The sequence below is a fragment of the Muntiacus reevesi genome, chromosome 1 (genome assembly GCF_963930625.1).
Source record: "Muntiacus reevesi chromosome 1, mMunRee1.1, whole genome shotgun sequence".
NCBI lineage: Eukaryota > Metazoa > Chordata > Mammalia > Artiodactyla > Cervidae > Muntiacus > Muntiacus reevesi.
Window position 1 is genome coordinate 129227163 of NC_089249.1, and position 72089 is coordinate 129299251.

Genomic DNA, 72089 nt, shown 5'->3' on the forward strand with positions numbered 1-72089 from the left:
AGGTGAAACAGGAGATTGAAAAAGTTGGCTTAAAACTCGACATTCAAAAAATAAAGATCATGGCATCCGGTCCCATCACTTCATGGCAAATAGATGGGGAAAAAGTGGAAACAGTGACAGACTTTATTTTGGGGGGCTCAAAAATCACTGGGGATGGTGACTGCAGCCACAAAATTAAAAGATGCTTGCTCCTTGGAAGGAAAGCTATGTCAAATCTAGACAGGATATTAAAAAACAAAGACACCACTTTGCCGACAAAGGTCTGTATAGTCAAAGTTATAGTTTTTCTAGTAGTCATGTATGGATGTGAGATGTGAGCCATAAAGAAGGCTGAGCACTGAAGAATTGATGCTTTGAAATTGTGGTGAAGGATTGATGCTTTGGAATCGTGGTGCTGGAGGACTTGAGAATCCCTTGGACAGCAAAGAGATCAAACCAGTCAATCCTAAAGGAAATCAACCATGAATATTCATTGGGAAGACTGATACTGAAATTTAAGCTCCAATACCTTGGCCACTTGATGGGAAGAGCCAGCTCATTGGAGAAGACCCTGATGCTAGGAAAGATTGAAGGCAGGAGGAGACAGAGTCAACAGAGGATGAGATGGTTGGATGACATCATAGACTCAATGGACATGAGTCTGAAGAAACTTTGGGAGATAGTGAAGGACAGGGAAGTCTGGCATGCTGCAGTCCATGGTGTTGCAAGGAGTTGGACAGGACTGAGTGACTGAACAACATCAAGGTATTATCTCGTGGATCCTCTGGGTATTTTCTGAACAGGTATATATCTGTGATTGTCTATTGGCTGGGTTAACTCTTTTACAACTCTGTAGAGTTAAAAATTAAATTGTAGAAAATGGAGAAATATGGAAATGAACCATGAACTACAACTGGTTTCTTCTGTAAAGAAAAAATGACCCTCTCTTTGTTTTTCACCCTACTGCAGTTTAACACATATTAGTAAATTCTTTTAAGCATTTCTAACTGTAGATATATCTGTTCTTTAAGTTCTCCCTTATACAGTTTAACATCTTTTTAGTTCTCTCATTCATTAGTTAAGTGACACATTAAAAAAAAACACTGTTGCCTACAGGGTTCAACCTTAAATCTCCAAAGAACTTTTTATTATCTGATTACAGGGATATATTCAAATCAATGGATTTCATTCTAGAAGCCCTATAAACAGTTTGTTGTTTTTTTTTTTAAATCCAGAGGGGTCTTGGAACAATCTCTTCTTCCTATATGCAAATTGACTACTCTGGTAGATTCCTTAAACATTCATTAAACTTTTCATAAAAATACCAGATCTTAAAAAAATATACCAGATGTGTTATAAAATTGTCTTTTCCAGGAACCATCAAGTCACAGATGTAAGCAATTAAAAATCATACTTGTAATCTGACCTGTACTCCAGGCTGTAATGGCCCTAGCCAGTCAACTTTTGTAAGTGGTGGGAAATCTAATATATAAGATGCTAGATTTTATTCTATCTTGAGATCAAAGAAATAGAGGGAGCTAGTCTATAGATCAAGAAAGAATGCAACATGGCAGAGAAGGTAGAACTGAGAGATAGAAAAGTACTATTTCATGGGTTCCTAAAGACTATTTTGGTTTTGGTCCCTTCCTGAAAACTGACTCCATTCCAGCTTTCAGATTCATGAGGCACTTCAATATACTTACATTTGTCCGTATTTTGCTTAAGTAGCTTAAGTTCATTCTGGTTACTTGTGACTAAAATCTTTTAAGTGATAATTATACAATTGCTTAACACTTATTATCAAAGGTACTTTAATATTTTCACTATATGACTTTAGAATACAATTAGATGTCTAGAAGCTTTATGCAGGTGAATTTTTTAACTTAGGTAAATGCAAATTTGCATTTGGAACATACATATTATACATAACTTGTAATTTCAATGTAATATCTGACTTATTTAGAGACCCAGTCTCTTACCAATCTTGAGCTGTGTCATTAAAAAACAGTTTCATAGTTAAGCATGAAAAAGCCATTTAAACTTTTTGGATAAAATATTAAATCTTTATAATTTAGTGAGGTGTAAGAGGAAATGTGTTTGGTCTTTGTCCTCAGTCCCTGGGTGAGCTTGTAACCAAAACTGGGGTGTGCCAGTTGCCACTCAAAAGCCAATAAAGAAGGAAAGTGGGTAGAAAACAATAAATGTTGCAAAGGGTGTGGAGAGAAGAGACCCCTCCTATACTGTTGGGAATGTAAATTGGTATAGCCACTATGGAGAACAGTATGGAAGTTCTTTATAAAACTAAAAATAAAGCTAACCATATGACCCTGTAATCCCATTCTGGGGCACATATTCAGAGTAAACATGATCCGAAAAGATACATGCACTCCAATGTTCACTGCAGCACTGTTTACAATAGCCAACACATGGAAGCAACCTAAATGTCCATCAGCAGAGGAATGGATAAGATGTGGTATATACACATACAATGGAATTTTACTCAACCATTAAGAAGAATGAGATAATGCCATTTGCAGCAAAATAGATCGACCTAGAGAATGTCATACTGAGTGAAGTAAGTCATACAGAGAAGGAAAAATATAGTGTATGACATCCTTCTATGCGGAATCTTAAAGAAATGATACAGATGAACTTACTTTTAAAACAGACTCAGATTTCAAGAATGAACTTACAGTTGCCCAGGGGAAGGGACAGTTAGGGAGTTAGGGATGAACATGCACACAATGCTATATTTAAAGTGGATAAAAAATAAAGACCTATGGTATAGCACATGGAACTCTGCTCTATGTTATGTGGCAGCCTGGATGGGAGGGGAGTTTGGGGGAGAATGGATACATGTATATATGTGGCTGAGTCCCTTCACTGTTCACCTGAAGCTATCATAACACTGCTAATCAACTATACCCCAATACAAAACTCAACGTGTTTTTTTTTTTTTTAATCACCTAAAAACAACAAGAAAACAAAGCAAGTTTGGTGGAACGTTTGCTTTATTTTGGATGCTGGAAATGGCTGGGGGTGGGGGCGAGGATGAGGGACACACGTATAAAGCCCAACTTACCACAACCTGACAATCAGGGAGCAAGAGCTTTTCTAGACAGAGGGACACAAGCAGAAACAGCACAGTTAGCTCTGACAGTCATCTTGAAATTGGTCATGTGGTGGTCTGACCAGGGTCATTTTGATTGCTTTAAATACAGTTAATCTTCTGTTCCAGGGTCAGTTTATTTCTATTTCCTTGAGACAAATTCTCAGAATTGTGGCAGTTTATGTCATGGCTACAGTCTGGTCATTTTGTAGTTAACTTCTTTTACCTGGTGGGGCTTTCCGACTCTATAATACAGCTCACGGGATATGACTCAGAATACTTTCAATAGCTTTGGAGGAGGAACTAAAGGTTCTTGACTTTGCTCACTGACTAAACTGTTACTGTTTTGTCCTGTTTGACTGCTTTTCTTGCTTCTGTACCTTCTCACTTCTCTGACTAAACTTTTTCTTCAGCTGAAGTTTTCCCACAGACAACAGGCAGGCGAAGGACATGGGGAAGGAGGGGTGGTGGTGGGTAGGACCATAAGGTCCTGCTTCCCTTTATGGTTTTTTCCCCAACATTTGATCATGCCTGCTCTAAGTTCATCAATTCCTTGGAATTTCCTGAGCAACAGAAGTATGTTATATTATTCCTAATGATCTTATTTCAAAAGATCAAAGTAGAGTTATGTTAATGAGGTGACAGTGTGGGACCCCCTAAAGAGGCTCAGGATGGGGCTGATCACCAAAAAGACCAAATAATTAGAGGGTACTGTCGTGGTCTAGACTGCCGCCCCCGCCCCCTCCACCGCCATCATATGCTGAAGCCCTAACCATTCTCATGTGAGCATATTTGAAGCTCTGGACTTGAGAGAAGTAAAATGAGGTCCTAAAGGTATGGTTCTAATCTAATAAAGCTGGCGTCCTTGTAAGAAGAGACACCAGTGGCTGCTCTCTCCCTACAGTTGTGCACAGACACGAGGCCGTGTGAGAACACAATGAGAAGGTAGCAGCGTATTACACAAATGAGGATGAGATGCCTCACCAGAAACCAACCCAGATAGTACCTTGGTCTTAGACTTCTAGCCTCCAGAACTTTGAGAAAAAAATTTTCTGTTGTTTAAGCCACCCAGTCTGTGGCATTTTGTTACAGCGACCTTAGCTGACTAATGCAGGTGGGAATTTCAGCCCCACCTGACATCTGGGGGGGAGAGGAAGGTTGAAGATTCTCCATAAAACTTGAGTGATGAGATTCAGGAGTTTCCAGATTACACACTGAACTATGCTTCCAAGGAACACTGAGGTACTGGAGGTGTAGTGCATCGGGAGAAGTTATGAAACCTCGGTGTCCCTCCTTAGACCTTGCCCTTTGCATTTCCTCCTTTCTAATAAACAGGAAGTATGTTTTATCTGAGTTCTGTGAGTCATTCTTGCAAATTGTCAAACCTGAGGGCAGGGACATGGAATACCCAAATTTGTAACCAAAGTGGACAGAAGTGCGGGTAGCCTGGGGATCTAGGATTTATAAGTGGTGTTGGAAGTGAGATACCACTTCAGGCAGAGTGGGCCAGAGTTCTTAAACCTGTGGAGTCTGATGGTAACTATTCTGCATTACTGTCAGAATAAGATTGAACTGTGGATGCCCTGTTGGTATCGGAATTGGAAAATAAGTGACATAAGAAATATCATCTGGTATAACATATTTTAGCAGTATTCAACATTTAGAATTACAAAGAAATAATAAATTCATATTTTGTCCTTTCATTATTCCATATTGATATTTTCTGAGGTATCTAATAATGCAATCTGATGAAAATATGGGCAGCTAACTTTATGCAATTCAAAATCAAAACATTAATTTTTTTCCATCATAGTAAATAAATCAAGTATACACTGTTAAATGAAATAATAAGACTTCTTGAAAAGAATACAAACAGATACACAAATTGAACAGATATGTAACACTGAACAAATTTATGTAAGTTTATTTTTAGAATGTATGTGCATGAAATCAGATTGTACACAATAGACCAAAGGTTAACCAGAGACCAACAGAGTCATATAAAAATAATTTAAAGGAAACTGTATTGACTTTTTAAAACTAAGGCAAGTGAAATGTGGGCTCAGAATTATGTGGGTTCAGAATTAAAACTTTTATGTAACTTCTGGTCACTGTATAAAGGGAGAATATGAACATCAAATTTTTGACTATTACTGTACAAAAGAGAAACCAAATGCTTTCCAACTTGCAGTAAAATTAATTCCTCTAATACAAGACCATTAAGTCTTATATTAGTCACTTATATAAAGTCACTGACAAGTTATTTAAATCCTAGAATATTTTCTCAATGTAAATTTTGGAACATTCTGAATACTTTATAAACCTTCTTTTCTGTCTTTGGAAAAACACTGAAATTCCAAGAAATTTCTGTTGCTCTAATTTTCAGAGGTTAAAATAACAAACCAAATGTATTTTTCTAGGTTAAGGTAATTCAGGTACAGTGGAACTAAAGGAAAACGCGTAACTTTAATAAAACCAAATGTGTTATAGAAAAGACAAGTCATAAAGTTAAACAAAAATATAAAACTTTTGGGTTGGCCCAAAGGTTAGTTCAGGTTCTTTCATAACATTATAGAAAAACCCAAACAAACTTTTTGGCCAACCCAATACTATTAGAATCAGTTGTACAGGTTTAGTACAAGAGAAACTATGTTAAAAATTTCACTGGAAAAGAAACCTTAAAGCCTTTCCTCTCTCCTGCAGTTTAAAAAGTACATCATACTCTAATTACTCAACAATTATTAACAGGGCGATCTGGTTAATTTTTATACTTGCCAATGTGTTCACGGGCTATAATAAGCCTTTGAATTTGTGCTGTACCTTCATAAATCTGGAAAAAAAAAGTGGGTTAAATATATTTCACATGTAAGTCCTCAGTATTTTAAACAGTACTCTAAACTCCATTCCAATACTAAACTGAATCAAACCATACATGCAGTCTATAATCTACAGTGATTCTGAAACCTGATTTTCTGAAAACCATGAAAATACATAATTTTCTAAAGATTAGTTAAAATTATTATAAGAACACTACCAAAATTTTGTAGAACAGTCTTAAAAGGATATTAACTTTCAAAAAGTATTTGGAAAATCTAAAGTTTAACGTTGCTGAAATATTTAACCAACTTTTTTGAGCTGTTTTAGCTAGTTGTCACCTTCAGTCATTTTCTATTCTTACTCTCAAACCTAACTTTTATTTTTTGTTCCTAAGGAACTGAGTTGCTAATAAAAAAAGATGCCGGAAGGATTTGCATTGTTCAGTTAAGTATTCCTAGAAGACAGCCCTGTCTTCCAGTTTAAACTTTTAACTATTTGTTCCGATGTCAGAGAAAAGTAAAAAGGTAATAATTGAAGGCTCCAGGGAAGGGAGAGCATTATCAATTAAACTTGGAACTTTGGATAAGGCACAAATTATGGTCCTCAGCTTTTTCAAATCTAAATTGAAGGGTTGCACTGTCTAAATTTCTCTCTTTAACATTCTATGATTCTACCTCTGGATTTTAAATGACTAGATTTGTCAAATAATTTCCTGGGGATTGAGGGAAGTAATGGAGGAGATACTGGAGTAATTGAGGGAGTAATGGAGGAGATATTGGAGTAATTGAGGGAGTAATGGAGGAGAGAAGCATGGCTTATAAGTACTTAAAATACATATGGCATGAGCATTTATATCTTATTTACTAAATCAACTACTATCTCTAAGTTTTCTTAACCATCAATTTAATTAAGAAGCCATTCTCCTCATGTTTTTTTACCTCCTAAATATGACCTCAAGAGTTGTCAGGTAAGATTCAAAATAAAATAATTTAATTAGTTTAAGTGATATGCAAGCTTTAAGGAGAGCAAAGAGTGGGTTACAATTAGCTAGGATGTTAAGAATTAAAGAAGGGTTATTCAGATAAATCTACATGTCTACACTATTAGCTTTGTTAGCTTGCTCACTCAAGGCATATACTTCAAAGTAACATTCTTCTTTGTGTTAATTAGTTCTAAAAATTTAAGCTCACAGCCACTTATTATGATGATTTATTATTACCTGTGACACAATCTACCATATGACTTATGAATATTATGTTCCTTAAAAATCAACCATAATCATTTTTAACATTACCTGATAGATCTTGGCATCCCTCATTAATTTTTCTACAGGATATTCGGTATTAAATCCATTGCCTCCAAAAATCTGAACAGCATCAGAAGCTAGCTGATTTGCGATATCTCCAGCATATGCCTTTGCAATAGAGGCATAATAGGTATTTCGGTGACCAGAATCAACTTCCCAAGCTGCTCTCTGGTAACTCATTCTAGCTAGTTCAACTTTCATTGCCATTTCAGCCAGCAAAAATGATATTCCTTGGTGCTAGAATTAAACAGGAAAAAAGTTTAAGGATATTTATTAATTTAAAATTATTTCCCCTGAAACTTTTTTTTTGAAACTTTTTTTAACTTTAAAAACTAATTTCAGACTTTTAGAAAGTTACAATCTGCATCCTCCAGTGGTAAATATTACAAAACCATAGTATAATTAACATTGGTAAAATATTATCAGCTAAACTATATACTTTATTCAAATTTGGCCAAGTTTTCCACCAATGTCCTTTCTCTGTTGTAAGATCTCATCCAGGATTCCAACTGTATTTAATTGTTATTTCTTCCTAGTCTTTCCAAAGCTGTTAGGATTCCTCAGTCTCTCCTTCTCTTTCATGACCATTGTGCACTTATGAAGAATACTGATTGGTTATATTTTGTAGAATGTTCCATAGTTTGGGTTTGCATGATGTTTTCTCAGGATTGGAATGAGGTTTTACATTTTTATAAAAATACCGCAAAAATTACATGGATCCTTCTAAGCAGCTCCTGGGATTTTTATTTATTTATTTATTTATTCCATTTATTTTTATTAGTTGGGGGCTAATTACAATATTGTAGTGGTTTTTTGCCATACATTGACATGAATCAGCCATGGATTTACATGTGTTCCCCATCCTGAACCCCCTCCCTCCTCCCTCCCCATCCCATCCCTCTGGGTCATCCCAGTGCACCAGCCCCAAGCACTTGTCTCATGCATCCAAACTAGACTGGTGATCTGTTTCAACTTGATAATATACATGTTTCGATGCTGTTCTCTTAGATCATCCCACCCTTGCCTTCTCCCAGAGTCCAAAAGTCTGTTCTATACATCTGTGTCTCTTTTTCTGTCTTGCATATAGGGTTATCGTTACCATCTTTCTAAATTCCATATAATATGCGCTAGTATACTGTATTGGTGTTTATTTTTCTGGCTTACTTCACTCTGTATAATGGGCTCCAGTTTCATCCATCTCATCAGAACTGATTCAAATGTATTCTTTTTAATGGCTGAGTAATATTCCATGATGTATATGTACCACAGCTTCCTTATCCATTCATCTGCTGATGGGCATCTAGGTTGCTTCCATGTCCTGGCTATTATAAACAGTGCTGCGATGAACACTGGGGTGCATGTGTCTCTTTCAGATCTGGTTTCCTCAGTGTGTATGCCCAGGAGTGGGATTGCTGGGTCATATGGCAGTTCTATTTCCAGTTTTTTAAGGACTCTCCACACTGTTTTCCATAGTGGCTGTATTAGTTTGCATTCCCAGCAGCAGTGTAAGAGGGTTCCCTTTTCTCCACACCCTCTCCAGCATTTATTGCTTGTCGACTTTTGGATAGCAGCCATTCTGAAGGGCGTGTAATGGTACCTCATTGAGGTTTTGATTTGCATTTCTCTGATAATGAGTGATGCTGAGCATCTTTTCATGTGTTTGTTAGCCATCTGTATATCTTTGTTGGAGAAATGTCTGTTTAGATCTTTGGCCCATTTTTTGATTGGGTCATTTATTTTTCTGGAATTGAGCTTCAGGAGTTGCTTGTATATTTTTGAGATTAATCCTTTGTCTGTTTCTTCATTTGCTATTATTTTCTCCCATTCTGAAGGCTGTCTTTTCACCTTGCCTATAGTTTCCTTTGTTGTGCAAAAGCTTTTAAGTTTCATTAGGTCCCATTTGTTTATTTTTGCTTTTATTTCCAATATTCTGGGAGTTGGGTCATAGAGGATCTTGCTGTGATTTATGTCGGAGAGTGTTTTGCCTATGTTCTCCTCTAGGAGTTTTATAGTTTCTGGTCTCACATTTAGATCTTTAATCCATTTTGAGTTTATTTTTGTGTATGGTGTTAGAAAGTGTTCTAGTTTCTTTTACAAGTGGTTGACCAGTTTTCTCATCACCACTTGTTAAAGAGATCGTCTTTTTTTGTGTGTGCTTGCTTCGGATTTTTAAAAGAAAATTGCCATCAGTTCAGTTCAGCTCAGTCGCTCAGTCGTGTCCGACTCTTTGCCACCCCATGAATTGTAGCACGACAGGCCTCCATGTCCATCACCAACTCCCGGAGATTACTCAAACTCATGTCCATTGAGTCTGTGATGCCATCCAACCATCTCATCCTCTGTCGTCCCCTTGTCCTCCTGCCCCCAATCCCTCCCAGCATCAGGGTCTTTTCAAATAAGTCAACTCTTCACATCAGGTGGCCAAAGTATTGGAGTTTCAGCTTCAGCACCAGTCCTTCCAATGAACACCCAGGACTGATCTCCTTTAGGATGGACTGGTTGGATCTCCTAGCAGTCCAAGGGACTCTGAAGAGTCTTCTCCAACACCACAGTTCAAAAGCATTAATTCTTCAGTGCTCAGCTTTCTTCATAGTCCAACACTCACATCCATACATGACTACTGGAAAAACCATAGCCTTGACTAGACAGACCTTTGTTGACAACGTAATGTCTCTGCTTTTTAATATGCTATCTAGGTTGGTCATAACCTTCCATCTAAGGAGTAAGGATCTTTTAACTTCACAGCTGTAATCACCATCTGCAGTGATTTTGGAGCCCCAAAAAATAAAGTCTGTCACTGTTTCCCCATCTATTTGCCATGAAGTGATGGGACCAGATGCCATGATCTTAGTTTTCTGAATGTTGAGCTTTAAGCCAACTTTTTCACTCTCCTCTTTCACTTTCATCAAGAGGCTTATTAGTTCCTCTTCACTCTCTGCCATAAGGGTGGCATCAACTGCATACCTGAGGTTATAGATATTTTTCCTGGCAATCTTGATTCCAGCTTCTGCTTCTTCCAGCCCAGTGTTTCTCATGATGTACTGTGCATATAAGTTAAACAGGCAGGGTGACAATATACAGCCCTAATGTACTCATTTTCCTATCTGGAACCAGTCTGTTGTTCCATGTCCAGTTCTAACTGTTGCTTCCTGACCTGCATACAGGTTTCTCAGGAGGCAGGTCAGGTGGTCTGGTATTTCCAAATAATGTGGCACTGTTATCAGGTGCTGATGGGCAGATGACAAGGACAAATAAAAGATGTTTTTTATCCTCTAGAGGTTCATAATCAAACAGAGAAAGTGTTAGTCACTCAGTTGTGTCCAACTCTTTGTGACCTCATGGACTGTAGCCCACCAGGCTCATCTGTCCATGGCATTCTCCAGGCAAGAATACTGGAATGGTATGCCATGTCCCTCTCCAGAGAATGTCACCAACCCAGGGATTAAACATAGGTCTCTTACATTGCAGGCAGTTTCTTTACCATCTGAGCCACCAGGGAAGCCTAATCAACTCGGAGACTTAGACAAATATTTTCAATAGGAGACAGTAAGTCATCTGTGAGTTATATGGCCAAGATATGTTATAGAATGGAACTATGTCCACCATACCTTGATATGTGAAAGTTTCAAATATGAAGTATGCTTACAAGTTCGGAAGAATATATTCTTGACCCCAAAAAAGCAGAGTACACATTCTATTTAAAGAGTTAATAAAACATTCTATATGATAGATAACATGTCAGACCACAAAAAAAGTCTCAATGGTTGAAATCATGTCAAATGCCTTTTCTGACCACAGTGGTAGAAACTATAAATCAAAAACAGAAACAATCCTGCAAAAAACACAATAAATGTGGAATGTAAACAACATTCTATTTAAATAAAAAACAACAATGGATCTCTTAAGAAATCAAAGAGGAAATTAAAAAAAAACCTGGAGACAAATGAAAACAGAAACATAATACTCCAAAATCTATGGGGCATAACAAAGCAGTTCTAAGATGGAAGTTTATGGCAATTCAGGCCTTCCTCAAGGATTAAATGAATTAATGCATGGAATACTATTTGTTGAGAAGTTCACAGTGAAAAATATCATAAGTGCTAGAAGTATAAAGGTTTCCAAAATAGAAATTTACTTCTTGTGTGGAGCTTACATGCTAGTGAGGCAGTAAAGAAAGACAGTAGACAAAAGCATACATGATACAATGTTGGGCAGTGCTAAGAGCTATGAAGAAAAAAAGTGAGATCTTCCCAGGTGGCACTAAGTGGTAAAGAATCAGCCTGCCAATGTGACAGACACAAGCGATACAGGTTCGATCCCTGGGTCGGGAAGATCCCCTGGAGTAGGAAATGGCAACCCACTCCAGTATTCTTGCCTGGAAAATCCCATGGACAGAGGAGCCTGGCAGGCTACAGTCCATGGCATCACAAAGAGTCAGACACGACTGAGCACACACACATCAGTCACAGTCATCATTATATCAAGTGTTTCAGGTGTTATTTTACAAAGGGTAATCAAGGGTACATTCTTTAATGAAATGAATGAGGAAGTGGATATCTGCCGGGAGAAGTAAATGTAAAAACAACAACAAAAGGTCAGTGTAGATGATAGAAGATCAGTGCAAGTACTCTGGATTTTGATCTGAGTGTGATGAGAAGATACTGAAAGAATTTTGAGCATAAGGTGGTTAAAAAAGGAGATATAAGTATATTTCTTTCTAAGTATATCTTATTTCAGTCTCAAGTCCCAAATAGTATTTCTCCTCATCCATTTTCCCACCAAGAAATGGAAATCATGGGGAAAAGATATTGCCTACTAGCAATAATAATCAATACAAATAATAGTTACTCACAAGGGATTCTTTCATATCATCCCAAACTACTCCACCTTTAACCTGGATGGAGGATTTTGACTAGACAAAGGAATAGGCAATTATTGCCTACTATTAAGAGATTTTATCATCCAGTAATTTGTTATCAGTGTTCCTAGTTTTACTTAATTGATAAGAAAAAGTACCATCCTCTGTTTTTGTCAGTTTTCTTTACCCACAGCAAATTAAGCACTATGAGGATAGTGACACAGTGTTCTCCTGAAGAGAGAAGTAGTTATAACAACAATGATAAACATGGGAGTGAACAGGAGAGCTATGATTAGAATACTATACTCAATAATGTCCCTTAAAACAAAACTAAAAAAAAAAAACCCAATCTTATTTTTTTAAGTAACAGACCAAAGCTATGTATAAATCAGCTGCTTAATATCTCCTTTGTTTAGCTTAGAAAAGTAGTAAGCAAAAACACAGACTTACTATACTTAACAGTAAGAGCCATGAGGCAAAAATATCATTCTGCAGATGGCAAAAATACAAAAAAGAATCTTTAGAGTCTGTAAGAAAAGGAACATAAAAGATTCCATTTTGAGTTGAAAATAGCCAGAAGAATATCAGACAGTTGGTGAGAAGGACCTGAAAATGATGTTATCTGTTTATGATTAAACTAAACTAATATTTAATAATAAGCATACATTTCACTAATCTGTATACATATAGCTCTGGTGACATAAATGAGCTAATATAGACTCTCTTTCTGTCCACAAACACAAAGAAATGCTTGATTTAAAAACAAAACAAGGGGACTTCCCTCGTGTCTCAGTGGTAAAGAATCTGCCTGCTAATGCAGGAGACATGGGTTTAATCCCTGGTCCAGGTAGATCCCTCATGCCATGGAACAACTAACCAAGTGTGCCACAAATATTGGGCCTGAGCTCTCAAGCCCAGGAGCTGCAACTATTGAGCCCATGTGCCAACTGATGAAACCTCTGCCACGCAACAAGAGAAGTCACTCCAATGAAAAGCCCGCTCACCACAACTGATAGAATAGACCCTGCTCACTGCAACGAGAGAAAAGCTCACAAGTAGAGCAACAAAGACCCAACACAGCCAATAAATAAAGTTATTTAAAAAATAAAAGCAAAATAAAATAACTCAAAGGAAAGAAACAAATCTCCAAGGGCCTCCAAAAATTTAATTCTGATTGAGAAGCAATGACATGGGGAAGGAAAAAAATCAGCCTGAGATTTGAGTCTAACATGATAGGAGTTGGAGTTTTAATGAACACAGAACAGGAGATAGATGTGAGAATGAAAAAGATGAGGGGCTGAAATTGAAATTCTCTGCCAATAAGAACTTCTCTTTCCAAAGGAAGAACTAAAAGTCTCAGCTCATCAAGGCAAGAAGACCACAAAGAAGCTTATTTCTTGCCCAAGACTCTGTCTGGGAGATTTAAAAAAGGAATCTCTTTTAAGCATGTAATCAATGTATACAGCTGTGGTATAGGATTTTTACAAGTGGAGAAATTCATGTGGGAAAAACAGCTCTAAGAATACTGAAACCTCTGGGCTACCTGACAAAAGTACAAAAACGTACAAAAACTGGTCTCCTGGATACTTCCACAATGCATTGAAGGAAACTAATGAATGCTGCTGCAGATAAGCTTATAAGCAAAAATTAAGACAGGAAATAACTGGTCATAACAGAGAGATCAGATGCAGTAGACCAAAAAAACAGCCACCCTAAGATGCTGGGAGGGATTGGGGGCAGGAGGAGAAGGGGACGGCAGAGGATGGGATGCTGATGGCATCACCGACTCAATGGGCATGAGTTTGAGTAAACTCTGGGAGTTGGTGATGGACAGGGAGGCCTGGCATGTTGCGATTCATGGGGTGGCAGAGTCGGACATGACTGAGCGACTGAACTGAACTGAAGAACTTGAAATAACAGAAAAAAAATCAGAAAGTGACTATAACTGAAGCTTTATATAGTTAAAAAGATAAAAAAGGAGAAAGAGAAGCTATGTTGAAAAACCAGGCCACCATAAAAGAAAGGGCAGAAATGAAAAAGAACCAAACATAAATTCTATAAATGAAAAAAGTCATTAAATGGATTGAAGAGGAGATTAGACATAGGGTTAAAAAAAAAAAAACTGAAAAGCAAATCTGAGAAAGTTATCTAGATTATAGCAAAAATAAATTACATAATTGAGGTTGAGATACAGAAGTGTACTAATCCAAGTTTCATCTATAGAACACAAATTGTTACTGCACTGGTTCATGATACACAAAGTGAGAGTAAGCATTTGTAACAATTTGATAGTGTTGTGACTTTCGTATATTTTAAAAAAATAATGGTCCACAGTAGACTGAAAATTAAAACCTATCTTCCACCAGACAGTTGAGAACCACTGACACACAGGGATAGAAATAGGGAGCATCCCCTGTGCAACCAATAGTTATAGGAGTTACAGAAGAGAATACAGACAATGGGGAAGCATAAATGTTTGAAAAGATAATATTAAAAAGTTCTTGAGAATTGCCTGGCAATCCAGTGGTTAAGACTCTTGAGTTTTCACTGCCCCAAGGGCCCAGGTTCAATCCCTGGTTGGGGAATTAAGATCCCACAATACATGCTGCATGGCCAAAAAACAACAGTAACAAATAGTACTAAAATTATTTGATTATTTGATAAGCAAGAAGACATGAGAAGTAACATGGATTAACAGCATGAAATGGAACCCTGGATCTCTGATTTCTAAATTGTATGTCCTTGGACAAATTATTTATTCTAAACTGCAGCTTCCTGGTCTTTAATGGAAATTGTAGTATAAACAAAAAATAGTGTACTGATGGAATTAGATAATACAGGCAGTTAAATATCAGCTGTTCTTTTTCTTCTTAATTAACATAAATCCCAAAGCAGATAACAGATATTAATAGTAGCAGCATCTAAGCAGCGTCTTGGGACTTACCTGGTGGTCCAGAGGCTAAGACTCCACATTCCCAATGCAAGGGGCTGGAGTTCAATCCCTGGTCAGATAATTAGATCCTACATGCTGCAACTAAGACCTGGTGCAGCCAAATAAATTTTTATATATACATATACATATATGCAAAGGTATTCTTAAAACCCACCCTGACACTTCCACTTCACATTATCTTCTTGCTACCAAAGCAGAAATAAACTATTTTTTATTTAAAAGATAGTTTTCAAATCTTAAGTGAAAATGAATGGCTTTACATTTAATAAAACAAGTATAGTATTAAAATTACCTCTATAAGCAGCTTTCCAAAAGTTTTTCTCTCCAGGGCATACTTGGTAGCTTCATCCAAAGCTCTCTGTGCTAGTCCCACAGCACCAGCTGCTACCTAGCAATACATTTTACAAAGCGGAAGTTCATGTTGTCTTTAAAACACACACATAATGGCTACTTGCCTAAAATCTAAGTTAAAGTTTGTGCAAAGAGAAGCCGACCTATACCTTAAGGCAATAAAGGATGGGGGAAATGACAAGCATTTAAATTTATATTTTATATGAATTAAAGGTTAATGGAAGGCATTTTTAAGGCACAGGATCATAGCCTAGAGATAAATCATTCTTTCTGTTTAACAGGGGAAAGCTTCTCATGGGAAATATTCTTAGTGAGGCAAGAGGAATGAGTACTCATTAGCAGGAATGATTAAATTAAGTGTGAAATGCTTTTTTGTAAATCTAACAACTATAGTAATTTTGCTTTTATTAAAATAATTTCTGTAATAGCAAGAATGTTGAAGAATTCTAAAAAAAAAAACCAAAATCCCTCCATCTTTAATAAAAGCAGATATTTAAAAAGAAATACAGACCAAGCAAACAATGTTAAAATAAAACTATTCAATATAATAAATGAAAACTTCTATAAAGGTTATTAAGTCATCTTACTTACTGGTGGTCTGGTTTTATCAAATGCTCCCATTGCAATTTTGAAACCAGCTCCCTCACCAATTAAAACATTTTCCTTAGGCACTCTCACATCTTCAAAGACAATTCCTCTTGTATCTGAACATCGCTGGCCCATATTTAATTCCTAATAAGGAAAACAATACATAGTATGAAACATACTTTGAGCTAGCATAAATTCTTGCTTTAAGCACTGTTAAAGACTTTAAAATTTTCTGCAATTGCCTTATATGGAGGTGGACAAACTATGGCCTGCAAGGCCTATTTTCTAAATATAGCTTTACAGAACTACAATCACACTTATTCATTTACATATTCTCTGTGGCTACTTTCTTGCTACAACGGCAGAACTGAGTATTTGTGACAAAGATCATGTGGCCCTCAAAATCTAAAATACTTAAGTATGCTACATCTTTAAAAAAAAAAGTTTGTGATACCCTCATCTAAAACAACGTTTCACAAACTCTGAAACTGTTGACTACAAATTGTCACTTACCTGTCAATGACAAATGGCACTTGCTGAGAGCATCTGCCAGTGACTGAATAAGGGCAGTCGCCATTTGCCTTTGCAGAGACTGAACCCTGTGCTGCTGCAGCTGCTGACCTTCAACACCTCCTGAGGGAGTTCAGGGTGGAATGAGGCACTCTGTGCTCCAGGGTATCTGGCAGAACAGGTCTTTAGATCTGTGCTATGTGCTAAGTCATTCAGTCATGTCTGATTCTTTGCAACCCCATGGACTGGACTGTAGCCCGCCAGGCTCCTCTGCCCATGGGGATTCTCCCGGCAAGAATACTTAAGTGGGTAGCCTATCCCTTCACTAGGGGATCTTCCTGACCTAGGAATTGAACCCGGGTCTCCTGCATTGCAGGTGGATTCTTTACCAGCTGAGCTACCAGGGAAGCCCTGGTAAAGAACTCCCAGTTCTTTAGATAGTTGGATATTTTCAGGAACTGATTTCATGATCCCACAGACTCTCCTGGGAAACGTAACAGTTTAAGCCACTCCTCCCTCCCATTTCCCTCTGGTGGCTCAGACATTAAAGAATCTGCCCACAATACAGGAGACCTGGGTTTAATCCCTGAGTCAAGATCTCGTGGAGAAGGGAATGGTTAGAAAATCACTAAATCCCTTCATGGTGACATTAGCTTCTTGGGACTAGCAGAAAACCTTCTGTAAAGTAAGCACTTGATTGCACTGAACTCCCCCTTCACCAAAATCTTATATATTAACGTTCCCTGACTGCCTCTTTGGAGCAGTCTCTCAGAACTATCTGAGGTGCTGTCTCACAGGCTGCAGCCCTCATTTTGCCCCAAATAAAACTTAACTCACAACTCTCAAGTTGTTCATCTTCTTTAGTCAACAAAACCAACAGTAGTCTAAAGTCTACATGTACATATTACCCACAAAGACAGATTTCATTGTATGTTTGAAGACTATCTTTTTACCACAAATGTCAATAAAAGCATTTAACATAATTTGCTTTGGAACATTTAATTTTAGTTTAATAGAGCTAGCAATGTACTGAGTAAAAGTTGAACTTCTATTAACATTTATCTCCACCTCTGAGAATTAGGTGTTCTGGCATAGAATTTACATATAGAAAAATTAACTCTTGTAACACATACATTTCTAATAGTTTAGACAGATGTATATGTGTTAACTATTACCACAATGAAGATACTTCAGCATGCCTAAAAGTTCCCTTGTACTCTCTTAGTCAATTCCCTTACTCTACTCCCAATCCCAAGAAATCACAAATCTGATTTTGTCCATAAGTTTTTCCTTTTCCAGAATGTCATATAAATGGAATAAGGTCATCCTTCTGTATCTGACTTTTCATTTAGCAGAGTGCTTTTAAGATTCATCCATGTTGCTGCTGATCAGTATTTCAGAGTAGCATTCCCCTATATGGATGTACCATATATCCTTTATCTACTCACCAGCTGATGGACATTCCCCACTGCCCTGCCACTCCCAAGTTTTCAGCAATTATAAATAAAGCTGCTATAAACATAGGTCCTTGTTTTTATTTCTCTTGGATAAATATTTAGGAGTGTTGAGTATGTGGTAAGTGCTTGTTTAACTTGATAAGAAATTGCCAGGGACATGAAAAGATATTTATCATCACTAATTATTAGAGAAATGGCAATGTAAACTACAATGGGTACCTCACACTGGTCAGAACGGCCATCATTAAAAAGTCTACAAATAAACTGACACAGCCACTATGGAAAACGGTATGGAGATTCCTTAAAAAACTAGGAACAAAACCACCATATGACCCAGCAATCCCACTCCTAGGCATATACTCTGAGAAAACTAAAACTGAGAAAGAATACACATGTATTCCATTGTTCATTTTCTGCACTATTCACAATAGCTAGAACATGGAAGCAACCTAGATGTTCATCACAGATGAATGGATAAAGTTGTGGTACATATACACAATGGAATATTACTCAGCCATAATAAGGAACACATTTGAGTCAGTTCTAATGAGATGGATGAACCTGCAGCCCATTATACAGAGTGAAATAAGTCAGAAAGAGAAAGATAAATACTGTATACTAATGCATATACACAGAATCTAGAAAAGTGGTACTGAAGAATCAGCAGTGGAGAAACAGACATAGAGAACAGACTTATGGACATGAAGAAAGGTGAGGAGAGGGTGAGATGTATGCAGAGTGACAAGGAAACTTACATTACCATATGAAAAATAGATAGCCAAGGGGCATTTCTTGTATGTCTCAGGAAACTCAAACAGGGGCTCTGTATCAACCTAGAGGGGTGGGATGTGGAGGGAAGTGGGAGGGAGGTTCAAAAGGGAGGGGATATATGTATACCTATGGCTGATTCAGGCTGAAGTTTGACAGAAAACAACAAAATTCTGTAAAGCAATTATCCTTCAATTAAAAAATAAATAAAAGTCTACAAATAATGCTGGAGAGGGTGTGAAGAAAAGGAACCCTCTTACATTGTTGATGGGAATATAAATTGGTGCTACCACTATGTAAAGCAGTATGAAAGCAAAAACGTTAGTCATTCAGTTGTGTCCAACTCTTTGCAACCCATAACCCACCAGGCTCCTCTGTCCATGGAATTCTCCAGGCAAGAATACTGGAGTGGATAGCCATTCCCTTCTCCAGGGGCTCTTCCAGATACAGGGACTGAACCTGGGTCTCCTGCATTGCAGGCAGATTCCTTACCATCTAAGCCACCAGGGAAGCCCAGAAAACAGTATGGAGGTTCTTGAAAAAAACAAAAATAGGGTTACCATATGATCCAACAATTCCACTCTTGGACAAAACTATAATTTGAAAAGATACATGTACCCCTATGTTACTAGTGGCACTATATACAATAGGTGAGACATGAACCCAACCTAAATGTCCATCGACAGATGAATGGATAAAGAAGATGTGGTATATACACACAATTGAATATTCCTCAGCCATAAAAAGAATGAAATAATGCCATTTGCAATAACTTAGATGGTCTTAGAGATTATCATACTAAGTGAAGTAAGTTAGAAAAAGGAAGGCAAATACAATATGATATCACCTATATACGGAATCTTGGAATAGGAAATAGCAACTCACTCCAGTATTCTTGCCTGGAAAATCTTATGGACAAAGGAGCCTGGCAGGCTATAGTTCATGGGGGTCACAAGAGTTGGACGTGACTGAGCACATATGTGCAATCTAAAATACATGACAAATGAACCTAACTACAAGACAGCACAGACTCCCAGACACAGAGAACAGACTTGTGGTTACCAAGGCGGGTGGTGAGAGAGGGAAGGATTCATTCAGAGTTTGGGATTAGCAGATGTAAACTAATATATACAGAATGGATAAACAACAAGGCCCTACTATATAGCACAGGGAACTGCATTCAATATCCTGTGATAAACCATAATGGAAAAGAATATGAAAAATATATATATATAACTGAATCACTCTTCTGTACAGCAGAAATTAACCCAACATTATAAATCAACTATACTTCAATTATATATATATATTTAGTATATATATATATTTATATATGAAAAAAGAAATTGCCAAGATAGTTATATCCCCTCAGTGTTTTAAAAATTTTCAAACCAACAGAAGAATTGCAAGAGGAGTAAAATGAATACCTATATATCTTTGCTAGATTCACCAATTTTGGCATATTTGCTTTATTTCTGTGTTTTGTATGTGTGTATAACTATTAGCTATAGCATTATTTGTTGAATTATTTGAGAGGAAGTTGTAGATACCATGACCCTTTTTAAGAAAAAAATATAATCTGGTTTTTAATAAGCAGCATGAGAAGCAGGAGCAATGGGAATATAGGCAAACTGTAAACATATAGAATTGTATATGCATACAAATTATATACAATTTGGCCACTCTTTCAAATGACTTGAAATGACTATTCTCAACTTAAAAATCTTCAGGAAGGATTATTTTACCTTATAACATCAAATGCAGCTTTATTTCTATTGCAACTTAATACAAACAAAATGTTTTCAATAAAGGAAACTGAAATTAGTAATTTTTAAATTTATAGTTAAAACAATATTGGAGGCATTAGTCACTATAAGTACACATTTACCTTTCTTCCAATCTGTACTCCTGGAGTGTCTGCTTCCACAATAAAGCCAGTAAAGGCTTTACTAGCAGGAGCCTTAGGATCCGGATCAGAACGAGCCAATAAAAAATACCTAATAAACATGATGATAAAGATAATGGTATCAGCAGATAACAACATACAACATATGATGACTCCCATCTCAGTTAATCCTCCCAACAATTGCAATTATTATTATCGCTGTTTTATAGAAGAAATGAAGCATCAGAAAGATTTAAAAGCTTGCCCAGGTCATAATCTTATGATGTGGCAGAGCTAGTATTTTAACCCACATCTACTTCTTCTCTATTAATAATATGGAATTTAACTTTTTGTTGTTTGACAAGTAAAAATGCCTCATATCAAGATAACATAAAGTATGTATGTGTTGGAACTGTCACTTTTTCTTTCCCAAAACTAGTTTAAGTATTTAAGGGACAAGCTATTTAGAAAAGTAGGGCAAATGGGGCTGCCTATGAAGAGCAATGAGATAGAGACCCCCATGGTCTGACTACTGTCCTCTTTATGCAGCAAAATCAGAGTTTCTGTTATAGTTGAATTATTACGAATATCTGCTACATTTTCTCTTCAGAAGAATTTTTCCCAGAAAGATTTAAAAATGCAACATGAGGAGAAAAGGCAAAAACATCCAAATATCCATGTAACCCATGTTCTAAATAGCCTGGAATAGGAGAATTTTAAAAATATTCCTTACACAACAAATTTATTTTCTGTGCTTAAAACTAATAAACTATCACTCATTCTACAGTTTTGCTTAATAGTTTAAAAAAATAGTAAAAACTCTTTTCCAGTTTCATATTTTACCTAATTTGTCTTATTACATGATGAGTTGTACTTAATGAATTCTTACAGTTGTCAAAGTTTCTAATTGCACTGGATTTCTCTCAACTTGTTACACTGTAATTATTTCTTCATTCTTTTATTACTTGATGATATTATGATAACTTAATGATATATAGCAATCCATAATGTTGGACACTCATAAAGTGATGGACATATTTAAAATAGACAGTAAACTCACTCTTGGGAATAATGCTTTCCTTGTCAAAAAATAATGCTGAAAGAGCACACATATATATATTGAATCAGAATTTTTGCAGACAAGGAAGGAAAGATAGTCCATTTTTAGTTTATTATTCCAATCAGCAGAGTCCTTCCTCTATAAGCTTCTATTTATATACTTGTAATGATGAGCAAATACATTTTTCCCATGACAACTTACATATTGGATAGAACAACTATTGAAGTGCTTATCTTTATGCTGAGCTATACTCTACATTTGTCTCACTTTCACCCATTTATTCTAAACTGGCTTTCTGAGGCAAATGTATGAACCTAGTCTTTGTATGAGACATTATTTCAAAAATTTTTAAATTCTTCCAATACAAATCTAACTCCTTTATTCTTTACAGGACATGTTTTCTGCCTTCACCCTAATGAAGAACATTTACTTGCTTCTGAATTTATTCCATTTTGTCAATGCCTGTCTTAAAAAGTGTTTCCTAGAACTGCTACCATTTTTTCCTGCTTGTTTGACGCTATACTTCAGCAAGAAACTACATTCACTTCTTAAAGGCAGATACATCAGACAGTTGATTGCTATTGACCCTTTCTTCATATATTTTTTCACAAATAGTGCTATCAAATATGTTTTCCTTCAACATTTTATATTTATACAAGTGATTTTATAACACTGTTGAACTTCATGTCACTATTTTTGTACTTACATATTTGGGCCTTTTAGATTTTATTAAAGTAAAATTCTGTCCATTCTAAAAGATAATGCTTATTGCTCAGGATTAGAGAAATGTGCTATACCAGTGGCTTTCCTTTTTCCCTCAGAGTCTCAGGGGAATGGTTCCAAGGAGGTTCTGGTGCAGAGAGTAGGTGTTGTGAACCAAGTAGATGGAGCTATAGCTTTCCTAATTAGATTCAACCACAGCAGGTGTTTTTGTTTAATTTTATTTTACAAATTAAACTTCTGAGACAATTTAAAGAAACAACTCAGGACTTAGGACTTTTAAAAATTACTGAATTATTTATAATCTTTTATGGACCATCCAGTTCCATGAATAAAATTTATCTTAATTGTGGTGATTTAATAACAAAGCAAAGGAGAGGGGGAGATTCTGAATATGAAGTAATGAAGAAACAATGTACAGAGATGTTTTAAACAACATACCAATTAGCTTTTCCTCCATTGGTTATCCACATCTTCTGACCATTAATAATATACTCATCTCCTTTCTTTTCTGCTTTGGTTTTTATACCAGCTACATCAGAGCCTGCTACAGGTTCTGTTACACAATAGGCCTTGAATATATGGAAAAAAGGAAATAAATAAATGTTAATTATTAAAATTATGAACATTTAGAACCAGAAAGGTATCTTATTTTTTATATCAATAATTTTAAATATTTTAAAATATGTAAAAATAAAATGTTCTTACAGAATCAAACTGTTTAAATGTAAAAACATTTAATATGTAATTTAAAACTGGATGTAGGATTATTGTTGTTCAGTTGCTAAGTCATATCCAATTCCTTGCAACTCCATGAACTGCAGCACGCTAGGCTTCCCTGTCCTTCACTATGAAGGATACCAATAAACTATGTTAAAAATTAAAATGTTAGGTATCTTCAACCAAGTTAAATTCAATTTCACATGAACTCATTCATTCAAACATGTACTGAGCAGTATCTACTATTTACCAGATTATAAAGGAGGAGATGAAAATATCTTGTCTTCAAAATTTTTACAATTTAACAGTGGAGATGAATACTATAGAATACTATATTGTAATTACATATCTAAGTATTATAGTCACACATAAAGGGCTTAAAAAACTAGTTTTATGTGTCCAGAAAGCTTCCAGAGGTGATGCTTAAATTAAGTCTCAAAAAATGAAAAGGAATACTTAGAGGATAATCAGATTCTATAATATGTATACTCTGCATGTAAAGGAATGGTAGAAAATTAATCTGCGAAGAAAGGAGAGGAACAGATGACAAAGAACACTTTTATTACACTAAGTTAAATTTTTATCTGATAGAAAGAACAAGAGCCTCTTAAGGCTCTCCAACAGAGGTCTGACAAGATGTAAACAGTAGTGGATAAAGGGATCAGTTCAGCTCAGTTCAGTCACTCAGTCGTGTCCAACTCTTTGCCACCCCATGGACTACAGCACACCAGGCCTCCCTGTCCTTCATCAATTCCTGGAGTTTACTCAAACCCATGTCCATTGAGTCAGTGATGCCATCCAACCTCTGTCCTCCTCTTCTCCTGTTGCCTTCAATCTTTCCCAGCATCAGGGTCTTTTCAAATGAGTCAGCTCTTCATATCAGGTGACCAAAGTATTGGAGTTTCAGCTTCAGCATCAGTCCTTCCAATGAATATTGAGGACTGATTTCCTTTAGGATGGACTGGTTGGATCTCCTTGCAGTCCAAGGGACTCTCAAGAGTCTTCTCCAACACCACAGTTCAAAAGCATCAACTCTTCGGCGCTCAGCATTCTTTACAGTCCAGCTCTCACATTCATACATGACTACTGGAAAAACCATAGCCTTGACTAGACAGACCTTTGTTAGCAAAGGAATGTGTCTACTTTTAAATATGCTGTCTAGGTTGGTCATAATTTTTCTTCCAAGGAGCAAACGTCTTTTAATTTCATGGCTGCAGTCACCATCTGCAGTGATTTTGGAGCCCATGAAGATAAAGTCTCTCACTGTTTCCATTGTTTCCCCATCTATTTGCCATGAAGTGATGGGACCGGATACCATGATATTAGTTTTCTGAATGTTGAGCTTTAAGCCAACTTTTTCACTCTCCTCTTTCACTTTCATCAAGAGGTTCCTTAGTTCTTCTTCGCTTTCTGCCATAAGAATGGTGTCATCTGCATATCTCAGGTTATTGATATTTCTCCTGGCAATCTCAATTCCAGCTTGGGCTTCATCCAGCCCAGTGTTTCTCATGATGTACTCTGCATAAAAGTTAAACAAGCAGGGTGACAATATACAGCCTTGACGTACTCCTTTTCCTATCTGGAACCAGTCTGTTGTTCCATGTCCAGTTCTAACTGTTGCTTCCTGACCTGCATACAGATTTCTCAAGAGGCAGGGATGGTGGAAGGCATACAGATTTCACAAGAGGATAAATCGGTGGTGGAAGGGCAAACAATGGGTTGCTGAAGTTCATTCACATTTACTGGGTGATGGGAACTGTGAATAAAAGGCCTAAAGACACAAGTTCCTCACCTTAAGGTACTTAGTCCAAAGAAAGAAACCTTAACAGTTCATTTTAATACAAAGTAGTAAGGGACCATAAGGACATTAGAAATGACTACTTAGACCTATAAAGGGGTGGGAGGTGAGTGATAAGGAGGGTAAAAAGAACACTTTTGGAGGAGATACAATGAATACTCATTGGAGGAGATAAGTCTTGAAGGACAAATAAATGAAGCAAGCAGATCTAGGCACAGAAGAATGAAATAGTATTATGCAGGGCAAAGTACTAGCAGTTCAGGTGTCATTCAGTCAGTAAGTCATGTATGACTCTTTGCAACCCCATGGATTGCAGCACACCAGGCTTCCCTGTCCTTCAGTATCTCCCGGAGTTTGCTCAAATTCATGTCCATTGAGTAGGTGATGCTATCTAACCATCTCATCCTCTGTCACCCTCTTCTCCTTTTGCTTCAATCTTTCCCAGCATCAGGGTCTTTTCCAATGAGTCAGCTCTTGGAATCAGGAAGCCAAAGTACTGGAACTCCAGCTTAAGCATCAGTCCTTCCAATGAATATTCAAGGCTGATTTCCTTTAGGACTGACTGGTTTGATCTCCTTATACTCCAAAGGACTCTTAAGAGTCTTCTCTAGCACCACAATTCAAAGGCATCAATGTATTTATCTTTTTTATCAATTAATTAAGTCTAGCCAAGAAGAATGTCTAAGAGATAAGTCCATGCAGGAAGGTAAAGGTCAGATCTAAATATAGATCATACAGATCATAGCATTAGCACTGTTGATTTACACAAAACTTACTCTTGACTTAAATTGCCAAATCAGTCTCCCCACTGGTGTTAAGGTTTGGTATACTCACCAAATAGCCTATTAAGTCTCCAGTTTAGGGCTTTACCTCTCCCCTGACCTTTACCTTCTTACATGGATTTATCTATTAGACATTCTTCTTGGTGATAAATACCTTAAGCAAAATGTGTCCCAAACAAAACTATTTTCTGTCCGCTCTTCAGAACTACTTCTCATCTAGATTATTGAAAAGTGGCACTAGTGGTAAAGGTTTCACTGGCCAATGGAAGAGATGCTAAAGATGCAGGTTCAATCCCTGGGTTGGGAAGATCTCCTGGAGTAGGGAATGGCAACTCACTCCAGTATTCATGCCTGGAAAATCCCATGGACAGAGGAGCCTGGAGGTTACAATCTACGGGGTCACAAAAAGTCAGACGTGACTGACTACGGTACCTAAAATGAGACTGATGAAACCATTCTTCTCTGTACTTATCACACCATGTTAGAGTACTATATTTAACTCTGCTATTTTTGAGTCACCTTTAAGAAGGTGATGGGACTTTATTGTGAAGAAAAGATGAAAAAAATTGGCTCTAATTAGCTCAGAAAAGATTCACATGATAGCCATAATCAAATACCTGAAGGGTTATATAGGCAAGGGAAAGAATTTGAATTGATAGGAGAAAACTACTATGAAATTATTCAAACATACTGAACACCTATTATGGTATCAGGCAGTGAAATGATAAAAAGAAATGACACAATCCTTTTTCTCAGAAGCACATAATCTAAAAAAGTTTTCTGATGGTCAGAGATACTCCCAAATGAAGCTGTTTCAGGAGGCTGACTCCCAGATATGAAAACATGAGCTAGATGGCCTTTTCACAGATATGTGATAGAGTAAATTCAGATGACACATAAAGTTAACTAGATTACTCTTCTACCTGGAGATTCAAAGATGTTTTCAGCATCATAACAAAATAAAAAGTATTATACAAATGAACTGTTCAGAAAAAACAACACTTTAAAATACCAAAATTTTAAGTATTGGTAACTTTGGGAATTTTTCCCTTGAAATGTGATATTAGACATTTCTCTGGTTTATAATGTATAGTTTTTAGAGCTTATGAAGTATATGGGTTTGTGTGTTTCTATACAAAATGGATGGTTTTTGTCTTATTTGATTGTCACAGAGTAATTTAATTTTATTTTTTTTTTTGGCAGAAGTCACTTTTGCTTCCACTGCAACTTGTGTTCATTACCACACTGTAAGTCAAGAAAATTAGCATTTATTTTTATATAGATATATTAAAATAATATTCTCAAAATAATAAAGATTAATTTCCTTAAAAGATATTAACCTAATATTCTTAAAAGAATATATTAAACTATTAAGATAATGTATTAAAATAATATTCTTTTATTCATAACTATTTATTTATGAAGAATTTATTTTGCATAATTTTATAAATCCTATGACACAATAATACAAATATAATAATACAATTTGGGTAAGGAGATGAGGGTCTACCAGTCTGTTGTGAGCAGGAGCCCAATTTTACTTGCTGTTTTATTCTAAGTTCACCTGGTACACAGTATTTGAAAATTTAGAAGAATGAGAATAGCATTATAAGCTTATTAGTGATGATGCCACCAACTTATTTTTGTAGAGTTTACTAAGTAATTTTGCATTGTTCTCTATTAAATTACTAACTTTTTTTGTCTTACATTCTAAAGGGACTAGAAGGTAGTTTATATAATACATGTTTTTTTAAAAATCACAGTGAAGTGACAGTAAAATAGAAGAATATACTATAACACATGCTTTGAGGTTCAGATAATTATTAACAGAGGACTATAAAATTGGCTCTATGCTCCTTACCAAAACAAAAAAATACTACCTGTAAGTGTAAACTGGCATATAGCAAGGAATTCAGATTATTAAGTGAATGGATGGATGAATGAATGGCAGTTAAAGAGAAACAAAGTTTCCCCTAGTATTAGGTATGAAAGAAATTTGTATATTATATTGCAAAAGGGACACTATGTGAAGAAATTCTTACGAAAACACAAGCACTTTATCTTACTGTATCCTTCCAAGATGTTATATGCCCTATTTTCAGAAGAGATTTCGAAGCTAAGTAACTATATAAGGTCCTGTTACTACTACATTGCCTGAAGCCAGATCTTGGGACCTCAACTTCAGTATTGTTTCAGTTACATTTCAGCTATTAATACTTCCCAGTTCCACTGGAAATGTATGGTTTTATGACAAGAGTTTTCTTTACCACTGTTAGGTTTTTTCAAACACCTCAAAGTTCTTAGACCATGTTTGGGCAAATAAGTTTACTGAAGGTCTTGTCTATGACAAGCTTGTTCCAACAGTCTAATACTTGTTTCTAGCCATCTAATACTGTATATATTTTAGGTATATGCTGTTTAAAATATTTAACCCAATTTTTGAAAAAGAAATATGGTTTCCTATTATTTTAATACATATATACAATAATACAATTAGTTTTGATTTTTGGAAAATTTTTCTGTACTAAGTGGTATTGAAAAATAATTATACAGCTTGTTGCTCTGTGATAACCTAAAGGGGTGGGGTGGAGGGGGTAGGAGGAAGGTCTAAGAGGAAGGGGATATATGCGTTGTGTACATACACCTGATACACTTCATTATACAGCAGAAACTAACACAACACTGTAAAGCAATTATACTCCAATAAGAAGATAATTATAGTGTTACCCTTATTTACTTCTGTTCTCATACCTTCAACAAGAGTATAACTGATCACACGATCTGGTAAGAGATTAAATCTTACAAACATGCCAAAGTAAAACCCAAAGACTTATCTTTTTCTGTATAAATTTTTACCATGACATTATTTTTAAAAGCAACAATCTAAGGAATTTAAATATTCAATAACATGGACTAGTGAAATAATTTATAGTATATCAATTAGATATCATATTATGTAGTAATAAATATCACAGTATTTAAAAGGTAGAGCATAAAAATGCTTATATATTAAAAAGGATATGAAACTGCATATATGATATTAACTGTGAAAAGTACATCTATATGTATTAAAAAATCAAAGAGTATACAGTAATACAGTAAAACAGTTATATCAGTTAACTTTATATCTGAGTGATTACAGACATTTTTCTTCCTCATATCTTTCTAAATCTTCTATATCATTTTTATAATCAGAAAAAATTTTTAAATATTAATTTCTAGAAAGTTTAAACAAAACACAATAGTACTATAATTTTCTAAATATTATTGGGCATTAACTGAAACTTAGTATAAATTAAGCAATACTTTGAATTAATATACCAATTGATTATTTTCATTTTCATCCTTGGCTTCATATTTTGAATATATCAATTGCACTAGATACATATTTGAGTATATATTATGAGCTAGAAGAGGGAAAATGTATAGCAAACCTTTATTAATTCAGAGGTCAGAGTACATTAGGGACTAGAATGAATATATTTTTACATATATTAAAGGTATGAATAACAAACAAAACTGTCAAAGAAATGTTTAAAATACTTAAACAACTTATAAAAGACTTTAATATTTTAGAAATACCTATTTATAAGATAATTACAAATACTCTTATTCATGCATTAAGTTCTTCTAACCATCTCTGTATGCTACAATTTTTTAGCTTTTTTCTAACATTTTATACATTACAGGAAAAGAACCTGGATGTTTCACACAATTCTCAGATAATATTGAGATTTAGCCCTCTAAGAAATTTTCATTTGTTGAAACAAATTGACAAGTAGGAAATACATATAAATGTCTTTTATTAGTCTGCCTGAAATTTAGGCCCTGAAATAAATTTAAAACATTTATTTTCAAATATTACTTTCTACTTTCAGACTGATTCTTACAAGTAGCTCAAAACTAATAACCATTTAGTATGTTTCGTTATCACAATCAGACCCTAGACTGAAATCTGTTAGACTAATACCCAAAAGAAAGAAAAAATCCTTATGTAAAGTCACTTTCAAAGTAAAAATTCAGTATGCATGTGTATAAAATGTATGAAAATATCTTTTTTAAAAAATCCAATTTAAAAATTAGTTGAATAACTTTCAGAAAAATAAAATCTATAACTCTCCTCCTGAAGTCACTCATTCATAGTTGAATAACTTTCAGAAAAATAAAATCTATAACTCTCCTCCTGAAGTCACTCATTCATTCAACAGTTATCTTTTCAGTCCTATTAATTTCTTATTAGTTCAATAAACTATTAGTTCAAACACCTAGAATTATATATTTGATCTGAACTTCCTGACACACAACCACTCAGTTCAAGAGCTCCAGAGTGCTCCATTAAGTAGACATGTCTTGACTGGAAATAAGTTAGAGGATTGTTACGATACTTTTCTGGCATCCTAGAAACATCTTAAGTAGGTTTCTTTCTTCTGGAAACAGGCAAGAGATTAATTTTATGACACTTGTCATCCCTGAAACACTACTGTACTTAAATATGTTGCTTTTGTCTTAATGTGTTATATAGCCCAATGTATATATACAGACTGAAAAGGAAAAAGAGCACGCTTATTCCTTTCTTCTATTTTTATTCCTTTCTTAAATGTGAAATAAAGTAGCTGATGCATATACTCACACACATTAATGGCTCCTCAGTCATTCTCCCCAAATATTTCTTTTGTTGTTGATCATTTCCAGCAATAATAACAGGCATTTGCTGTCAACCAAAGGAAAGTGACATTAAAAAAGCAAGATATTTTAAATTAGGTATGTCAACTCTTTATTTTTGGCCTCGCTGCACAGCTTGTGGAGTTTTAGTTTCCCAACCAGGGACTGAACCCAGGCCCTCGGAGCAGTGAAAACTCACAGTCGAAACCACTGGACTTCCAGGAAATTCCTAGTAAATTCAAATATAACACTATAATTCAAAACAAGACAACTATTTTTCCCCAAATGTAAGGCCAAAGAATTGGCCTTTATTCTGCCTCTTAGTCAGAGAGCTAGCACCACGAGGATATAAATCTGTTAATCCAAGAATGCACATAAAACTAAGTTATATAGGACTTGTTGGTAATATAATATGTAAACATCTACTATAGTAAAATGCACAGGTAAATAATTAAATTTATAATAAATGACATGGTACATATGGTCAGTTCTTCTAAGACTTATCCACTAAATTTCAGCATTGCCAGCAGAGGCAGCAAGTCATCCCAATCCTTCTCCTGAATGACCTTATCTAAGAATTGCCACTGAAGCCACAGCCAAAGTGTACAGTTTCCCCACAAGGACAGACAGGACTTCAAGTACTAACAACAACAGGGTCAGAACAATCAACTCATGGAGTAAAAATCCAGGCTTCATTGTAGAACCTCGTGTTGTTTTTTTTCCTAGAAGAAAACTGTGCTCTGCCAACTAACCTAGCCTAGCAGTACTTTTTCATTAACAACACCTCGGTTAGCCAATTAATTTTCTAAATAACTTACCCCTAGAGAATTTGCTTCAATAGCAGTCTGAACCCCTGTACATCCATAAGCCAATTCTTCAGTAATTAAACAGCTATCAAAAGTTCCAAGTCCAAGACCTCCTACAATATCAAAATATTTTAAGAGCCCATTGTAATATATAGCATATCTCAACAGAAATAAACCAAATTATTTAAATGACTTGCAATATAACAATTAGGTTAACTTGATCTTAAAAGCAAATTTACAAATACAATATCTATAACATAAGAAACTAAAAGATTTTGGGCCAGTACAGTGACAAAGTATACTATGTTATATAAAGTTAAATCAGTTTTAAAATTTCAAAAACCTCTCTTACTATTTGCAATGTGGACCCGTCATCCTGCTTCACCTTGATTTTATAAAAATTTGATTCAACTTTGCTAAAAGTTTGGCCCTTTGAGGAAAGGAGTGAAAGGAAGTCTCAGTTAAATGTAAAACTGAAAGTAGAATTTAAAAGCAACAACTCAACCAACCTAGACAGAGAAGTTAACAAGGATTAAGTTAACATGTGTAGCCTGCCAGTCTCCTCTGTCCATGGAATTCTCCAGGCAAGAATATTGGAGCGGGTTGCATTTCCTTCTCCAGGAATGTTGCTGACCCAGGGATTGAACTTGAGTCTCCAGCATTGCAGGCAGATTCTTTACCATCTGGGCTACCAGGGAAACCCTGCTTTGGAACCACTTATAAAAGAGGAAGAATGCCTCTAATTGTTGAGTACAAGGCTTCTAAAAGCTGGCAAACATCAAAGTCTATACAGGGGCTGCTGCTGCTGCTAAGTCACTTCAGTCGTGTCCGACTCTGTGCGATCCCATAGATGGCAGCCCACCAGGCTCCGCCGTCCCTGGAATTCTCCAGGCAAGAACACTGGAGTGGGTTGCCATTTCCTTCTCCAATGCACGAAAGTGAAAAGTGAAAGTAAAGTCGCTCAGTCATGTCCGACTCTTTGCAACCCCATGGACTGCAGCCTACCAGGCACCTCCATCCATGGGATTTTCCAGGCAAGGGTACTAGAGTGGGTTGCCATTGCCTTCTCCGCTATACAGGGGCACATAGGTACAAAACCATTTAACATTGACAAATATTTGAAAGAATGACTGAATAGAGTTTTAGAGTTTTCTTGTTCATATGCATGCTAGGATTAAAAATGTAAAGAAACCTTACCACAACTTTCTGGAATGTGTGTATTCATTAAACCAAGCTCCCAGGCTCTTTTAATTAATGGGACAGGGTACTGAAAGAAATATAATAATAATAGAGAAAAAAGGTTATATTTAAAATCTTGTAAAATTTGTCAAAGACTTTCACTCCTTAAAGTGCATATACTTACCTCGCCGGTTTTATCATATTCTGCAGCAACTGGAATTACTTCCTCCCTGGCAAATTTACGAGCAGTAGCTTGAAATTCTTTCTGTTGTTCAGTGAATTCTAAGGGAAAGTTATTTTTAAAATATTTAAATAGGACAATGAGTTGAGAAGATGAAGTCAGTGTGTAGATATTTATAATTATAATGGAGACGTTCACCTCTGATAGCCAGAAAGTTACAATGCAATGTGCTTTCAGACTACTCGAGATTTCACTGTACCACATAATTAAATTTATGTCAATATTAATGCCAAAAAGGTAGGTAAGATTTCTCCCTTTTACAAATGAGTAATAGGTACAAACAAGTTTTTCTCTTCCCAGTATTAAAGTAAAAACAATTTTTCTTACTTATTCTTAGCACCGAAGCAAAATCATGTTTACTAATACTGAAAAGAAACTAATATATAACACATATCCTGACCTCAAGAATCAATCTAATTAGGGAGGTTAAGACATGACTCAGTGACCATACATCAATAAAACTTGTACAAAATGTAAGAATACCATAACTTCAATTTCACTCCTCCTTTAAACTCAGATAACAAGTTTACAAAGGAGCCCAAAGTAACTGACAAAAGTGGTGGGAAGGCTTCTCAAATTAATGAAAGAAATAGAGTGGCTGGACCAAGCACAGAAGCCAGTCACTACTGTATTTTTTTCAATTCCACACTAACTTGCAGTTTTATTATAGTTGCATCCAACATTAAAGGATAGGTAAAATTTAAGAGCGATATAGGATGTTTTGGGCAAGAAGAATGAAAGAAAAGGCCAAAAGGTAAGAATGAAAAATAAGAATGTTTAGGACTATAGCAATCATTTGTATAGGGATGTGTGAAATAAAATATAAAAGACATTAGAAATTTGGTATTCAATAGCCTAAGATCAAATCTCTCATTTTACAGATAAAATGCAGAGTTCCAGAGAATATCAAGGAGAGATAAGAAAGCCTTCTTAAATGAACAATGAAAAGTAGAGAAAAACAATATAATAGGAAAGACTAGAGATCTCTTCAAGAAAACTGGATGTATCGAGGGAACATTTCAGGCAAGGATGGGTATGATAAAGGACAAAAATGGTAAAGACCTAACATAAGCAGAAGAGGTAGTAAGAATACACAGAAGAATTATACAAAAAAGGTCTTAATGACCCAGATAACCACAATGGTGTGGTCACTCGCCTAGAGTCATATATCCTGGAGTGTGAAGCCAAGCAGGCCTTAGGAAGCATTATCACCAACAAAGCTAGTAGAGGTGATGGAATTCCAGCTGAGCAATTTCAAATCCTAAAAAATGATGCTGTTAAAGTGCTGCACTCAATATATCAACAAAATTTGGAAAATTCAGCAGTGGCCACAGGACTGGAAAAGGTCAGTTTTTATTCCAATCCCAAAGAAGGGCAATGTTCAAACTACCGTACAATTGCATTCATTCTGCATCTTAGTAAGGTTATACTCGAAATCCTTCATGTTAGGCTTCAGGAGTATATGAACTAAGAACTTCCAGATATTCAAGCTGGATTTAGAAAAAGCAAAGGAACCAGAGATCAAATTGCCAATATTCATTGGATCATAGAGAAAGCAAGGGAATTCCAAAAAATACCTACTTCTGCTTCATTGACTACACAAACATCTTTGACTGTGTGGATCACAACACACTGTGGAAAATTCTTAGAGACAGGAATACCAGACTACCTTACCTGTCTCCTGAAAAACCTGTATGCAGGTCAAGAAGCAATAGTTAAAACCTTATATGGAACAATGAACCGGTTCCAAATTGAGAAAGGAGTACATCAAGGCTATATATTGTCACTGTGTTTATAACTTATATGCAGAGTACATCATGTGAAACACTGGACTGAAATACTGGCTGGATGAATCCTAAATTGTAATCAAGATTGCCAGGAGAAATATCAACAACCTCAGATATGCAGATGATACCACTCTAATGGTAGAAAGTGAAGACGAACTAAAGAGCCTCTTGATGAGGGTGAAAGAGGAAAGTGAAAAAGCTGGTTTAAAATTCAGCATTCAAAAAATGAAGATCATGGCATCCAGTCCCATCACTTAATGGCAAATAGAAGGGGAAAAAGTAGAAGCAGTAACAGATTTTTTTCCCCCTTGGATCCCACTGCTGACTGTAGCCATGAAATTAAAAGATGCTTGCTCCTTGGAAGGAAAGCCATGACAAACCTAGGCAGCATATTAAGAAGCAAAGACATCACTTTGCCCAACAAAGGTCCATCTAGTCAAAGCTATGGTTTTTCCAGTGGTCATGTATGGATGTGAGAGTTGGACCATACAGAAGGCTGAGCGCTGAAGAACTGGTGCTTTGAATTGTGCTGGAGAAAACTCTTGAAGAGTCCCTTGGAAAGCAGGGAGATCAAGCCAGTCAATCCTAAAGGAAATCAGTCCTGAATACTCATGGACAGACTGATGCTGAAGATTCAATACCTTGGTCACTTGAGGCAAAAAGCTGACTCACTGGAAAAGACCTGGATGCTGAGAAAGATTGAAGGCAAAACAAGAGGGCAGCAGAGGATGAAATGGTTAGATAGCGTTACCAACTCAATGGACAGAAATTCGAACAAACTCTGGGAGACAGTGAAGGACAGGGAAGCCTGGCATCCTGCAGTCCATGGGCTCAAAGAGAGTCAGATACAACTTAGAGACTGCACAACAACAACATATCAAGATTGTGAGTGGCTAAGGGTAGGGAAGGCTGGGATCTATTATGTATTGTTTGAGAACATACTTTGATCCCATCACTATATGTTAGGATTTTCCGTATGTCATATAATTTAATCTTCAAATAAACCCTGTGTTACAGACAGGTGCAACTGGTCACAGGTGTTATCACTATTCCTTTACTTGATCTCCACAATCTCCCTCTGAAACACTTGTATTTATCTCATCCTCTGTCACTCACCAAATCACCACAGATTTCTACTACGAGTCTCTTACTATTGGGTATGAATCTGTATGTGACAAATTGAAACTAAATAGCAATGGTACCAAACCGGTGTTAATATCTCAATAAGAAAAGAAGAAGATACAGTGTCCCAAACTGCTATCCTCACATTGCTTTGAAATTTTCACCTCATTCTGTTAAAAAAAAACTTTATATGGATGCTAACAATCCTAAAAAATAAAAACTAAACATGTTAACCCTAGGGAGTTTTGAGTTTGTTATTTCTTTCAGGGTATGACTTAATTATCTCAGCTGCCTTTTAACTTTTTTCTGAGACCAAGTGAATTGAGAAAATGGGTTTTTAAACTAGAGAAACAGTAATACTCCTAAAGCAAGAAGTGCTCTAAGGGGCAAAAGATGCTGAAGAAAGGGGTTATTATTTCAAATTCTATGCCTGGGATCTTCATTTTCGGAAGAAAAGGAGAAGGCAAATGTTATTATGTTTTCCCCCAGCACCACAGGGTTCCCCAATCCCAAGACTAAGAACCATATTTAGCACCAAACTGTTATTCCATATATGATGGTCACTTAGACTCTGGCTTATTAGTAGATACCTAGCAATGTGTATCAAATGGTGTTTAAGAAGTATTTGTTGCATTCATTTCTAAGCTGAAGACTATTCACATGGAACAGTGGATCTGTTATTTATTTGGGGCTATATACTTTAAAATGGCAGGAATATATACACACGCTGCTAATACAGATGTATGTATAGGGTACTACTGCTGAAGAAGAAAACAAGATCAAAAAGGATGGGTGTGACTAACAGTGAACAATCTAAGGATGGTGACAGACATTCCTAAGTTTGTTTACTAACATATTCCAGATAATTACATATAAAAAGTGGCATATATAGACTTCTCTGTTGATCCAATAGTTAAAGACTCCAGCTTCCACTGCTAGGAATACGGGTTTAATCCCTGGTTGGGGAACTAAGATCCCATATGCCATGTGGCAACCAATAATAAATAAATAATGAGATAGAAAGTCTTTTTTTTAAAGTTTCATATATATAACAAATACAAGTTTAAAGTCAACACACAAAACAAAATATATACCAAAACTAAATCCTGATCCTGGTTCACGTTGTAGGGCAGTTTTTGTATGTTGTGACCTCCAGTCAAAACGAGAAAGACTTCTCAGTACCTGTAAAGAGTAATTTTATTACAATAAATTTGGGAATTTAAACATCAGTCAAGTAGAATACTGGTTAGTATTTACAAGTGAACAGAGCAACTTGTTTGACCATATTCAGGAACACAGTTTAAGTCATTACTTAAATGCCTTCAACCATAATTTGATTTTTGTATTAAGTCAATTATCAGATGTTTTAACACCTATCATACAGGAAATTCTTTTTTTAAAAAATGCAATGCAAATAAAACTAATCAGTAGCTTTGCACTACTAAAATGGAATATTTCCAAGACAAATAAGAGTCAGAGGTAGTAGCAGACTTAGAACCACTGTTCCAGAAATCTCACCTTCCAGCACCAGAACACCCTGTAACCGGGGAACTGCAATGGGGGGCAAAAGTAATATAGTACCACACTACATTCAAGAGTTGCCTCAATCATCAACTTTGGTTCCCTGTCCCTGGCAGCCTCCCAGGAATGTCTCCGGGAATCTTCCCCTTGAAGAACTCCATTTTCTAAGACATTTCACTTTAACAAAACAAATTAGCCTAAAAGCATATATTTTCTGCTGTTGTCTGTAAGTATCCTTAGAATGTTCTGAGCCAAGAGTCAGCACACTATGGTACCCACCAGTCTTGTAAATAAAATTCTGTTGGAACACAGTGAGACCACATTGTCTATTGCTGCTATCACAGCAGAGCTGGGAAACCACACGGTCCACAAAGCCAAAAATATTTACTCTCTTTACAAAAAAGTTTGCTAGCCCTATTTTAAACCATTACTCCACTATTTGTCTTAATTTCTGAAATCTACTCCTATTTCTTCAAAAAGATATATAAAAATATAATCAGATATTACTTTGCAACCTATTTTTATATTCATAGAAAGAAAGGATATAATCAGATATTGTTCCTTTGCAATCTATTTTTATACTCATAACAGTTCAATATACACAAAAAGTAACCACTTGGATTTATTAAAAGTTATCAAACTGGAAACCACACTGGAACTCTTGAGTAAATGTTTACGGAGAGTCAAAATTACACAATTTACAATTTAAAGAATTTGATAGAACTGATTCTACTAAGCTAGACACTGAAAGAAAAGAGAAACTCAACAATCTACTAAAAGATGAAGGACTGAACTTGCTTATGATTTTCAAAATCTGTGAAAAGAAACTGTCCACTTTGTAGATAACAACTTCAACTTGTAAACAGAATTACCTGCATTTAAAGTGACAATACAGACTATCAAATGTATTAATTTAAATAACCCTTTCAATAATATATTTTATACTACAATTTTTTTTTTAAATTACAGAATGTAAAAATTCACATTTTCTTTGTAATTTTCATTAATTTTATTTTGGAGTTAAAACATGGTTTCTCAGGTACTCATTGTCCACCAAACCTATTCTTGTTCAATCACATTCCATGTATTAATGCACTGGACTCTTTGAGTCAATCCTAAGACTAAGGAATTATTTTTATTCCTATTTTGTATATGAAGAAACTGGGGCTCAGAAAGGTCAAGTAAAATTGGCCAAGGTCACTCTTCTATTAGGAACCAGGATTATTACCTTAACATTTAGGATCAAGAATTCGTGCCATCAATGACCTTGCTATACTGCTCTTTCAATTCAAGTATCCTAATTGGCTATTAGATTCCATAAAGAAAAAAAAAATTGCACGAAAATCAAACTAAAAACCTCTTCTAAATGTGTGTTTAGACAGCATGGCACAAAATCAGACCTCAAAATATAGGCAAATGGTTTGCTGAGATTTTAAATAGGGAATTATCAGTGTATTTAAAATAATTTACAAAAAGTTTACATATGACCCTACAGGAAAATATGTTACATAAAACAAAGTATAAAGGTAGTTACAGCCAGGGCGCAATGTCCACAAACTTGTTTATTAACTTCTTTCCAAACCTGGAAAATGAGGTTAACCTTATTGGGTAACTGTCGAGATGGTCAAAATAATGTCTTGAAAGCAAAACCGTTTATAAATGTTATTAACTCTGGGTTCTCTGCCAGAAAAATGGAATTCAAAACCTCCAAAGGTAGCAATTTTAATCAAGCATTAACTTTGCAATAACAGCACAGCTATAATTGAAAACTTTTGCATATTTCTTAGGAATTAAGAGTCTGAGTTTTATGGGAGTGTCAAAGTGGTGTAAATTTTCTGGATCAGGTTTTTCTGTATCTATTTCGTCCCTGCAACAACGCGTCACCTCCCGCCCCTGCCCGAGATTGAGAAATCCAGGTCTTTTTTCCTGATATCAGAGTTTAAAATAATTTTTTAAATCCCTCAATTTCTGCCTTTAGCACCCTTTAATTTGTATAGCAATGACAAATACTCGGCAATAATCCATTAGAATTACTCTGAACCCGAAACTATTTTGGTACAAGACATAACTTTCTCAATTATAAATAACATATAAATGGCAATAATATTTAAGATAGCGAACTGTATCCAGTAGATGAGACAATTTAAAATCCGTGAGACACTAGAATAAACAGACGGGCCTCAAAGAAAATTCTGCTCTGGGATTTTCTTTTCTCCTTTATTTACGTACACAACCTGGAAGCGCCTCCCTACATACTGTTAAACCAGCTTATTAAAATATATTAAGTATCCTAAGGAGCAGCTGCTCCATTTTCCTTTTCCTCGTTACTTGGCAGGCACCCAAGGTAAAGACTATCTGAATTCTGCACTTTGTAGTATATACATCACAGAAGACTTTCTTCTTAGTGTAGGGACTGAAAGCCAAGAGAGAGTGTCCTCCAGGAGATAATAAACTAGTTCAGCAAAAACACGGTTGTAATTTTTAGGCCCTGGCCAATTAAAAGACGGATTTACTTCGGGATATGACAGGATTCCTCCGGGAAATCTTTGGAAGGTTCTCGGGTCAGAGAAAGAAAAGAGAGATTCTGAAAAGGGGACGCCGTCTACATACGGGGCAATTGCCAAGGAGATACAGGAAACTGGAAACCCAGAAAGCATTCTGTCCCACAGAGCTGGGAACCGGTGGGCGCGAAAGCCAGGCGAGGGTCCGGAAGTAAGGAGGGCCAAGGCGCCTGATGATTGGGCTCCTGCCTTATCCCAACTTCCCACCCCGCCCGGCCCCCACCCGAACACCACAACCTCCACTTCCCACCCCCGCCGAGCCCTGCTCTCCTCTCACCCCGCGGCTTCGCCTAAACAGCGCGATCATGGTGACTGCAGGTCCGGTTATGCAGTCTCTAACCCTGTGGTGCCAACTCCTCGGACGCTCCTGGCTAAGGACTCATCTGCCCCCGCCCACATTATGTCCCCGCCCACCCGTAAAAGTTGTGGGCGGGGCCTCAGTTGGAAGGGACTAGAAGGAAAAAGAAAGACGAAGGAGGGGGCAGCCTGCGCGGCTTGGTTGAACGCATGCTCAGTCGGCGATGGCCCCCTCTTTGCGGCCCCCGCCATCTTGGAAGCAGGTCTAATGTCCTCTAGGTGCCTGACGGGACCCAATGAGTTTCTCTGAAAAAGCGTATCTTCCCGTCCGTCCTTTGAGTTCAGTCGACGCGCCCCGTTGGGGGAAGACTGAGGCTGACAGCCGTGCGGAGATAGAACCCGGAGGGCGAACGGTGGCGGAGGCGGGGACTGGGTGGACTCCAGGCGCCCAGCCCGGAGATTAAAGAGTCACATAGCAGGCCGAGAATCTGGGTGAGAGGGCTTGGCGAGGAGCTTGGCAGAAAGGCGTCTGCTGGTTTTCGACCTTGACTTTTATTCAGAGACACCTTTCAGACTCAAATCGTTTCTGCTTCGAGGGGTCAAAGGGTACTTTTCTTTGAAACACTGGACCCAGAGCAGAAGGATGTTTTGTGGTTTAAATCAAAGAGGAATGTAATCACTTGAGGGATTACAACATTTCTGAATATACCCAAGGATATTTATTACTGTGCACAAGTGTGGAAATAAGGGTACAGGATGAACCTGTCTTAAATCTGGCTCAGCCAGTGAAAGTGAATGCCTGTTTAATTCTATTTAGATATGATCTCTGTAACCGTGGTGTTACAATGCCCGGCAATTTTTAAACCTGTGTGTTTGTGAAAGCTAGTAAAAGCCCAGTGCAAGTCGAGGATATGAATGTTTCACAGGATTCCTAATACTTTTAATTTTTGCTGGTCCCATCATAATTTAGGGGGCTTCCCTGATGGCTTAGATGGTAAAGAGTCTGCCTGCAGTGGAAGAGCCCTAGGGTTGGATCCCTGGATTGGAAAGATCCCCTGGAAAAGGGAATGGCTACCCACTCTGGTATTCTTGGCTGGAGAATTTTGTGGACAGAGGAGCCTGACAGGGCTACATCAATGGAGTCTCAAGAAGTAGGACATGGCTTAAGGACTAACACTTTCAACTTTCATTATAATTTAGGTCCTCATCGCTCACCCCTAAATTTTAAAGACCCAATACAGCCTAAATAAATAAACACGTTTTTTAAAAAACATGTTTCAACAAACTGGGTATAAAGAGAATTATTTCAGCATCGTAAAGGCTTTGTTTATCTTTCTAAAATGAAGATCTGAACGTTGCTAATTTTATCATCTTCCCTGTCTTGTTATTTGTAGGATAGAGTTAAAAACTGTGTAACAGGAAGGAACTTTAACTTCCTAGCCCATCTGATTGCTCCACCTCCTATCTCTCCTAGGTGTCTAATATGCTTTTTGCACGAACTAATCTATCTGTACATAATACCATGCCTCTGGGATCGCCATCTGATTTTTTTTGTCCTAAGGAAAGGCAGCTCAAATGTCACCTTTGGTGAAATTCCCAGAGCTATCTGTCAAATCAAATAATTTCTCCTGTGTGCTCTTTGTACAAATCTTTTTTTTTTTTTTTTTTTAACTTTTAGTTTTGTATTGGGGTATAATGGATTAACAATGTTCTGATAGTTTCAAGTGAACAGCAAAGGGATCCAGCCATACATACACATGTATCCATTCTACCCCAAACCCCACTCCCATCCAGGCTGCCATATAACACTGAGCAAAGGTCTATGTGCTATATAATAGGTCTGTGTTTGTTACACATTTTAAATATACCAGCGTTGTACAAACCTCTTTTATAATGTTAATAAAGGGTTAGACCCCACATGGCCCACTTTCTGCAGAGTTATGTACACATAGTATAAAAATGAAAGTATTAAATAAGAGGAATTGTAATCTTTTACTTACATCTCTCCAAGAAAATTGTAGACATTCAATTTATAATCTGTGGTTATGATCTGTTAAATCCCTTTCTCTTCTATTGATTTATTATCTCCCATTCTGAAACCACATCCAAATGTCTCTATCTCTTCCTTTATACCTTATTCCTTATTGTGGAGAAAATTCCCAATACCAGCTCTTGCTTTTCTCAATTTTTTTCATTTTCTTTCCTCTGCTCTCATCTACAGTACCTTCCTCTCTTCCACCCCCCCTCTCTTTTTGTTCTTTATAACTTCACTGAGATATAATTCACATACTCTAAAATTCACACTTTTAAAATGCACTAAAAACCATACAATGTAATGGTTTTTAGTCTACTCACAGGATTATATGACCATCACAACTGTCTAATGTTGGAGCGTTTCATCATCCCTAAAAAAAACTCCATACATGTTAGCAGTCATTCCACATTCCCACCTTCTCCCTCCCTTCTCCCTACTTTCTGTTTCCCTAGGTATTCATAATCTGTACATTTCATATAAACTGAATCATAAAATATGTGGTCTTTGTGACTGGTTTCTTTTCACTTAACATCATGTTTTCAAGGTTTATCCATGTTAAATGTGTCTACTGATACATTCATTCCTCTTTGTGGCTGAATAATATTTTATTGTATCGATGTATATACCACATTTTACTTATGCATTCATCAGTTGATGAACATTTGTGTGATTTCCAGTTTTTGGCTATTAGGAATAATGCTGCTTCATATGTGTACATTTATGGATGTATGTGTATATACCCAGCAGTGGAATTGTTGGGTCATATGATAACGTCCAAGGTAAGGAGCAGTGGCTGTGCTTTGCTGAAGCAGCCGTGAAGAGATAACCCACATCCAAGGTAAGAGAAACCCAAGTAAGACAGTGCTGAGAGAGGGCATTTGAGGGCGGACAGACTGAAACCACAATCACAGACAACTAGCCAATCTGATCACATGGGCCATAGCCTTGTCTAACTCAGTGAAACTAGGCCATGCTGTGTGGGGCCACCAAGGATGGACGGGTCATGGTCGAGAGGTCTGACAGAATGTGGTCCACTGGAGAAGGGAATGGCAAACCACTTCGGTATTCTTGCCTTGAGAACCTTATGAACAGTATGAAAAGGGAAAAAGATAGGACGCTGAAAGATGAACTCCCCAGGTTGGAAATCAATGAAGAAATAACTTCAGAAAAAATGAAGGGATGGAGCCAAAGCAAAAACAACACCCAGTTATGGATGTGACTGGTGATAAAGCAAGGTTCAATGCTGTAAAGAGCAATATTGCATAGGAACCTGGAATGTTATGTGCATGAATCAAGGCAAACTGGAAGTGGTCAAATAGGAGATGGCAAGAGTGACTGTTGACATTCTAGGAATAAGCGAATTAAAATGGACTGGAATGGGTGAATTTAACTCAGATGACCATTATATCTACTATTGTGGGCAGGAATGCCTTAGAAGAAATGGAGTAGCCATCAGAGTCAACAAAAGAGTCTGAAATGCAGTGCTTGAATGCAATCTCAAAAACAACAGAATGATCTCTGTTCATTTCTAATGCAAACCATTCAATATCACAGTAATCCAAGCCTATGCCCCGACCAGTAACGCCGAAGAAGCTGAAATTGAACAGTTCTATGAAGACCTACAAGACCTTTTAGAACTAACATCCAAAAAAGATGTCCTTTTTATTATAGGGACTGGAATGCAAAAGTAGAAAATCAAGAAACATCTGGAGTAACAGGCAAATTTGGCCTTGGAGTACAGAATGAAGCAACGCAAAGGCTAATAGAGTTTTGCCAAGAGAACGCACTGGTCAGAGCAAACACCCTCTTCCAACAACACAAGAGAAGACTCTGCCCATGGACATCACCTGACGGCCAACACCAAAATCAGATTGATTATATTCTTTGCAGCCAAACATGTAGAAACTCTAAACAGTTAGCAAAAACAAGACCAGGAATGGACTGTGGCTCAGATCATGAACTCCTTATTGGCAAATTCAGACTTAAATTGAAGAAAGTGGGGAAAACCACTAAACCATTCAGATATGATCTAAATTAAATCCCTTATGATTTATACAATGGAGGTGAGAAATAGATTTAGGGGACTATATTTGATAGACAGAGTGCCTGATGAATTATGGACAGAGATTCATGACATTGGACAGGAGACAGGGATTAAGACCATCCCCATGAAAAATAAATGCAAAAAACAAAATGTATGTCTGAGTAGGCCTTACAAATAGCTGTGAAAAGTAGAGAAGCAGAAAGCAAAGGAGAAAAGGAAAGATATACCCATTTGAATGCAGAATTCCAAAGAACAGCAGGAGAGATAAGAAAACCTTCCTCAACGATCAGTGCAAAGAAATAGAGGAAAACAATAGAGTGGGAAAGACTAGAGATGTCTTCAAGAAAGTAAGAGATACCAAGGGGACATTTCATGCAAAGATGGGCTCAATAAAGGACAGAAATGGTATGGACCTGACAGAAGAATTTATTAAGAAGAGGTGGCAAGAATACACAGAAGAACTGTACAAAAAAGATCTTAACAACCCAGTTAATCACGATGGTGTGATCACTCACCTAAAGCCAGACATCCTGGAATGTGACGTCAAGTGGGCCTTAGGAAGCATCACTACAAACAAAGCTAGTAGAGGTGATGGAATTCCAGTTGAGCTATTTCAAATCTGGAAAGATGATGCTGTGAAAGTGCTGCACTCAATATGCCAACAAATTTGGAAAACTCAGCAGTAGCCACAGGACTGGAAAAGGTCAGTTTTCATTCCAATCCCAAAGAAAGGCAATGCCAAAGAATGTTCAAACTACTGCACAGTTGCACTCATCTCAAACACTAGTAAAGTAATGCTCAAAATTCTCCAAGCCAGGCTTCAGCAATATGTGGACTGTGAACTTCCAGATGTTCAAGCTGGTTTTAGAAAAGGCAGAGGAACCAGAGACCAAGATGCCAATATCCACTGGATCATCGAGAAAGTAAGAGAGTTCCAATAAAGCATCTATTTCTGCTTTATTGACTATGCCAAAACCTTTGACTGTGTGGATCACAATAAACTGTGGAGAATTCTGAAAGAGATGGGAATACTAGACCCCCTGACCTGCCTCTTGAGAAACCTGTATGCAGGTTAGGAAGCAACAGTTAGAACTTGACATGGAACAGCAGACTGGTTCCAAATAGGAAAAGGAGTATGTCAAGGCTGTATATTTTCACCCTCCTTATTTAACTTATATGCAGAGTACATCATGAGAAATGCTGGGCTGGATGTAGCACAAGCTGGAATCAAGATTGCCAGGAGAAATATCAATTACCTCAGATATGCAGATGACACCACCCTTATGGCAGAAAGTGAAGAGGAACTAAAAAGCCTCTTGATGAAAGTGAAGAAGGAGAGTGAAAAAGTTGGCTTAAAGCTCAACATTCAGAAAAGTAAGATAATGGCATCTGGACCCATCACTTCATGGCAAATAAATGGAGAAACAGTGGAAACAGTGGCAGATTTTATTTTCTTGGGCTCCAAAATCACTGCATATGGTGACTGCAGCCATGAAATAAAAAGACACTTACTCCTTGGAAGAAAAGTTATGACCAACCTAGACAGCATGTTAAAAAGCAGAGACATTACTTTGCCAACAAAGGTCCATCTAGTCAAGGCTATGGTTTTTCCAGTAGTAATGTATGGATGTGAGAGTTGGACTATGAAGAAAGCTGATTGCTGAAGAATTTATGCTTTTGAACTGTGGTGTTGGGGAAGATGCTTGAGAGTCCCTTGGACTGCAAGCAGAGCCAACCATCCATCTGATTGGAAATAAGTTCTGAATGTTCATTGGAAGGACTGATGTTGAAGCTGAAACTCCAGTACTTTGGCCACCTGATGTGAAGAGCTGACTCAGTTGATAACACCCTGATGCTGGGAAAGATTGAAGGTAGGAGGAGAAGGGGACAATAGAGCATGAGATGACTGGATGACATCACCAACTCAATGGACTTGAGTTTGGGTAAACTCTGGGAGTTGATGATGGACAAGAAGGCCTGGTGTGCTCCAGGCCATGGGGTTGCAAAGAATCAGACACAACTGAGTGACTGAACTGAACTGAAGTTGTCCTTCAAGGACTCGAGTTTTGCCATAGGGCTTCCCTGGAGGGCAGCCACCATCTGGGCATGCCTTGTCTCTCCTTTTTTCCCTCTCCTTGGCCTTGGCCTTCCTCACCTGTTTTCTGTTATAAAAGGTATTGGTGGCTGCCTGGACCATCTGATCTAAAGAGGCAGCAGGGTCCTGCTGCTGTAGCTGTTGTAACTTTATCCTGATGTCTGATGCACATTGGGACAGGCATTTGTCCTTTCAAATTACCTCTTCCTTGTAAGAGTCTAAGTCCAGATTGGTAAACTTTTGGAGGACCTCTTTTAGCCTTTCCAAAAAGTCAATGGGGTTCTCGTTGGGCTCCTGAGTTACTGCTGAGACTGGGCCCAGTTCCACAAGTACTAGGTTTCCTTCTATTTCCATGGGTGGGCTTCCTTAGGGTGAATCTTTCTGAAGCTTATCCTACACAGTACTGTTGCAACCTGAGAGCCAGGCATCCCCAGGTCAGGGTGCAGATCCCCAGGCAAACTGAGGCATAATAGCCTCCTAGAGATCGAATCCCCCAGCAGGTTGAGGCAGGTTCACCTCCTGAGAATTGGGTCCCTGGGCAAGTCGAGGCATGTTGACCTCCTGGGACCCCTGGACTGGCAGATCCCCAAGCAGGTTGAGGTATGACAACCTTTTGAGGACCAGATATCTAGGCAGGTCAAGGCAGGTTGACCTCCTGGGACCCCCCTGGATTGGCGGATCCCTGAGCAGGTTGAGGTGTGACAACCTCTCTGGGAACAGATTCCTAGGCAGATCAAGGCAGGTTGACCTCATGGGACCCCCTGGACTGGAGTTGGGCATCCCCAAGGTCTCCAGAATGACCAGTGCTGGGTAGGGTTAAGGGGTTGTAATTTTAACTCATTGCCAGTTTGTTCACTGCAAATGGGAATAGATACCATGATGTAAAGCAATCTAGTGAAAGTGAAAGTGAAGTCGCTACCAGGTTCCTCTGTCCAAGGGATTTTCCAGGCAAGAATACTGGAGTGGGAGCAATCTAAGCCTGTTCCTAAGCCAGGTTCCTGAGACTGGGAACCTGGTGAAAAGATCATAAGGCTTATCCTTATACTGATTTAAGGGAATGTAAGTCACTGATTTCTTCCCCTAGTCCTCCATAAGAGCAGGTTAGGGTGTCTCCAGTGGTAAACATTTCATTGTCATAGACCCACTTTAGGTAATAACAGAAGTAATGACAAAGGAGTGGGCTGTTTGGCCCTGTTAGGGGTATTAAAGTATTTTAGTAATAGACTGGGTGGAGCAATGTTGCCTACAAGGGGGCAGGGTCCTGGTTGAAGGAGTTAGTAATTGGCTTAAGAACAAATTGATAAGAGGCAACAGACCAGATGTTCCATAAAAGTGGAGTGGCAATTTGACCTGGGGCTATGTTTGTAACTTTAGGAGAAGGGTGGTGAGGGTTTGGGCCCAAAAGGCCTGCAAGGCTAACTCCCAAAGTGCAAACATTACCCCTGGAAGCCCAATTGCCTTTGAAGGGATGCCAACAGATGGACTTTTAGCAGGCATTGTGTGCCTATCTCCTACCCTAGTGGGTTCACTGAGAGGCGCTGATGTTGCACATGTAGGAAACATGGAAGATGAGCGCCTGAATATCTAGAGGGATTGGATATTATACAGTATTTCCCTGCCAAGGGCCAGCTATTTTCTGGTTGTCCCTCCAGAAGATTGTAGAGGCAACATTGTGGGCCTGGACGGGGCTCAGGAAAAGAGCATGAAACAGGAGGGAAGGGGGCAGGGCACAACTTTTGAAAGAATGACATAGTGCAAGGGCATAACATAAACTGATTAAAATCAACTGGGCCCAAGATGACAAGTCAAATTCAAGTAAACCTTAATCCCCAATCTGTAAACTAAACGACACACACAGAGGTGGCAGGACAGCTCCAAGGTGCTGTCAAAAGAAGGTGGAGTGGGCGGTTACCCAATGGTTGGGATGGTCCTCCCACTCATTAGCACATGAATTCACCCAGCTCCCAAAACCTAGCCAGACCCATTCCTTGGCTGAAGCCCTTGCCCTTGGCAACGGCCCACACCCTGCAGTGTGCTTCTCTCTGAATCCTAACAAATTCACCTCTTACCTATTGCTGTGTCTCTCACTGAATTTTTGCAATGAGACATCAGAGCCTGAGCTTCACTAGGTCTTGAAGTCAGGCATCATGGGTTTTGGTTGGGCTCAAGTGCCGGGAGAGAGGAGCTGAAGGACAGGGAGGAAAAGGCTGTGGGAAAAACGTGCCAAGGGATCCCCTTCATAGCCTGCCGGAAAATCTGCTAAATACCTAACCTGTGCTCAAAGTGGAAGCAGTGACAGACTTTATTTTTGGGGTTCCAAAATCACTGCAGATAGTGATTGCAGCCATGAAATTAAAAGACACTTACTCCTTAGAAGGAAAGTCATGACCAACCTAGACAGCATATTAAAAAGCAGAGATATTACTTTGCCAACAAAGGTCCGTCTAGCCAAGGCTATTGTTTTTCCAGTGGTCATGTATGGATGTGAGAGTTGGACTGTGAAGAAAGCTGAGCACTGAAAAATTGATGCTTTTGAACTGTGGTGTTGGAGAAGACTCTTGAGAGTCCCTTGGACTGCAAGGAGATCCAAACAGTCCATCCTAAAGATCAGTCCTGGGTGTTCATTGGAAGGACTGATGCTGAGGCTGAAACTCCAGTACTTTGGCCACCTCATGTGAAGAGTTGACTCATTGGAAAAGACCCTGATGCTAGGAGGGGTTGGGGGCAGGAGGAGAAGGGGACGATAGAGGATGAGATGGCTGTATGGCGTCACTGACTCGATGGACATGAATTTGAGTAAACTCCGGGAGTTGGTGATGGACAGGGAGGCCTGGCATGCTGCGATTCATGGGATCGCAAAGAGCCGCACACGACTGAGCAACTGAACTGAACTGAACTGTGCTCACAGTTTTCATTGGCCTGATCCTTGGCACAAAGAAGATTAAAGACAGAAGAACCCCCACTGGCTTGGGTAACAGCTACTGGGGCCCAGCAGAGAGTGGAGCCTTTGGAACATACTGATGAGTAGCCTCTCCAGAGTCCCTCTGTTGTGCCCACTGCTGGCCGCCTGTTTGCGGGGGTTTCTAGGAAACAAGAAACTAGAGATTGTAAAGGAATTAAGATTTTGTTAGGCATATGTCCCTCCAGCCATAGGAGCAAGGACCTCCTACCTTAACTGGAGGTCTTCTCGAATCTGAGACTGAGCCGTGTGAGCTTTCTGCTGAGTTCGTTTTTTGCTGTCCCTTTTTCTAGCACGCAGGGCTTCTTGTCACTTCCCTCTGCTGGGTTTTCTTCACCTTCTTTTTCTACCACGGGCGATTTCCCAGGGTTGGGCTCCTGCTGTGCTTGGCCTCCTCCTTGCAGGGGCCATGCCAAAGTTGTTTCAGCCAGGTTTAATCTGAGTCATGGTACCATTCATGTCAGGGGTGTGGGTAATTTCCTTGGTTCTGTCTTGTCACAACAAAAATTTGAAGTGACAGATGTTTAAAGCCTTTAGTATGTCACAGCTCTCAGACAGATTAGTGTTACAGCTCTCAGCGAGATCATTTGTTGCAGCTCTGTGTTACAGCTCAGTTTTATTTAGAAAATAAAGGAAAATACATCCTTGAGGTGTGAGGGCATGCCAATCCAAAAGACGCAAAGAGAGGAGAGAGAGTGCAAGAGAGAGAGCAAGAGAGTGTGTGCACGCATGCAAGAGAGTCCCGGCCCTTTCGCTCCTCTTTTTTTTCTCACTTTAAGATTTTTTTTTTTCCATTTATTTTTATTAGTTGGAGGCTAATTACTTTACAATATTGTAGTGGTTTTTGCCATACATTGACATGAATCAGCCATGGATTTACATGTGTTCCCCATCCCGATCCCCCCTCCCGCCTCCCTCTCCATCCCATCCCTCTGGGTCTTCCCAGTGCACCAGCCCTGAGCACTTGTCTCATGCATCCAACCTGGGCTGGTGATCTGTTTCACCCTTGATAATATACTTGTTTCAATGCTATTCTCTCAGAACATCCCATCCTCCCTTTCTCCCACAGAGTCTAAAAGTCTGTTCTGTACATCTGTGCCTCTTTTTCTGTTTTGCATATAGGGTTATCGTTACCATCTTTTTAAATTCCATATATATGCGTTATGGAAATAGAACTGCCATATGACTTAGCAATCCCACTTCTGGGCATACACACCGAGGAAACCAGATCTGAAAGAGACACATCCACCCCAATGTTCATCGCAGCACTGTTTATAATAGCCAGGACATGGAAGCAACCTCGAAGCCCATCAGCAGATGAATGGATAAGGAAGCTGTGGTACATATACACTATGGAATATTACTCAGCCATTAGAAAGAATTCATTTGAATCAGTTCTAATGAGATGGATGAAACTGGAGCCCATTTTACAGAGTGAAGTAAGCCAGAAAGATAAAGACCAATACAGTATACTGGCTCCTCTTTTTATATGTTTTTTCCTCCCCCTGGGCCTGCCCTATGTAAATTGGGCCAGCCAGGAGTGCTATTTGTTCTACCTGACGTCCTCACTCCGATCCTCGGGCCTTCCTTTGTTCTATTTTCACAGGCTTTTCCCTTCCTTGTCTTTTAGCCACCTCCATTCTGGACTCCTTTTTCCTATTCTGGCTACCTAACAGGTGACAAGAATACATAGTAGAGCTATACAAAAAATATCTTCATGACTCAGACAACCACAGTGGTGCTATCACTCACCTTGAGCCAGACATCCTGGAATGCCAAGTCAAGTGGCCCTTAGGAAGCATCACTACAAACAAAGCTAGTGGAGGTGATGGAATTCCAGTTGAGCTATTTCAAATCCTAAAAAATCAGGCTGTGAAAGTGCTGAGCTCAATATGTCAGAAAATTTGGAAAACTCACCAGTGTCCCCAGGACTGGAAAAGGTCAGTTTTCATTCCATTCCCAAGAAAGGCAATGCCAAAGAATGCTCATACTACCGCACAATTGCACTCATTTCACACTCTAGCAAAGTAATGCTCAAAATTCTCCAAGCCAGGCTTCAACAGTACGTGAACTGTGAACTTCCAGATGTTCAAGCTGGATTTTAGAAAAGGCAGAGGAATCAGAGATCAAATTGCTAAAATCCGTTGGATCATCAAAAAAGCAAAGGAATTCCAGAAAAACATCTACTTCAGCTTTATTGACTACGCCAAAGCCTATGGCTGTGTGAATCACAGCAAACGGGGAAATTCTGAAAGAGATGGGGATACCAGACCACCTGACCTGCCTCCTGAGAAATCTGTATGCAGATCAAAATACAACAGTTAGAACTGGACATGGAACAACACTGGTTCCAAATAGGGAAAGGAGTACGTCAAGACTATGTATTGTCACCCTGCTTATTTAACTTATATGCAGAGTATATCTTGTGAAATGCAGGGTTGGATGAAGCACAAGCTGGAATCAAGATTGCTGGGAGGAATATCACTAACCTCAGATATGCAGATGACACCACCCTTATGGCAGAAAGTGAAGAAGAACTAAAGAGCCTCTTAATGAGAGTGAAAGAGGAGAGTGAAATGTTGGCTTAAAGCTCAACTTTCAGAAAACTAAGATCATGGCATCCAATCCCATCATTTCATGGCAAATAGATGGGGAAACAATGGAAACAGTGAGAGACTTTATTTTTGTGGGCTCCAAAATGCAGACGGTGATTGCAGCCATGAAATTAAAAGATGCTTGTTCCTTGGAAGAAAAGTTATGACAAACCTAGACAGCATATTAAAAGCAGAGACATTACCAATAAGGTCCATCTAGTCAAAGCTATGGTTTTTCCAGTAGTTATGTGGATGTGACAGTTGGACTATAAAGAAAGTTGAGTGCCAAAGAATTGATGCTTTTGAACTGTGGTGTTGAAGACTCTTGAGAGTCCCTTGAACTGCAAGGAGATCCACCTAGTCAATCCTAAAGGAAATCAATCCTGAATATTCATTGGAAGGACTGATGCTGAAGTTGAAACCCCAATACTTTGTCTGCCTGATTCAAAGAACTGACTCATTGGACATGCAAAGACCCTGATGCTAGGAAAGATTAAAGGCAAGAGGAGAAGGGAACAACAGAGGATGAGATGGTTGTATGGCATACTGACTCAATGGATATGAGTTTGAGCAAGTTTCAGGAGTTAGTGATGGACAGGGAAGCCTGGTGCACTGCAATCCTTGGCGTGGCAAAGAGTTGGACATGACTGAAGGACTGAACTGAACTTGATCCTTGGATTAAGTCTCCCCCCTTTTTCATGTCCTCTGGCCCTTTTACCATGGACCAGATGTATGGGCTTAAGATGAATGGTCACCACTTGTTTTTCCCTCAAGTATATGGAACAGAATTTAATTACTGCCCTTCCCTGGATCCTTGGATCCTTCCCTGGATTATTGAATCAGTGCCAATAATCCATCAGACCAAGGACACATTCCAGGAATTAAGGACAATGGAGTGGGATGTTTACTGAAAACAAGACTGAGGTCTCAGAGTTCTACACGACTGCCTAATAATTTCTACCTCATCCTCACCTTAAACAGTACTCTCAGTTCAAGACAAAAGAGGATGCTGAGTGAAAGGAGAGTTAGTTATGGGAGATTACCAGGAAAAGCACAGTAAACGTGGATGATTGTGATGAGGGGTTACATCCTTGCCTTCTCCATTGATAAAAATTTCTAGAGATTTGGTCGTCCTCCTCTTCCAGGTGTTGAGAGGGAGTTATTGTTATTGCTGTTTAGTTGCTAAGTCATGTCTGACTCTTTTGCCACCCCATGGACTGTAGACTGCCAGGTTCTTCTGTTTGTGGGATTTCCCAGGCAAGAATATTGGAGTGGGTTGCCATTTCCTTCTCTATTGGATCTTTCCAACTCAGGGACAGAACTCATGTCTCCTGTATTGGCAGTGGATTCTTTACCACTGAGTCACCAGGGAAGCCACTGAGAGGGAGTGAAAAGTGAGAGCGAAAGTCACTCAGTCGTGTCCAACTCTTTGCAACCCCATGGACTGTAGGGTCCATGGAATTCTTCAGGCCAGAATACTGGAGTGGGTAGCCTTTCCCTTCTCCAGGAGATCTTCCCAACCCAAGGATTGAACCCAGGTCTCCCACATCGCAGGCATATTCTTTACCAGCTGAGCCACAAGGGAAATCCATGAATACTGGAGTGGCTAGTCTATCCCTTCTCCAGTGGATCTTCCCGACCCAGGAATCGAACCAGGGTCTCTGGCATTGGCAGGTAGATTCTGAGAGGGAGACACCTTACAGAATCTCCTTATAAAAGGAGATTTTCCTTAAAAATATTCCTTGCAAAAGGCAACTTCTGCTTGGTTTTCAGGTCCCTTCCCCCGTCTGCTGTTATTCAGAAAATAACCAGCTTGAATCAATTAATATGCCAAGGACACATATTTCAGGGTGGCAAATGCTGCCCCCCCCCCCACAGTCTCTTTCAGGAAATATTATTGCTGCAGCCCACATTGATCTTTTCTACTCATAAATCATTAAAGCATCTGTTATCAAACCAGACTTTGGTCTGCTCACCTGCCAACCAGCAATGCCAACTTATTGACACAGGGTTGTAGTGAAGGAAAGTACAGTGTTTATTGAAGGTCCCAGCAAGGAGTACAGATAACTCATGCTCAAAAGACCTGAGCTCCCAGAGGGTTTGTTAGTGGTGAGATAACAGAGTGGTGTTCCAGGAATCTTGTTCTCAGTCTGAAGTTACAAAATCCCGCCTGGATAGGGGCCTTAGTTCCAATGTTGTTGTTGTTTGAGTTGCTAAGTCGTATCCAGCTCTCTCATGAGCCCATGGACTGTAGGCCACCAGGCTCCGCTGTCCATGCGATTTCCCAGGCAAGAATACTGGGATGGGTTGCATTTCCTTCTCCAGGGGATCTTCCTGACCCAGGGATCAAACACAAACCTTCTGCACTGGCGGGCAGATTCTTTACCGTCCATCCACCAGGGAAGCCCCTCAATTCCTCTAGAAGAACTCAAAGATACACTGTCTTGTATCTCTTCAGGAGTAGCAAGGACTCCGCTTTACTGTTGTACTATTTTATCTTGGGGCTTCCCAGGTGGCTCAGTGGTAAGATTCACCTACCAATCAGAAAGATTCCCTGAAGAAGGTAACGGCAACCCACTTCAGGATCCTTGCTTGGGAAATCCTATGGACATCCAGAAGAGCCTGGTGGGCTACAGTCCATGGGATTACAAAGAGTTTTACCCACAGTAGTGACTAAACAACAATTATTTCTTGACTGCTTTTTCTTTGTTTTTGCGTTCCCTTTCTTTCCTGATTAGTAACTGTCTGAATCTGCCTTCTGGAACTCAGGAAAGGTCTAGGAGTTTGCAGTCTTTTTCTACAAATAAGAAACAGAGGACAAGGAAAACCTTTCATATCCAGGAGGGCCTGTTCAGTTTCACATTTGTTAACTTTAATTTCTACGACATTTACTATACAACAAATGTGTTCAAGACTCTATATCTAATGAGTCAGAATTCACTCAGTTCTGTCAATGCTCTTACACATCTGCTTATTTACTTTATGAACAAAACTGTTGACTAAAAAAACACACACAACCTAAATTTTGAGAATTATGCTTTCTTCAGGGCATTACTGAAGGTTATAGCCCCCAAACAGCCTCTCACTTCTGAGGAACTGTTTCAAAGAAGTAAAGAAGGAGGCAGGACAGATAGAAGTTTTTGCAGAAAAACAAACAAAAAAACAACAGATAGTTGAACATCAAAAGATTACTGTTAGTTATAACCCAGTTATAACTCATATTTCTCAAGTTAATGAATTTTTTGCTTTTCTACAGTATGGGAAATTATTCTTTGAATAATTCCTACATTGAAATTATTCCTTTGATATGCACCTTAACTGTCTAGGACCAATATCCTATTTTTCCCCACCCTGAATCCCCTCAGCGTGCACCAGGTGACTCCAGAGGCTGATGGCTTTTTGACTGCAAGATTCTCTGTTTACTGAAATGGCAGGCAACATTCTTTGTGCACAATACTTTGGGAAATCTTTACAAATAGTATCATCGAACATTTATGGATAATTAACAGTGCATCAGATTTTAATGTGTTTTCCATAAAAACAACAATTTAATTTTTTCAACAGTCTCATGAAGAAGGAGCTGTAATCATTATCATTTTATGTATGTGATAATAGTACAGAAAGTTAAGTCTCAGCTGGCAGAACTAGAATTTGAACTTAAGTAGCCTGAGTCCAAAGATTGTATTCTTAATAATCACTTATTCATACATTGCATTTAACAAAACTTTGCTGAGCAATTACTATGTGCCAAGCACAGGGCACAGTGCTGGGAATTTAAAGATAGAGAAGTGTGTTTACCTTTTTTAGGAGCTTGGTATTCTAGAACAAACAAATAAGAAACTTTTGTCTTTGGCATGAAAGTTATTGAACATAACTATGACCACTACCAAACAATAAGAACAGTGAGAACTTGCTTTTTCCCAGGTACTGTCCCAAGTATTATGCCAGCATTAATTCACTGAGCCTCCAAACAATCTTAGAAAGTCAACATTATTATTATTCTCATTTTGTCAGATTAGGAAACAGACCAGAGATGTTAGGATGTTAAACCCAAGCCGTGAAATGAAAGATCCAGCTTATAGACACAGCAAATCTGGTTCCAGAACCCAAATGCCTAAATGAATATTACCCATGAGTGGGAGAATTTCAATTTTTATGGAACATAAACAAACGGTATTATGTTTTGTAGAATTAAAAAATTGACTTTAGACAATTCAGGAACTTGGAGAAATGATAGTCATTCTGAAATGAGATGCAAGAAGGTGCAGTTACTAGAACGGCCAGCAGAGGGTGAAGGGAGGCAGGCTTCGTAATGTCACGCTACATGAAAATGGAGTAAAATGTGCAGAACTGATCATCGCTGAAGTCCCCTTTTGCTCTAACATCCTCTGACGGTGATACTTGTCTGAATTTCATTAGATCAGGGCAATATAAAACACAAGCCAAAAAAGGAATGGTCTTTTCTCAAATATATGTAGATGAGATACTTATCTGATTTAACATGGTGTTTATTTGAGGGTTTATTAAATGTTAGTTAAGGCCTTCTCTAAAGAAATAAATGTAAGATGACTCATATCCTTGAGGAACTCAAGGTCTCCCTGAAGAATTAAGATAAATGAAAATTTGGAGGATGATACAAAACATCATATTAACAGTTTTAGGGGAGTTCAGAGACAAGGAGAAACTAATGGGGTTGATATGGAGCTGAAACACTTCATGGAAAAGGTAGTCTTATTCCAGTACTGAATGGTGGGTAGTATGGTCACAGGTAAAAGGAGAAAGGGGGAAAAAATGGTTCTTTCTTAAAATTAAATTCAGTTTCTCAAGCATTTATAAACCGTTTTCGGTGAGCAAGGTGCCGTCCTAGACACTGTGGAGAAAATAAGAATGGGTGATACAGTCTCTGCCTGAAAGAAATCACAAATACCCTATCAGTAATAACATAAGTCAGGATAATGTTGACAAATAACAGGGTATGGTAGAAAAACAACAAGATGCTCTATTGGAGGCCCCTAAAGCTGACAACAAAATGATATATGCTTCTAATTTTAAAGACAGGTACCAGACCAATCATGTAGAACATTCTAAGTATATGGTCCTAAACTAGTACTGTCATTTTTTTAAAAGACAAATATTTATATTGCAATCAGTTAAGACTACTGTCCATTATTTTTTTTTTTTAAAGTAGCTTAGTTGGTAGGGAAGTGCCAACAAAGCCCATGCAGCAATAAAGACCCAGTGCAGCTAATAAAAAAATAAATACAAAGTTAAAAAAGAAAGAAAGTGATGAACATAGTCTTAACTGATTGCAATATAAATATTTGTCTGTAAACTTTGCTTTTTGCTTTGCTTTATTGCTTTTCTATTACTTTGTGACAAGCCAGGACTTCTGTTTCTTGCTGTGCATGGAATTCTCATTGCGGTGGTTTTTCTTGGACTCTAGGATGTGGGGGCCTCATAGTTGAGGCACGAGGGCTCAGTAGTTGTGGTTTCTGGTCCCTGGAGCACAGGCTCAATAGTTGTGGCCCATGGCTTAGCTGCTCCAAGGCATGTGGGATCCTCCCTGACCAGGGATCGAACCTGTGTCTCTCCTGCATCTTCACCAGTGAGCCACCAGGGAGATCCTAGATCTGCCAGTTTTAGCTGTTCACTCAGCAAAGCTGAGCTGAAAGAGAAAGGTTTCTTTGGAGAAAAGGTGACAGAGTACTTTGCATTTCACTCACCTTACTACTCCATCTAGAAGGGGAAGGAGAAGAATGTATTCCTCTATGGTAGAAATCCCCTAAACAGACACAAATAGAAACTTCTAGGCACTCAGAACTTGCTCAGAGAAGAGGCATTTTCTAGGTGCCAGTATGGCAAGAAATTCAGAGCCTTGGAGAATGTGGCTCTCCGCATAGCAGAATTACTGCCTTCTGGTGGGCTTCCGAGGTAGCACTAGTGGTAAAGAATCCCCCTGCCAAAACAGGAGACATAAGAGATGCTGGTTTGTTCCCTGGGTCAGGACGATCCCCTGGAGGAGGGCATGGCAACCCACTCCAGTATTCTTGCCTGGAGAACCCCACGGACAGAGGAGCCTGGCAGGCTATAGTCCATGGGGTCCTAGTGTTGGACACCACTGAGCAATTAACACACATACACACACACACTCTCTCTCTCTCTCTCTCACACACACACACACACACACACACCTATTACTTATCCTCCCACCCTCCAGATATTAGAAACAGCAACTAGAAATTTGATGAGATGGAGCCAGGAAAGAAGACGAGCTAATTTTGACATGCTACCCTACATGGGTTAGAGGATATTGTTGTTTAGTCGCTAAGTGTCTGACTCTTGCAACCCCATAGACTGTAGCCCGCCAGGCTCCTCTGTCCATGGGATTTCCCAGGGAAGAATCCTGGAGTGGGTTGCCATTTCCTTCTCCAAGGAATCTTCCTGACCCAGGGATTGAACATGCATCTCCTGCTTGGTGGGTGGATTCTTCACTGTGGCTTAGTGGCTAGAAGAAATTTAAATTAGAATGGGTTTGGAGTTTGAAATTACACTCAATAAAGCTATCTCTGTGCTTTCTAACTTTTTTAGTTATAATGCAGTGTTCCATGGTTCTCAGTTTTTCTGAGATTTGCATTCTCCCTTTTAATCTTTAATGTTGCTTTTCACCTTACTTTTAAAAATTAATTTCATGTTCTCATTAATGTCTGTATGAGGAAGAATGTTTTCTTTTTGGAGTTCTGCTAACTTCCAGAATACTTTCTTCATCTGTGTTCTCCTTTCTCATATTTATTTATTTTTGCCAATATGTGTTTGCAAAGTTATTGTGCCCTTTCTTTTCATCTTTTTTATATGACATATGAGCAGCTTCTATTTGCTTTGCTACAGTGCAGATAAATCTCACTTGCTTGGCCATTACCTTAGGTTCAGGGAGGAGGGAAGAGGCAGCTGTGGCTGTGTACAGCCTTTGTTGGGAGGCCTGCATTCTGCCCTCCTGGGATTTCATTAAGTGTTTCCTATGCTAAACTCTGTCCAGCGCTGGGGTTTCTTTCTATCACACTAAGAATATCCATGGGTTTTGGATTATTCCTTCTGGTTATCTTGGAGCCCTGACTTCTTTGTTTCCTTTAGAGAAGGTAATCTAAAATTTTGTTTTGTTTTTTCTTTTTTTTACTGGAGTCTCTACTTCAGTGCAATCAATTTTTCCTTCCCACAAACACACGTTTCTTCCAATCAGCAATTTCTCTTCCTCCCATTCCCCACTCTGACTTCCTCCGAGGAAAAGATGGGTCGAAAAGGAGAGTTTTGCCCTGTATCAATAACACATGTGTAGGTTACTTCCCTTCAGGCATTAAGAATGCCTCCTATCTATCTACTTTCCCTCCCTCAGAGACTCTTGTCCTAATTATTCCCCCCCCCTTTAATTTCTTCCTTTCTGCTAAATCCCCATTTATTGTTGGAAATAATTAACTCTGGGTGTTTATGATTGTTCTGCTATCCTCTTCATTTTCCCCCAGATGAAACAGAGTCGAAAGTTTCCCTTTTCTGGCAGGACTTTTAAAAAGGTAGTTAGGGTAAAACTTTGCCTCCCTTGCAAAGTTCTTTGTCTTCATATCTCATCTGAATCTCTCTTTCCCAGGTTTCAGGGCAGTTTGGGAGGGTGGTTTAAAGTTTTCAGGATCTTGTTCATTTATCTTCCCTACATAGTTTTGGAGAATGATATTAAAAGGCTTGCCATACTGCTCTGAGCTTTGTTCTGTAAATTTTTGGAAACTTCAGTATTTTTCTTTGATAGTCCCCAATTTTTGAAGGTTATGACATGACCTTTCCCCTCGTTTGATGGCTGTTGATATGTTTTTGCTGCTTTAAAAAGTTGCTCTTTTCCATTAACTATTCAAGTAATTAAGCTATGTGGAAGGGAAATTTTTAGATTTGACTGAACTCTAGTATCTAAATCTTAAACTCTCATCCCCGTTCATCAGTTGTATAAATCAAAGGTCATAGTGTTTAAGTGAGTTACTTGAAACACAGCTTGCAACATCAAAGAAAGTGACAGGGAAGAGCCATGACTTGAATCTAGACCTGTCTCTTATCCTTTAATCACTATTCTATTCTGGAAGCCAATGAAGAATAGTCAGGAGTTTTAAATTAAGTGACTGATGAAATGAGACATTCATTTTAGGTTAGGGAGGTGGCACGTGGTCTTAGAGATCTATGAGATGAATTTATAGAAACTATGAAAGCAAGGAAACAAGCTAGGAAAGAAGGTTTTTTTTTTTTTTGGTTTTGCTTTTTTTTAATTTTTTTTATTTTTATAAAATCAGATATAAAGCAATGAAGGCCTGAATTGAAGGGGAAACTTTTTTTGGTCTCACAGCCTGTGGGACCTCAGATCCCCAACCAGGGATTGAATCCACACCATTGGCAGTGAAAGCTCAGAGTCCCAGTCCCTGGACTGCCAAGGAATTCCTTCATATTTTAGTTTTGACTTTGGTCATCAGGGTATTGTACCTCATAGGTTCCAGAATGCCATCAATTTTGTCTCACACACTCAAATGTGTAAAAATTTTATATTAAACTTGGGAAACTTTGGATTAGGTAGCAATGGAAGGAATGTCTCATAGTTTATTTTTTTTTAAACTGCTTACTTGGGGTTCCCTGGTGACTCAGACAGTAAAGAATCTGCCTGCAATGCGGGAGACCCGAGTTTGATCCCTGGGTCAGGAAGATCCCCTGGAGAAGGAAATGGCAACCCACTCTGGTATTCTTGCCTGGAGAATCCCATGGACCAAGGAGCCTAGCGGGTTACAGTCCACCAGATGGAAAAGAATTGGACACAGCTGAGCGACTTCACCTTCAGTTGCATGTACACCAAATTGTTTCAAGTTACTGTGTTTCAGTTTCCTTATGTTTAAACTGGAGAAGTTTAATTAGATGGACTATAAGTTCCCTTCCAATTCACAGTAGACACTCAGAAGCAAGAGAATGATGTCAGCATCGTTAAGACAACCGTCTTTTTGTCCCCTTCCTTTTAAACAACTTAATTAGGCATCTATCTATGAACAAGAGTACCTCTGTGAGATTCAGCATAATAACTTCAAGGGACCCATGAGGCGTCTTGCCCACCTGTGCATTGGGTAATAGGCAGACATTCCTTGGTGCCAGCAGTGGAACTAACAGGAGCTTGTGAAGTAGCCATAGTCCCTCATGATCCTGGTGGAGGAACACCAGGATAGACTTAATAAAAGTCCAGCCTTCCCAAAGAGAGGTTCCAGCTCTTCATTTGAACAAAAAAGAACATAAGTTTTGGTGTATCGCAGCGAAGAAGAGCTTGGCCTGGCCTCCAAAGCGGCACAGCTGTGAAGCTGAGTTAGCCAGTGGTGACCTCTCCCACGGAGGAAACGGGAGGACGGTGGGTGAGTCCCTGGCTAGCGCAGCTACGTGGAACGCTGCTGGGGAAGCTGGTTACGGTCCTGTGGCACCCAGAGCATTGAGGTTGGACCCCCATGACTGGGGGGAGGGAGAAGCTCAAGAAGGAGGCAGAAGGGAATACCAAAGGGCATTAAGGGAGTGAGATTCCTGCTGACTACTATCAGGACTCCAGCAGGAAGCTCACTTGTGAGCCGCTAGAAAAACCTCATCCAAGGATAGCCCAACCTGGCCCAGGGGCACCCTCGAGGCCCTGAGAGCTAAACCAGCACTTCCCCCACGCTCTGCGGCTGACTGCTGGTGCCTGCTCCTCAGTGCGGTAGAGAAAGCAAGCTCAGCTGAACAGGCAATCCCTTCAGAAAACCGGCCAGGGCCTGTGGGCAAGAGAGAAACCGCAAACTGGAGTTTTCGCGCCACCTTCTGGAAAACAAGAGGAAGGTTGCCAACAGCCAGCCTAGTGAGTTGTAAGAGCCAGAAAAGCCATAAAATTTAAAAATTCTGCCACAAGAGGGAGTAAGAAGAGTGAAGCAGGTATATCCATACACGGCTGGAAAAAGCAGCTCACGTAAGCTGAACCAACAACAAAAAAAATTGCCACCGGAAGTCAATAAGTAAAGTTTTGAGGCGGTATCTGCCACCTCAAAGGCAAGAATAGAAATGCAAAACCCCCAGGAACATGAACAATCAAGGAAACACGTTATTATCAAAAGATCACGATAATCCTCCAGCTTGCAAATTCAAAGAAATGGAATTTTGCAGTTTATCTGATGAAGAATTCAAGGTAGCTGTTTGAGGAAACTCAATGAGTGACGAAAAAGTACGATTCAATGAAATCTGAAAAACAATACCTGAACAAAATGAGACTTTTAGTGAGAATAGAAATAATTGAAAAGAACCAAACAGAAAGTCCAGAGCTGAAGAAGCCAATGAACGTAATGAAAAATGCAATAGAAGGCGTCTACAGCAGAACAGACCAAAGATAGAATGAATCGAGGATCTTAAAGGATGGGAACTTGGAAGTAATCCAGTCAAAGGAAAACAACATAAAATGAATGAAAAAGAGAGAAGAAAGCCTGCATAATCTATGGGACGTCATTAAATGTACAAATATTAGAATAATTGAAGTTCCAGACGGAGAAGAGGGGAGAAAGGGGCAGAAAGGCTATTTAAAGAAAAAAAAAAAAAGATTGAGAATCTCCCAAGCCTGGGGAGAGACTTAGGCAAACAAGTTCACAAAACGAATAGATTACTCCATTATCTCAGTGCAGAAAGGCCTTCTCCAAGGCACATTATAATGAAACTGTCAAAAATCAAAGACAAGTATAATCTTAAAACCAGCAAAGGAAAAAAAAAAAGGTTGTAAACTCCAAAAGAACTTCCATTAGGCTATCAGTAAATTTCAAAGCAGAAACTCTATAGGCCAGGAGAAAGTGGAGTGATATAGACAAAGTTTTAAAAGAAAAAAAATGCCAGTCAGGAATTCTTTATCCAGCAAGGATATCCTTCAGATATGAATGAGAAAAAGGACATTTCCAGACAAAACTTTCTGAGAGAGTTTATCCTGCCTTGCTAGAAATGCTGAAAGGATTTCTTCAAGCAGAAATGAAACAATTCTAATCAGACATGAAAACATATGAAAATACATAGCATACTGGTAAAGATAAATATATAGTCAGATTTAGAAGGCAAATACTGGGCTTCTTTGTGGCTTAGAGTAAAGAATCCATCTGCCAATGCAGGAGACATGGGTTTGATCCCGCATGCTGCAAAGCAGCTAAGCCCATGGGCCACAACTATTGAGCCTGTGCTCCAGAGCCTGGGAACTGCAACTACCGAAACCTGTGTGCCCTATAGCTCACAACAAGAGAAGCCACTGCAATGATAAGCTCATGCACTGCAACTAGAGAGTAGCCCCTGCTCTCCACAACCAGAGAAAAGCCTGCGTAGCAACGAAGATCTAGCACAGCCAAAAATAAACAAATAAAGCCACTATGGAAAACAGTGTGGAGATTTCTTAAAAAACTGGAAATAAAACTGCCATATGACCCAGCAATCCCACTTCTGGGCATACACACCGAGGAAACCAGATCTGAAAGAGACACGTCCACCCCAATGTTCATCGCAGCACTGTTTATAATAGCCAGGACATGGAAGCAACCTAGATGCCCATCAGCAGATGAATGGATAAGGAAGCTGTGGTACATATACACCATGGAATATTACTCAGCCATTAAAAAAATCATTTGAATCAGTTCTAATGAGATGGATGAAACTGGAGCCCATTATACAGAGTGAAGTAAGCCAGAAAGATAAAGAACATTACAGCATACTAACACATATATATGGAATTTAGAAAGATGGTAATGATAACCCTATATGCAAAACAGAAAAAGAGACACAGAAGTACAGAACAGATTTTTGAACTCTGTGGGAGAAGGTGAGGGTGGGATGTTTCGAAAGAACAGCATGTATATTATCTGTGGTGAAACAGATCACCAGCCCAGGTGGGATGCATGAGACAAGTGCTCGGGCCTGGTGGGCTGGGAAGACCCAGAGGAATCGGGTGGAGAGGGAGGCGGGAGGGGGGGATCAGGATGGGAAATATGTGTAACTCTATGACTGATTCATATCAATGTATGACAAAACCCACTGAAAAATAAAAAACAAAAAAAATTTAAAAAAAAATTAAAAAAGACTAATTCAGTAACATGAGGGTATGTTAACCATTTAACTATAGTACAAAGGTTAAACACAAGTTTTAAAAATAACTATAGCCACTGTAACTTAACAAATACACAATATAAAAAGAAATAAATTGTGACATCAAAATCATAAAAGGACAGGAGAAAAAAGTGAAGTTTTTATATGCAGTTGAAGTTAAGTTTCTATTAGGATAAAATGGATTATTTTATCTATGTTTTGGCTAAGTCTCACAATAACCATGGGCTTCCCCAGCAGCTCAGTGGTAAAGAATCTGCCTGCAATGCAGGAGACTCATGTTAGATCCTGGATGGAGAAGGTTCCCTGGAGGAGCGTATGGCAACCCACTCCAGTATTCTTGCCTGGAGAATCCCATGTACAGAAGAGCCTGGCAGACTACAGTCCATAGGGTTGTGAAGAGTGGGACATGACTGAAGAGACAAGCATGCATGTGTAATCACATGGTAACCATAACGCAAAAACCTATAATAGATTTACACAACATAAAGAGAGAAGAATTAGACATACCACCATGGAAAATCACCAATTCACAAAGGTAGGAAGGAGAAACAAAATAGTGGAAATACAAAATAGTCAGAAAGCAATTAGTAAGATATCATTAGAGAGTCCTTAAACATCAATCAGTTTACTTCAGTTCAGTCGCTCAGTTCTGTCTAACTCTTTGCAACTCCCATGGACTGTAGCATGCCAGACTTCCCTGTCCATCAACATGTTCACTCATGTCCATCAAGTCAGTGATGCCATCCAACTATCTCATCCTCTGTTGTCCCCTTTTCCTCCCACCTACAATCTTTCCCAGCATCAGGGTCTTTTCCAATGAGTCAGTTCTTTGCATTTGGTGGCCAAAGTATTAGAGCTTCAGCTTCAGCATCAATCCTTCCAGTGAATATTCAGCTTTGATTTCCTTTAGGATTGACTGATTTGATCTCCTTGCAGTCCAAAGGACTCTCAAGAGTCTTCTCCAACACCACAGTTCAAAAGCATCAATTCTTTGGTGCTCAGCTTTCTTTATAGTCCAATTCTCACATCCATGACTACTGGAAAAACCACAGCTTTGACTATACAGACCTTTGTCAGTAAAGTCATGTCTCTGCTTTTTACAAACCTCTGTCTAGGTTTGTCATAACTTTTCTTCCAAGGAGGAAGGGTCTTTTAATTTCTGCAGTGATTTTGGAACCCCCCGATATAAAGTCTCTCACTGTTTCCATTGTTTCCCCATCTATTTGCCATGAAGTGATGGGTCCAGAGGCCATGATCTTCATTTTTTGAATGTTGAGTTTTAAACCAGCTTTTCCACTCCCGTCTTTCAGTTTCATCAAGATGATCTTTAGTTCCTCTTTGTCTCCTGCCATAAGGGTGGTGTCATCGGCATATCTGAAGTTATGGGTATTTCTTCCTGCAATTTTGATTCCAGCTGTGCTTCATCCAGCCTGGCATTTCACGTGATGTACTCTGCATATAAGTTAAACAAGCAGGGTGACACTATACAGCCCCAATGTACTCCTTTTCCTATATAGAACCAGTCCATTTTTCGATGTCTGGTTCTATCTGTTGCTTCCTGACCTGCATACAGGTTTCTCAGGAGGCAAGTAAATATCAATAATTACCCTAAAAGTAAATGGATTGAACTCAATAATAAAAAAGCACAGGGCAGCTGGATGCCAAAAAAACTCAAGACCCAAATAAATGCTGCCTGCAAGAGACTTCAGGGACTCCGTAACCTAATCCCAAAGTGCCCTGTCCTTCAGTCCTATCTCTTACTGCCCTGGAGAAGGGAATGGCTACCCACTCCAGTACTTTTGCCTGGAGAATTTCATGGACAGAGGAGCCTGGTGGGCTACAGTCCCTAGGGTCACAAAGAGTTGGACACAACTGAGTGACTAACACTGTCACTTTTCACTTTACCACTATAGCCAAGGAGTTGTTCATCAATAAACAATGAGCTAAGCTCTCATTACAATGGTTAAGACAAAAGTCTCCACCCCAATGGACCATCTAGTTTAGTAGGGAGATAGACATCCACACAGTTTACCAAGATAGGAGGTAAATAAAATAAATATTAATGATAAGGCACAAAAGCCATACTATGTAATGCAAAAAAAGGAGCAATTACTTGTCAGCAGGAGATTGGAGTGAATACCATATAGGCTAGGCCTTAAGGGATAAATAAGACTATCCTTTAAGGTGAAGATGGAAAGTAGAGTATTCAATATAGAAGAAACAACGTGAACAACAAATATGAACATACAGGACATATTTAAGGAATTGTGAAAAGTGCAATTTGATTAGAACATTAAGTGCTGAAGGCAGAGTAGAAACAGAGGGGGCTGGAAAGGTAGGCTGAGGCCAGACAGTAGACAACTTTGCGTGACATGGAGAGCTTGTACTTTGTTAAATAAGCTTTCAGAATAGAAGAATAATATGCTTTGCTTTGTGTATCAGTAACATAACCAAGGCATTTGTGAAAGTGAAGTTGAATTAAGGAGATAAGAGAAAGGAGGCAGAGAGACCGATTAAGCTTCAAGGAGAAGAAAAGATGAAAAAATTAACACTGGGTATTGCTAGTAACAGAGAAAAGGGGCCAGGCTACTGGAAAATGATCTTGCAGAAACCAAAAAGATTTGACTATTAAGCCAGGCTGGGGGGATGCACGTGGGAAAGGAATGGAATAAAATTGATCAAAAACTATATACTTAGATTACTTTCTTCTGGCCCACTTTGTGCTTGGCTTCAGTGCAGAGCACAAAAGGAAGAGACACCAGAGGAGACTAGAAACAGTCATGGGTCAGATCATGCCCATGTTGGCATGTTGAGGATTTGGATGTTCTTCTGCAAGAAGTGGAAGCCCATCCGCAAGGATTTTAGTAGTAGAGTGAGATGATTGGTTTCCTCCCTTCATCCTATCTATCCTTTGTCTGGCTAGAATCCAAAATACATTATTTTCTCTTCAACTTCTTATCCTCACAAATCCTTCCTACAAAGCATACACTAAAGATCAATTTAATTGCCTGCCTTCTCTGGTCTTATGCATTGAATGAGTAAAATAAAGTAATTCCCAGCTTGATTCTCCCATACATGCATTGTCTTCAACACTGTCTTGCCAAAACAATGCTCAGAATTCTTTCAGCATCTGTTGTTATCTCTTTCTCTTAGTCTCCACAATAGGTATGCCAAATTGTTCTATTCTTCTCAGATGTTCTTGCCCACAACTTACTCCCTCAAACTAAGCTTTATCTTATCTCCTGCAGAAGCTGTTAGAAAGTTTCTCAACATCCTGCCACCAATATCTGCAAACTTACCTGCACTTACATCCAGTTGTATAAGTTAAAAAGTGACTGCACCTGGAGAAGGAAATGGCAACTCACTCCAGTATTCTTGCCTGGAAAAATCCATGGACAAAGAAAGGAGCCTGGCGAGCTGCAGTCCATGGGGTTACATGACTGACCACGCGCATGCATGAAGGTGCAGAGAGATGGGTTGGTAGCAATAAACTGGTAGAACTAAAAAAAAGAAAAAGAAAAAAAACTGACTGAAAATATCAAAAAGCACAATAGCAGTTTAAATTATAAGAGATTCTGTTTTCTTTCTTTTTAAATTTCTTTTGTAAAAGAAAAGTTTCTTGCATGAGACAGGGTGCTCTGGGCTGGTGCACTGGGATGACCCAGAGGGATGGGATGGGGAGGGAGGTGGGTGGGTGGGGGGTTCAGGATGGGGAACATATGTACACCCATGGCTGATTCATGTCAATGTATGGGAAAACCACTACAATATGGTAAGGTAATTAGCTTCCAGTTAAAGTAAATACTTTTTTTTAAAAAAAGTTTCTTTAAAAGTTTTTTAAAGAAAAATTTTAAAGTTGGTTTAAAATGCTGTGTTAGCTTCTACTGTACAGCAGAGTGAATCAGTTATATATATACATATATCTACTCTTTAAAAAATTTTTTTCCCATTTAGGTTATTATAGAGTACTGGAAAGAGTTCCCTGTGCTATATAGTAGGTCCTTATTAGTTATCTACTCAATACTAAGCTTCCAATTTATCCACCCTCCCCATTCCCACCAGAAATCATAAGTTGTTTTCTACATATGTGACTATTTCTATTTTGTAGATAAATACAATTTATTCCATTTTTAAAGATTCCACATGTAAGCAATATCATGTGAAATTTGTTTTTCTCTTTTGACTACTTTACTCAATCTCTAGCTCCATCCATGTTGCTGCAAATGACTTTATTTTGTTCTTTTTAACAGCTGAGTAATATTCCATTGTATACATGTACCACATCTTCCTTATCCATTTCTCTGTCTATGGACATTTAGGTTGCCTCCATATCTTGGTTGTTGTAAACAGTGCTGCAATGAATGTTGGGATGTGTGTATCTTTTTGAATTATGGTCTTCTGTAGGTGTATGCCCAGGAGTGGGATTGTAGGATCATATGATAACTCGATGTTTAGTTTTTTAGGAACCTCCACACTATTCTCCATAATGGTTGTACCAATTTATGTTCCCACCAACAGTGTAGAAAGCTTCCTTTTCTCCACAACCTCACCAGCATTTATTATTTGTAGATTTTTGGATGATTCCCATTCTGACTGGTGTTAGGTGATATCTCATTGTAGTTTTGATTTGCATTGCTCTATTAATTAGTGATGTTGAGCATCTTTTCATGTGCTTTTTTTGGCCATTTATATATAAGAATTTGTATTTTCTCACATAAAAAGCTTGAGGCCAAAGACTAGAGGGTATTGAAAAGGAATAAGTATAATAATTGGGAGGCTGGGACAGGAGTATAAAAAGTTAAAGCATCACTGGCCATCATAAGAGGAGCTCAGTAGTGGCTGCTACTATTAATTTTTCTTATCATGGAATTAGTCCTAAGTCACAAAGAATATCAGCAGACAAGTTGTGACTGGTACTCAGATTTCCTGATTTAATATGCTTAGACAACCTTAATGAGGATAATGTTTCTGGCTTAGGAAACCAGTGAATATTTAATTCCTCATAAACCATTTCCCTGTGGCTCCTTGCACACTGGTGGCAATCACTGCTTCCAGGAAGGCACAATCCGCCTAGAGAAAATGACCTTTGCTAAGTTTGAAATCTCACGGTGAACTTTCTCGAGTCCCTTGTCAGACACTTGTCTTGAAATTCAGACCTTTGAAAAGGAAAGAAACCATCTAAATTTCGAAAGTGTTCTTCTATTAACCAAGGGAAATTTTTAGTTATTTGAAAATAAAGCTAATACTCTATTTTTAAAAAGGAACCATAATGGAGAAAGAATGGAGGCTACGATCCAACAAAAGTCCCATTGTATGAAAAGTAGGAAGTGCTGGGGAAAGAGTTAAGGGGTGTGTGTGAGAGACAAGTGTGTGAGAGATGAGACTGTGTCCTTTGCTCATAGTGCAGTTACGTGGGTTGAAAGTTTTAGAGAAATTTGGGAATCTTACTGGCCAAGAGTTTGAAAGCCTTTGAGAAAAACCCTATACCAACAGGGGATGACCACAGAAGCATAAAAATTGTGTCATGGTGTTTTAGGTGAATAGTAGCTGATGCATATGGTAGGAGAGATAGAGAGGTTCCTGGGAAACGCTGAGGATACATAAAAGGTGAAAGTGAGAAGTGAAAGTGAAGTCGCTCAGTCGTGTCTGACTCCTTGCAACCCCATGGACTGTAGCCTACCAGGCTCCTCAGTCCATGGGATTTTCCAAGCAAGAATACTGGAGTGGGCTGCCATTTCCTTCTCCAGGAGACTTTCCTGACCCAGGATTGAATCCAGGCCTCCCGCATTGTAGGCAAACACTTTACCGTCTGAGCCACCAGGGAAGTCCTATATAAAGGGTAGTTTAGAAATAAACATTCATGTACTTGTCAGGAAGTCACAGCAGAGGAGGTCTCAGTAGAGGTCTCTGTTCAAAGAACATAATAGCGGTAGCTGTGAGTGGGCAACTCCAACATGAGGTCCAGATGGAGGATTTTGCCAAGTCTCGGAGGATTTGAAGCATCAGTGAAAGTCCATGAAGGTAGCCTGATCAGCAGGAGGAGATGGCTGAGCTTCCTGAGAGCCATCATCCTGCATTGCCTATGCCAGGAGATCAGACAAAACCCACCCATTTTAGCAGTTATCACAGTAAACATATATGGACCAATGCCCAGAGCTCAGGTGAGGCAAGCTATGCATCACCCACACATTATTTGGATGCCAGGGAAGAAGCACAATGTGTAGACCAGAAGACAGCCCCACTATGCTATTGTTAAGATATATGATAAACTTCTGTGTTCAGATTTCAAAAGATGAGAGGGGAAGAGAAAGAGTAAGAGGAAAAAAATCTTGAAAAACTGAGCATTAATCGCTCAAGAAACTAGGTTTGTCTTAAACTGTTTTACCATTAACTGGGCAAAGCTGAATGTTTCACTTCCCCCATTTTTCTATTTTCGTATTTTGAAAAATCTCAAACCAACAAAGAGGTTGAAAGATTTTTACAATGGGTATCCCTATTTCTTCACCAGCATTCATCAGTTTTTAATGTTTTGTCTTACTCAGTTGATTTGTCTGCCTACCTACCTACTTATCTATCATGTATTAATGTTTCTGCGGAAGCATTTGAAAGCAAGTTGCAGATATCATGGCATTTGTTTCTAAATATTAAGTTTAACCTTATGAAATCGCTAATAGTCATTTTTGTATTTTCAACTTAATACTTCGGTATGTATCTCCTAAGAATAAGGACATTCTCCTTTATAAAAATACTAATGATATTCTCCTATATAACAATACACTTCTCCTATATAACAATACTCCTATTGAGAGAGTCAGTTCTTAGGCAGGTTGATAAGAAGTCCAGGGTCCCCAAAGAGGACAAAGGGATCTGGGGCTCTCAAGGAGGAGATAGAGGTCTGGAGTTCTCAAGGAGGAGGAAAGGACAAACATTTTAAGTCCAGAGCTGATGATTGCACAACAAAACACTTGCTCAAGGATGAGTTGCTCAAGTTTTTCCTTAAACTCTGTACCAATGACTGTGTAACAATAATGTTTCCTGCTTGAGGATGTGTTTCTCCTTCTTGAGAACCTTCTGACTAATCCTATCATCTTAAAATGTGGGAGTGGATCTGGTAAGACATTTTACATTTTACATTTTACAACTTTGAGACATTCTTTTGATTTACTGTCATAACCAATTAAAAAGGTATATAACTCCCTTGCTAAGACTAGTGAGGGGGCACTCTCTGTCCCCCTTCTGATGTTTATGCCAGAAGCTTCCTCTTTCCCTTTTTCACTTTAATAAAACTCTGATACACAAAAACTCTTGCGTGATCAAGCCTGGTCCCTGGTCCCAAAGCTAAATCTTCTTTGGAGATCACAAATCTGACATCATTCACCATAAGCTACCACTGTATGACAATACTATATAGGACAATCTCCCATATAACAGTAACAGTATGCATCTCCTAAGAAAAAGGACATTCTCCTATATACCAATACTACTAGCATAAGTAAGAAAATCACATTAATTGAATAATATCTAATGTACAGTCCATATTTAACTTTTTAATTGTCCAAAATGTCTGTTATATGTGGTCTACTTTCCCTACCCTGATCCAGGATCCAGTTGCATTTGATATTTATGCCTCTTTAGTCCCTCTGTTTTTTTCATGATGTTGACTTTTATATTTAAAAAAAAAAAATCCAGGGCAGTGTCTTATAGAATTGCACATTTTGATTTTATCTGACTTGATTCATCATGATTAAATTTAGGTTAAACATTTTTTATAAGTAAACTACATAGGTGATATGTATTTCTTATTGATTCCCATCAGGAGGCACATGACACATAGCTCAGCTATTGGTGATGCTAAGTTTGATTACTGACTAAGGTGGTGACCACACCAACTCTCCATTAAAGATACAATTTTCCCTTTTCAGTGTACAACTAATATACAGGATAATATATAAGAATATCATGTTCTCAACAACTTTTTATCCAAAGGCTTTAGCATCCATTGACGATCCTTAGATGTTACATGGGAAGTTTGCCAAATGATGATTTTCTTTTTTTTTTTTTCCATTTATTTTTATTAGTTGGAGGCTAATTACTTTACAGTATTGTAGTGGTTTTTGCCATACATTGACATGAATCAGCCCTGGATTTACATATGTTCCCCATCCTGTACTCACCTCCCACCTCCCTCCCCATCCCATCCCTCTGGGTCATCCCAGTGCACCAGCCCTGAGCACTTGTCTCATGCATCCAACCTGGGCTGGTGATCTGTTTCACACTTGATAATATACATATTTCAATGCTATTCTCTCAGATCATCCCACCCTTGCCTTCTCCCAGAGAGTCCAAAAGTCTGTTCTATACATCTGTGTCTCTTTTTC

The 72089-nt window shown here is 38.5% G+C and overlaps 1 protein-coding gene across 1 annotated transcript; it reads right to left on the reverse strand.

Moving 5' to 3' along the window:
• Nucleotides 1–4984: 4984 nt before the first annotated feature.
• ACADM (acyl-CoA dehydrogenase medium chain) lies at nt 4985–39939 on the reverse strand. Its single transcript, XM_065910885.1, has 12 exons — nt 39818–39939; nt 36553–36640; nt 32493–32590; nt 32327–32396; nt 31142–31242; nt 30292–30372; nt 22803–22933; nt 20585–20693; nt 15965–16105; nt 15315–15410; nt 7200–7448; nt 4985–5918 (listed from the first exon to the last, which is right to left on the reverse strand). The coding sequence occupies exons 1-12, from the start codon at nt 39845–39847 to the stop codon at nt 5847–5849; spliced, it is 1266 nt and encodes a 421-aa protein (XP_065766957.1). The 5' UTR covers nt 39848–39939; the 3' UTR covers nt 4985–5846.
• Nucleotides 39940–72089: the final 32150 nt, after the last annotated feature.

Coding starts and splice junctions, on each gene's coding strand:
- ACADM (XM_065910885.1), bottom strand. CDS start 39,847: ATGATCGCGCTGTTTAGGCGAAGCCGCGGG. Junction 31,243..32,326: donor ACACATTCCAGAAAGTTGTG/GTAAGGTTTCTT, acceptor TTGATATTGTAG/GAGGTCTTGGACTTGGAACT. Junction 16,106..20,584: donor GAGTACAGATTGGAAGAAAG/GTAAATGTGTAC, acceptor TTTCCTTATTAG/GAATTAAATATGGGCCAGCG.